Below are 72,089 nucleotides of genomic sequence, written 5' to 3' on the forward strand. Positions count from 1 at the left end.
AACTAAGTTTAAAAAAAACTATAAAAATATAGGTTGGACAAAAAAAGTTTCCTTATTTTACTAATGATGATAACATTCGGTTATCTAAAATAATATGTTATGGAAAACATTAATTATATTTCAGTTGCACGTTATTAAAATCTTAGTATCTCCAATAAATTCTTTTTAAAATTAAATGGGCTCTAAAAGACATCAACTTCTTAGTTTATATCACCTCTGAGTATAATAAATGTGGATCTACCACCAGGGATCCTGCTTGTTCACTGTATTGGACACTAGGGTCTAGCCATTTAAAATCTTTAATATATCAATCAATTGTCCTCTGTAAACCGTTCAAACTACATGACAATTTGTCTTTGAGATTACACCGTTAGTGGAACTACTATTGATATATTGTGCAGAATAATAATTCATATGCAGAGAGATCATGTAAATTAATACTTTTAGTCCCATAAGCTCAAAATAATTATGCCGAATAATAAAAAAAATCTATAAAACATCGATGTCAATTTGGTTTAAAATAAAAATTAACAACAAACTATATGGAAGACAAGAGAAGATGTCAGAACTACCAGTTATTTTAATTTATTGGAATTGTATATACAAGTAAATATTATCATAGGTAATATCAAATTGATATTATAATGATAGTTACACTATAAGAATGTCGTAAATACTATACATTACAATTTACATACAATATAAAATTCATGACGATTTTTCAATATATGTTTAGAACCATATGCGTAATCGTCATTATAGATATAAAAATGTGTGTGTTGGACCGGACATAGTGCAATTATATACTATGAATTTAACCAAAATATAGTTTTAATACTGCTAGAATGTTGACACATCTCATTAAAACGTCCTCTTGAAAACCTACGCAATACAAATGGGGAGCCATTGAAAGTGTTAGTCTGTAATTTGTGGAAAACGCATTTAGTCATGTCACGTGCAGCACAATGAGTAGTAACTCGATTGAGAACTAAATGTAATTACTTGAGCGTTCATGTGGTGTCGCTGTCTGTTAAAGTGAGTTTTAATGATATTAAACAGAATACGGAATAAATTATGCAAGGGCAATATAAATTTTATGTGTTATGCTCACAAAAATAGGCGACACCTCGTTCTAGTATTGTAAATCATACAAAACGTAAAACAAAATTAATATCGATCTCAATATAATCTCAAAACATAAGGAACTATGGCTTTATAAAACATTGATTTATTTCGTGAGTAAACTTTTAAATAAATGGTTTTCACCAATAATTGATTAACTAAGTTTAAAAAAAACAAAAAAAATATAGGTTGGACAAAAAAAGTTTCCTTATTTTCTAATGATGATAACATTCGGTTATCTAAAATAATATGGTATGGAAAATATTAATTATATTTCAGTTGCACGTTTATTACAATCTTAGTATCTCCAATAAATTCTTTTTAAAATTAAATGGGCTCTAAAAGACATCAACTTCTTAGTTTATATCACCTCTGAGTATATATTACATATTTAGACCTGGTAACTGCACTGCGTTATAAATTTAAGGAAACGTCTAAATTATTGCTGAGTGGTGTTGGTCTACTTTCCAAAAGTTTCATAAGAAAGAGATATATATTTATAAGTTAATTTTAAATTTTAAAATGGGAAGTTAATCCTTGTTGGAATATTATTATAGTAACTTATGTAAATCCTCAGCTAAATTGTTATGCCTTAGTTAATCAGCTAAAGTTTGAGGACAGATTTGAATATGTTGACAGAGTTAAGGGTCGTTTTAAATTATTATTGCAAGGTGCAGAATCGGTATAGCAATCCTTCTTTTATTGTATATAACTGTAAGTATAATAATTAGAGTGTTTATTGTGTTGTAAAATTTGAGTAATAACCCTATTTCAGAATTATTAAAATTGTTAGACTCGTACACTAACACCATCACAAGAAAATTGGAACATGAACAAATACAATGATTTCAATGTCGGTCATATTTTACTAAGTAAAAGAATTTTAGCCAACTGTTTTTCTTACTAATTTTTTATGACTCAAATCAGCCAAATAAATTTTTGGTTCGTTACAACACTACTGTTTAATCAATCTAGATTAGTTACTAACACATCTGTGATAAAATACCCGACTTATTAAAACAAGCGGTTGTTAGACTCGGCCAATGTTTCGACTTTTCAATCAATATAGGTTAATCAAAAACTGAGTGATTCGCCAATTGAGAAAATATACTCGTAGTATTGTTAATCGGAAGTCTGAGAGGTTATGTAAATCACTGCAACATTTTAGCACCGATGTCTTAGATTTCGTAGCTAAGCATTTCGCAGGAGACGAAGGAAACCTGTAATACCCTCTCATGATTGTGTGAGTTACCTCACTGCGAAAGACAAAGAAAAAAGCCAGCAACAACTTGGCGGCCAATTGATGTGAACTTGGCGGACTTTTTTTGGTATTCGTGTCATAGTTGCTTCCACTTTGGAGATTAAGATATAGTCTTCGAACCTTATCAGTACATCCAAGACTCGTAACCAGTGCATATTTTGTTCACGAAGTAGGCGTCACTGTTTGTGAAGGCCAACACGATCTGTGAGATTTAAATAGTTGCTATCGTTCCGCCTATTGTCAGAATCTTCGGGACAAAGTTCGCCACCATTAATTTCAATGCCAAATCGTCGGTGAAAATGGAATATTACAAGCAGTTAGCGATGCTTTGTAATTCGAAAAATATGTGACGTGACGTTCCCTCATCACCACAGGTTTTACTTTAACAATGACCTGATCATTTTGGCGTCATGATGTTTGATTGGCGTGTGGGACGCTCTTTACCGATGTGAGGCAATATTGTAATCGCTTCATCTGTGATGTACCAGTAGCCGCCAGTTAAGAGCCAACGAACACAACAGACATTAATTTGAAATGATAATGCTAATGAGATCACGTTCTCTTGGATAGAACATTATAGATGATTTTGAAAACAATTAAAAATATATTGTAATGTGGCTTTGGTTGAACGTACAATACTAATAAGCTAAGGAAATAAAGAACAAATGCATGTCAGGTGCAGGATCTCCCGCCTGTTGATTAACTTAAGTAACTTTATTATGCAAATTGATAAGAGCTTCTTGTCTCCCACACAGTCTCCGAGAAAGATAAATGACTTGCAGTGGAGTAACTGGTTTTGTACGTGACAGTCTGCTTCTGTGTAAAGCGGGTACTTTCTTTCACTTCTACTAGTTTAGATACCTTTAACATTTAGAAAATACTATATTAAATTTTTCTTAACCAGTGCGTGCGTAATAAAACCAAGATTCAGCAAGAGATGAAATTATAATTATGCTTCTGAATTTGAAATCTGTCTCTTATAGTTTTTATTATGTGGTATATAATATAATATACCAAAACTTCGTAGTTCTATATTAATTATTCTACAAATACTATATTAATATTTTATTAAAATTATTATCAGTTTAATGTAAAGTGATATGAGTGTAACTGGTAATACCAATTTTACATAATACTGTTAACATATTATAAAATGTTCAAAATATGCAATACTTGAAAATATACTGCTTAATTCCAAATACCGTACACAATATGCAGAAAATATGTATTTTGCAATATGTTATTATTTTATAAACTAATTACTGTGACGATAGTAGATTGTTACAATAAAGGACCTATCTGGTAGTTTCTAGAAAAGGTGTGTAGTCGCCTAGTTATGTGTTTTACAGGTTGTATAGTATGTCCATATAAGTAATGCCTGCTCAGTAATATAAGTAATTATGTATTACTATAATATGTTTAGAGACAGCCATCATATGAAGGGATGTACCAAATTATGTTTATCTCATCTAATTGTGTAGACAAGTATATGGAGTATTAGTTTAAACAATCTCCAAATATATATCTATGCAAATATCCTCTTGAAGTTATATTTTAATGGCATACATTAACAATCTTATTCCTAACAGAGAAATGTTGTTTACAGATTTTTAAAGGCAGATGGGAGTTGTAGTATACTGACCTGTACCAGTAGGTTCACATCTTCTAGTTTACAATTCAAATGTTGTTACACATATTAGGCAGATGGGAGTTGTAGTGTACTGACCTGTACCAGTAGGTTCACATCTTCTAGTTTACAATTCAAATGTTGTTACACATATTAGGCAGATGGGAGTTGTAGTATACTGACCTGTACCAGTAGGTTCACATCTTCTAGTTTACAACTCAAATGTTGTTACACATATTAGGCAGATGGGAGTTGTAGTATACTGACCTGTACCAGTAGGTTCACATCTTCTAGTTTACAACTCAAATGTTGTTACACATATTAGGCAGATGGGAGTTGTAGTATACTGACCTGTACCAGTAGGTTCACATCTTCTAGTTTACAATTTAAATGTTGTTACACATATTAGGCAGATGGGAGTTGTAGTATACTGACCTGTACCAGTAGGTTTCACATCTTCTAGTTTACAACTCAAATGTTGTTACACATATTAGGCAGATGGGAGTTGTAGTATACTGACCTGTACCAGTAGGTTCACATCTTCTAGTTTACAACTCAAATGTTGTTACACATATTAGGCAGATGGGAGTTGTAGTATACTGACCTGTACCAGTAGGTTCACATCTTCTAGTTTACAATTCAAATGTTGTTACACATATTAGGCAGATGGGAGTTGTAGTATACTGACCTGTACCAGTAGGTTCACATCTTCTAGTTTACAATTCAAATGTTGTTACACATATTAGGCAGATGGGAATTGTAGTATACTGACCTGTACCAGTAGGTTCACATCTTCTAGTTTACAATTTAAATGTTGTTACACATATTAGGCAGATGGGAATTGTAGTATACTGACCTGTACCAGTAGGTTCACATCTTCTAGTTTACAATTCAAATGTTGTTGCACATATTAGGCAGATGGGAGTTGTAGTATACTGACCTGTACCAGTAGGTTCACATCTTCTAGTTTACAATTTAAATGTTGTTACACATATTAGGTACATGGTGAGTTCACTTGTAGAACTCCTAAATAACATTACTTATATTAAATATTCTCATTAATTTGACTTTATTACGATATATTTTGTTATTTGTATACAAACATTTTTCAAAGTGTTGCAAGCATAAGTAGATTTACTCTAAATATTGTTACAATCGTGTATTAATATTAATCTTAAAATGTAATTATTACTTGCAGTCCCACATAAAAGTAAAATATTGTATATAATAGCTTTTAAAATTATTTTTATAACTGCAGGCCACATATTATTGACTGAGATTTAGCGAAGATTGATTGGGCACTCGAGGGACATAAAAAATTCATTTCTATCTCTCTATCTGTCGCTCTGTTGTAGAGAACGGAGTTCTTCACCCAAGGTTATTTTGTACGTCATTTTGTAATCAAAGCCTTGTGTTGCGTGTATCCCAAAATCAAACATTACATCGCTTACTAGTTAAAGGGACATGCCTTATTTTACCAAATATCTTTTTTCTACTTGTTTTACAATTAATAATACAGTGTACATATCAATAATATGCAATATTTTCTAAGTTTAAAAATACTATGAATGATTGTACTGTATTGTGTGTACTTTATTATGTGTACAGTATTGTACTGTATTATGTGTAGTGCATTATACTGTATTATGCTTTATATTCCATTTGTTAATTAATTGACGTGTGTTGTTTGTTACTATCGTAGTGAAATTTGCCATTCTTACCCTTTTCTCTTATCAATTTTATATTTGTGGTGACGTAGCTTTTAATACGAATATCAGTTCCTCTAGCACAATCATAGCAAGAATTAATATTTTAGAAAAAAATGCGACTTCCCAGTATACAAAAATACACCCATCTTCATCGCCAATCGCGGAGTACAAAATGTGTACCGCGTTTTTTTGCGAATTATTTATCAACAAACTATGGTCAAACATTTACTCAGTATTAACGATGTATAACCGAAATATACTGCATATCAAATAATTTTGGTTTGATTTTTCGACTCCATATAATTATTTTATTGAATGCATTGTATGGTGTTTATAATTAAATGTAATGTTAGTAACAATAAATAGTTTATAAAAGTAATCAAATTCCTGTAGTTATTTTACAAAGTGTTCAAGCAATAAATTAGATAAATACTAACGTACATAAAATGTATTGAATATTTGTACTATGATTTATATAAATATTTATTTATATAGTAATGCTATAAATTTTATAGACTTATATGTATTTGTCATTTACTGAAGTGAGTGAACTTTTCAAAAAAGAGCTTAACTGTATCATGATAATGAATTGAGAATGTTTGAGTGAGAAGGCCAAAAAGAATTAGTAAAAGTAAATATCCTAACTAACCTAATTTCTCTGGCATTTACAACTTTGCACACAGTTGAAAATAGATTATTGTTCATAAGTTTTCAGAAATTAATTTACAAAACATAAAATACGTCGTTTTATAAAGTTACGTCCAATGCAAAAAACTCAATAATTCTTAATTTTATTACTCAATTTAACAAGGCTATTCATTTCTACAAGCATTGCGTTTCAAAGCGACTTAAAAAATTACATTAACGCAACGCTTTAAGAAGCTTCATTGTAATTCAATTTAACGATATTTTCAGCACGCTATATACCGATTACTGAGACCATCCGCCAATTATTTTATTAAATATATAAATAATGCAGACAATTATCTATAATTCTTACGAAGTAAAAATCGTATTTTTGTCAACTTTTGTAAATATACTGCAGAAATATATTGCTATACTTGAAGGAAGTTAATTCAAACTGTCAAGTATTAATACATTTTGAAATCATATTAAAGTTTATAGTTGAATTGATGTATTTAGAATAAAATAAGATCCTGTAGCACGATAACGCTTTTAAGCATATTAATATATGACAAATTAAATAACAGTCCAAACAATTTATCGACTTTGGAAAGTAACAACTAAACGGAAGCTATGACGTCTCTTACACCCATATTGTACGTAACCTATTGTTTTAATTTTAATTTTAGGTATTAGATCTGATTCCGATACTTTATCCATAAAAGTTCCTTGCAATTTTGGTTATTGGCATATGAGCAGACTAGACTAGAGTGAGAGGATTACTCACTATAACAGTAGAATTAACGAGTCAAATTGAGATTGAAATATCACCAGCATTAATCATGAGTGTTAAAATTAAGATTTAGATGCTCTTTTGTAATTTGATATACATATTTTTTATAAAATAAAATATTGAATGGATTGATATCATTTATTATGTTTTATGTATATAGAAATAAGAACGCGAAAATTTATTGATATTCGAATTTTAAACTTATTTATAACCTGTATTAATGCGAATCATATAGAGTCTGAACTTCGGATTTACGTGACATATGTATTTTGTTACAATGACTAACATCTTTAACGATAACTGTTTAGTTTCAATTCATACAATTGTGCCTAATAAAACTTGGTAGAAACGTATTACCTTACATGAAACATATTAGGAGCATATATTCTATATAACATCACGGTACAAAGATTTCCATTAGAATGAGTTTATTATTAGGCTACGCTTGACAAAAATTATCAATGTATAGTACAAAAGAATAACAAAGAAATTAATAGATACTATTCTTTCAATACGAGATGAAAATGACCACAATAAGTACAAGATTACAGTACTAGTATTTCGTCATACACTCATAATAACCTTGAAATAAAAAAAATATTATAATCACAACTAGAAAAGTAAATACGATTAACTGTAATGATCAATACAATAACATGAGTCCACCAGTTTTATTTTGAAAATAATAAAAGTAAAGTAAAGATGTCCTATTTTACCAGGTGATGTTAGGGTTAAGAAGGCCTCTAACACCTAACCTGGGGACCAACGGCTTAAAGGTGACTTCCGGACCACCAACAATGGCCGGGCAGGCAGACTGCTAGCAAGAACAGGATCGCTCAGTGGTCACCCATCCAAACAGCAGCTACGCTCGAAGTTGCTTGATCCGGTTATCTTGCGATAACCGTTGTACCCGCTCACTACGCCATTGGCAATTATGTAATAAAAAACAATGTAAAATGATGTAAAACAATATTAATAATTATCAACAATTAACAATATTGTTACATTTAACAATTATGTAAAATAATGCAGAACAAGTAAATATACATTGTAGTTGAAAACAATAAAGAGACCAGACAGGGGTTTTAACTAACCTTCACTTAAGGTAATGTTGCTCACAGTAAGTGAAACATTAAGTATTTTGAGTACACGAGTGCAAGTATCATCACAGACTTTACTCCTGGAATCTGAGCTTCTTCGTCACTGACGTTTTTATGGATTTTTTGGCAAATATTACTCCAGATTCGAGATGTACAAATTCAGATTTCAGACGCTACATTAAAAGGAGGGTAAACTGTAGTTAAAGTTAATATTAACGGTCAATAACCGTTAATATTGGAGTACGACTAAAAATGGATATAAGGAGGTAAATTTTCATTAAATCAAATGGCTTATTTTATATGCAATAAAAGTCATATCGTAAATTTTCACTATACAATCAAACAGTTAGAATTGAATGTCATCAATAGCTAATAACGATAAATCCAATACAGCACAGTCTATTGATGTAGGGATTAGTGGTAATGGAAATGTGTAGGTAACTCAGCTGTGTAATGCATACTATTTAACTGAATCTGGAGACATATTGCTTTACTGTAGATTGCCTTCTTGCAGATCTTTAATTTGTATATAACTGAAAAGTTGTCTTATTATAAACTCCTAATTTTTAATATTATTAAACTTACAGGTTCTTTTGTCTATATTAATTATAAACATCAACCAATGTAATTAGCTTTTTTCAGTTTTTAAGTTCAATTCTGTTTATCAGGAGCAAAAGAGAAGAAGAGAGAAAGATTTTGAAAAATTAGGTGTGTACGAATATATATTTTTATGTATAAATTTACTCATGTCATGTTCCATACATTTCCCAGATAAAAATTTTGTTAAAAGGGAAATCTGCGAATACAAATGTTAGAAATCCTCATGTTTTTCTCAAACAATTAGCACATCACGAATAATGAAAAATTTTCTTTACAAAAAAAAACTATATAATTATACAACTAAATATATTAGTTATATATACAACTAAATATATAATTTCACAAGAATAACGATCTTGTGTAATTGAAAATATACTTGAAAACATGTAATTGTTTCAGTTAACCAGGAAGCATTACCAGGTGTCATTAAATTTTGTATGGATAAGCGGAACAATGACGTATAAAACAAATGTAATATCGGTATTGTTGTGGCAGTGACTCCATGATCGGACACAAAGGCTGATCAATAAGGCCTTGTCAGCTGGTTGGCTGGCTATTAGCAGCTTTTGTCCGCTGTCAGCAAGCAGTTCACGGGAATTGAAAGGAAAGTAGAACACAGGCAGTGTTTAGATACAGGTTGTATTGTTGTGGCCTTCTTTAATTGTCTTCATCTTAGACTTTAATAAATTTACTATTTGTAAATGTGAACAATATCTGATGAGTTCTTTAAACATGCGCTAGTGGTTTTGCCATATTTTGAGATCTGTTATCTAAGGTGTTTAATATGAAGCGTTAAAGCCATACGTTGATAGAGATCCCTACTTAGGAAACAATCTGGCATCATGATCATGATGTTTTTGTTCATGATAGTAAAAAATCGGCTTTCTTAAAAGTGTGACATGTTTTGAAGGAAAAACGCGTGGAACTCATACCATTCTCAACAAGGACTGCAGTCAGAGAAAACTACTCGACGCTGCCAGTCCGTGATCATTGGAAAGGACTTGGAATATATTGTACCGTATGACGATAACACATGGGGGTGGTGACTTCTGAGGTCGTAGTAATAAATACTAGAAATGCAAAGTTTACTTATAAGTTCAATTTAATGTACTAAACTTACAAGCACCACTTTTTAGATGGTAAATGAAAAATATGTATTGCCACGTTGCTGCCAATTAGAATGTAATAACTAAAAGTATATCTTCTAGGTGGGCCTAAAATATCCAATGTTCTATTGAATTATGCGTACGACGTTTTACTTTACAAAACAATAATATTTCACTTCCCTTCACAATAGGTAGACTCACAACCCGGGTATCGGCGTCTTGGCACGAGACATTGAAGCTGTAGTCTAAGAACGGTTACTTCTAGAAGAGGAGTAGATGTTGGGAAGTGGTAGCCATCTATTCAAACAACACGTGAGATACATCAGCTACGTAAACTCGCCTAAAACAAATTCGCGACGGTATTAGCCATTTAATGATACAAATTACTATTTATAACAACGTGCTCGTCGCCATAAGGACGACGCCACAACCTTTATCTATCTCCATCAAGCAAATAATAGATCTTCAAGGGTAAGTTACTTTACTATTCACATCTTTACTTTACGTTACATTCATTTTATATGTTCGGCATCAAAGGGCTAATTTAATAATACGAAAAGATAAATTTTACTTACGGACAAAGCGCGCGAGGTCTGATGGGTTACGTAGTTGGGCTGCTACAAAGGGTTAGAAGGAAAAAAAAATTCATACGCGTGCCAATTAGGTAGTTACTCCGCCCAATAATTTAGTTCCGGAACATTGGATGTAAAATAATATTATATTATACTGGCTGATTAGGTTGCGAAATTTACATTGTATGAAATTTAATTAACTAATTTACGGTACAATATTATAACAGAAACTTAGTGAGATTACTTTTGAATCAATAAATAGGGGATAAAGCAGCATCAAGTACTGATTCTAGAAATCACATTCTAATTGGCATTGCTTATAGTCCGAAAACAAAACAAATACGAGAACACAGCAAAGTGAAAGCAGAGTTCAGTGGCATACATGATTATTTCAGTAGTTTTATGCAGGGGTGTCGCATAATTTATAAGAAGGAAAAAATGTAACACTTAGATTAATTTTAAACATTATTAACTTATACGTCAAGTTTGTATATAGTTTTAATAGGAAGACTGAGGTACCTAATATAAAATGTGTAATATTGATATTTCATCTAATTTTGCTCATATATTTTAGAACAAATAAGGCCATATAAATTATCCACCTTGACCCTCTTATAAGGTTTTTATTTGAGAATGAGTTTTTGGACAGAGTTTGGGACTTGTTCAACACAGGGAATACCCACTAAACCCTCTTACGTGTCGCGGGGATCCAGGATGGGAATTTTTTCAGGATTACTTCATGCCTGGTTGCATGTCTGCGCACTAACAGCTACTTTTCCGGGAGCGTAGGGGCCAGTCACGGGAGCATTTTTCTCGAAATCTCACTACGATTTCTGCTGAGACACCTTCGATAGTGGAGAAGAGCGTCGTTTTTAATATTTTTGAACCTCTTATAATTTTTTTTTCTAAATTCAAAATTATTCTAGGATAATTTTCCTTTTTTCTCGCTGTAAACCTTCGACTTCAACGTATATTAATTTAATTAGCAGGATTGGTACGGCTGTTTCCGAGATCAGCGCTTAGCATCATATTTAGCGATTACTTGTTGATTTATAAGATAAAAGTTTTGTGTTTTAAAGCAACGTTTTATACATACATCCCTTAACTATGCCGTGTTCCAATTTATGATTAATATTCCTAGGTATAATTTATATAATTGATCAAACTAAGATTATTATATTAATTTTTAATTCATATTAAATTATTGTGTAATATTATATCCTAAAACCCTTATTATTCTACATAGCTTTACTCATTTCAGGGGCAATATTTTAAACCAATTTATTAATATTATTAAAACTTCAGTCCATCAAAGCAATAAATACAGAAACACAATGCATTTTATTATATCTTACATATTTGATATTGTAAACGTCAATTTCTGTAAAGTAATAGTAAAATAAAAAAAATTGATAATACGACGAAATGCGGTTGCAAATGTGGAAATGATTCGAAACGACCTAATTTAATAATATTTTTACTAATACTTTATTAAAACTAAGCGGAAACGAAAGTTGTTACTTTATCATTAGTATTTTTTTTAATACGGTACTAGTACTCCGTGGAAAAATTCCTATGAGCCATGAAGCCGATGCCTATGGGATTCCAAATCCTAAATCGAGGTACTTCTAAATGGTTTTTTTTGCATATTTTTACAAACGGAAATTCTCAACTAACCAACACGTCACATCTCTAACCTAGAGAATCGAACATTGGAAGGTATATTCTTAGTATATACTATTGCTTGTACCAAAAATGTTTTTTCTATCTGAATTCCCTCCTGCTACTTTTTAAATTATAAAGTAAAGAGTATAAAGGGAATTCTAAAACTTATAGAATTATTTCCATAATTTTAATTTAATTTTTATTAAGCAATAGAAATGTTTTATTGCACATTTAATGATATTTATTGATCTCCGAATCAAATATTATGAAAAATAATTAGCCGATACATGCATAAAAATAATGAAATGAAATGAAATGAAATGAAATGAAATGAAAAATGTCTTTATTTACAGAGGCGAAGTTAGGACTTAAAAGTCCTCTCTACCACTTAACCTCCTGATAGTGCAGAAGAAAATCATGTTTCACTTTTTATTTTTACTACTGACATTGTACTGCATCGATTCTCCTCCTTATACTGTTTCATAAAGCACAGGCTAATTGCCCAGAGCATGGCAGAATAAGGAAATAAATGAAATGGCTATCTTTATAAAAAAATATAAGAAAATAAGTATTTTAAATAATGAAAAAAAACCATTAATTTTAACGTTGCTTTGAATGTTATTGGTCGTGCGTTAGTGAACTATAATCTAATAAACTGTAAGCTTATTTTTCTGACGAGTTGAACTAGCATGAACGGTCCAAGCATTACTTAACTGGGGACTGCTTCCTGTTTATTTTAACAAGTTTTCGATAGGGGAATGCATATAGCATCACTCCCGTCGGTTTGTACAAAGATTTGTTATTAATTGATCGAAATTATATATTTAAGTACTGTATGTATACTATTTATTAGGCTGTGATATTGAAAACTTTGTATATTTAGATTTAAACGATACTGATATCTCCGCAGGGAGGATATAATGCTTTATAACAATGCTCCATTGCATTACACTTCAAAATGCATTGCTACGTTGACACTTCTATCCACATTACATTCTTTCAATATACTTCCATATAATATTCTTACTCAAAATTTTCGAAACATAAGGAAAACCTCTAATACTAATAGTAGGTTTTAGTCTTAGTGTTTAAAATAACCACTGACTGCACTTTTGGTATTCTCTCACGGACCCCTTTGTTTGACTTGTTAGATCATGACTGGAAGTCAATGGTTAGAATAATGTACGTACGTTTAGAAAGTAGAACAAACTAAATCCCAAAACAAGTTAGTTCTCCAACAAAATGCAATGATTTTATTTGGTATCACTCTGTTGAATTATTATCTTATAAACTCAATTAAAACTCTCTTTGATTTTAAAGATTACACTGTATATTTTCTCTCACATACAATACAAATACTTCTCCTGTTGCGTTTTGTTTCTGCCAATCACTGCTGCATAGATTTTACACATATCATAAGTATTTAATTCACAGGCGAAACAACGATTTCATGTTCATCCCATGTTACTTACGGTTTATACCACTGTTTATACCTGCACAAATATGTTTTATAGTATTTCTGTTTATATCACTTAGATGTAAGTTTCTTGTATTACTCTATGGATAGCGGTATTACTCTATACCTACTACGATAGTAATATCTCAGTACAGCTGATCAATTATTTTGTTTACTTCAGTAAATGTCTGTTGCAGTTGTTATATTGTTATATCCTGTTATATTTTGACTAAACTTTACTTTTCCAAGAAGGTTATTTAAATATTTAATTCGTCATTATATTAATTTAATTTTTCTATTTAGATTTATACTCCATTATAATACTATACTATATACTCCATTAAGTTCCTAAGAAACAACGAACGAAAAAGACTACTGCTAAAAGTCTAAAGGCATTTTTAGCTGCAAACAAACGATGGCAAAATGTAAAATTGTTTCAAGACAGTGTAATTGTGAGTAGTGATAAAAATCTACCTAGCTCATCTTCTAGCACTTCATCAGGAAGCTTAGACCTAACCTCAAATACTAACATAGATGGGCCTAGCACTTCTCAAAACAGCAATGTTCCTAATTATGCTTCTGGTTCAAATGTAGGCCAAACTAAGCCATTGTCAACAAGGATAAGTGATTTTATTAGTTCAGATAAAATATCACCTGGCAAGGGCAATGAAGGAACCTGTGACGAAGAATTAGCTACCACGCCCGATTATAAATTGGTTGATATGACATGCTTGAAAACACTGTTACGTAATTTGGCTTGTCCTTCATGCCTTGAAAATTCTATCTCTGTGAACTGCTCTGAACAGTATGGGTTTGCAACTAAGCTGACATTGGTGTGTGACAACTGCCCTGATCTGGATATATCCTCGTATATGTCGATAAATGTTGAAGGATCTAAAGCATTTGATGTAAACCGCAGATTGGTAAAATCATTTATGAGTTTGGGGGAGGGTTTTAGTGCTGTAGAAAGATTTTCTCTTATTATGAACATGGATGGAATGAGCTCCAATACCTAAAACAAACATTCAAAGCTATTGTCAGATTCATGTGTGAAAATAAATTATCTGAACTTGGCGAAAGCTAGGGACCGCGTCAGACAAGTTTACAGGGAGACTGATAGCGTAATCGATGAAGACACCATAATTGATATTGGTGTTAGTTACGACGGATCATGGCACAAAAGAGGCCACACCTCTAACTATGGAATAGGTGCGGTCATTGAAATACAAACAGGATTAGTAATTGACTATTGTGTTCTATCGAAATTTTTCCAAATCTGTGCGATTACCGCAAACAATCTTGGACCAGACTCACCAGAGTTCGACATTTGGTTTCAAGGCCACAAATGTGAGTGTTTCAAAAATTATGATGATGGATCTTCCCCGGCAATGGAAACAAAAGCAGCAGAAGTACTCTGGGAAAGGTCAATAGACAAGTTTCGGTACCTAACGATTCTTTCCGATGGCAATTCAGCTGTTTTCCACCACATCCAAAAACTGAATGTTTATGGTGAAGACTTTCCAGTCCAAAAAGAAGAGTGCGTATAAACCACGTTGCAAAAAGATTGGGACAGGTTTGCGGAATGTAGTTCAAACGGCTAAGGCTAAAGGCATTACGCTTGGCGGAAGAAAGTTTGGTAGCCTGAAAGACACGACCATTACCAAGCTTACAAAATACTACCAAAACGCTATTCTCAGCAATCCAGAAAATGTCCCCGGTATGAAACAACAAATTTTAGCTACCTTCCACCATTGTGTTTCTACAGGTTCAGCTCCTAGACACAGTAAATGCCCTGCAGGAGAAAAGAGTTGGTGCTTTTACAACCGCGCCAAAGCGAAGGGTGAACAACCTGGGCCGCACACTGAAATCCTGAAAACTGCGTTCTACAACATATTTTTCCTGTGTACCAGCGACTCATGGTTCCAGAACTTTTATAAAGATGTCAAAAAGGTTGAACTTAGAATGCAAACGAGTGTCTGCATAGTTCGATTTGGAAAAAATGCCCAAAGACTACAAATGTGTCAAAGCGGATTGTCGAAAGTGCTGCTGCGGAGGCTATTTCTGAGTTCAATTTTGGAAATAAAGTGCAGACAGGTCTGATGGAAGGTGCAAAGTTATCTCCAGGAAGACAATCATTCAAACACATGAAGGCAAGAGACAAGAGGAGGATTGCTCAGTCCGAAAAAAGAACCACAATAGCCTACAAGAAATATCTCCGCCTACTCAAGCTGAAAAAGATGAAAAAAGAAAATAAAAATAAGGAAAAGGAAGGAATTACTTATGGAGCAGAACTATTTTAGTTCCAGCAACACTTCATGTTGGAAAACATTGTGATATAACAACTCAATGGTATGTAAATTTTAAAATTAAAGGAGTTACTTTCGTTTTTCCGCTGTTTTGATTTCCCGTCTTTTTATTCACTAAAACATACATAACTTCTTTGTTTTTAGAGGTACAGAGTTCAAATTTTGCACACAGGTTCATAAAACTTATGGCTATTATCCCTAGCATGCAAAATTAGGTAAAATGTATAGAACTCATACAATAATATATTTTTCATAAAGTTCAGAAATGAAAACCTAATTTTTGGTTTATTATTTATAGATCAAAAAAGGAAAGTGACTGCATAATATCCATGCTACAGATAATGTAAAATTGTATAGTCTTTAAAATAAAAAAAATTAGGCCAAGGGAATAACCACAAAAAAGTTATGTATGTTTTCGCAAAAATTTATTTTTTCAGGTTTCGCCCCCCCCCCCATCATCACTAGAGGTGTTCGGGGGTGGGAGACCTTCCTCATATATACACCACATATATGTTTTAAGATATATGTTTACCAAATATTTTGAAATACAAAAAAAAAATTTTTTTTGGGTGAATGGCCCCCTTAAAGGTAATTGTAATTATTTTAACAGTTTAGGTTTACAATGTAGTAAGCAATAAAATATTCGGTTCAGTGAGAACCAAATAGTGAGTTTAAATTTTGTTTAGAATAACCAAGTGGGTTATAAAATGTATGAAAATAATAAACATTATACAAGTATACTCAAGCTATTTAACTATTTTAATTTGAATTAAACAAAAGGAAATAAACAACAAATATTACTGACATATTTTTTATTTTGTCTTTGAAACGAGTAAAATTTTTAATAATGGAACAACATTTTGTAACGTTTTTCGTATTACTTGATATTTAAATATCTAAGATTCGAACGGTCGATAGGGCTCAGTCTATCAAGGACCGTTCGAAGCTATAAAAAGTATTTTATAATTATATTCATATCTTCATCTTTTATCTTCATATAAACGAGATAAACTGTTGTAGTCTCTCTACATGCTAGAAGTTACAGTTTCGTCTTAGTTTAAACTTTATTTCTAGAGTATTGAGTACATTTTATTTACAACCTCTGAATTTTCTATTACAGCACAGCCAAAAGAATAACATCTTTTACATAGTGTCGGAGCAGGCTTATTCCTCCAGTACTTAATATTTATTTACAAGAAGTAAATCAATATAAAATCTATAAACAACCTCATGGTCCAAGTATCACAGGTATTTAAAATACTACACTGCTATTTATATCTATACGCTTAATACAATTTAAAAATAATTTAAGTACTATAAGGACGTATTTCTTATATACATAAGTTACATCAACTTTTACCAATAATACCGGTGATAAGCAGGATAAGTATTTTTCACGATTTAAGTACACATTTTTTTCGTTTTCGCCGTGGCTAAGATGGAATTTATCAATTTGTTTTTCTGTAATAACATGTATTATTAAACTTAATATTTTACAAATATTTTTAAATTTGAATAAAATTTTAATTTAATTGTTCCGTAGTAAAATTGTGATGAGTCACTGCATTACATTTACCTTTTTACTTTTACCTAATTCATGACTTATTTTATCACAAAATTACTCATATGAATTTTAATTGTATTATAAAATAAATGAATTATTAGCTAAGGCTTCAATTTTGTTATTAGTCTGTAAAACTGTTTTAAAATAAAAATAAACATGATAGCGTTTTAACCAAACATTTCGTTGGTTTGCAAAACACTCAACTAGAGAGTACGTAAACACTTGAGGGCATTCATAACTTTTATATTTGTCTGTTATTGTTTCAAAACCATTCTTCCTCTCGAGCTCAATTTAAAAATTAACACATACGAACTTTTGCTTCTAAAGCAGGAAAGCATAAGTAGTTAGAAATTTAGATAATTTTCGTGTGCTACAATCTAAATTCATTTCAGTCTTTGTACAAGTTCTGCCAACACTACTGTTTAAATGAAACAAGTAATTCTGTACTTGTAAGATATAGTTTGTTATTTGAAGTCAGATATAATTAGGATTTTGAGAACTAATAATAAAATATCTATTGTATTGTTCATCTACATAAACAAACTCAATGTATATACTAAATGTTATATGCGATTATATTTCTGATGTCCTCCCTGTTAGAGTGTACCATGAAAAATGATATAAGACCATTTATTTTAAAAATATAAGAAATTATTCATATTTCTCAATTGCACGTTCTTAAATTTAAATCTCCACTGGAAAATTAATTTTATCTCGGGATAGAAAAGTAAAATAATGTACAATGTGACCTTGTTTATTTAGTAACAGCTTATTATTTACAGCATTTGATATAGCTAGTTATAGTGCTACATTTCATTAAAAAAGACTATTGTTAATTAACTGTCAAATTAATACGTTTTTATATATACTGATTCATTTTGCATAAATGTAGATACATGTCAGTTTACACAATTACTCTTACGTTAAGTGTTTTCATAGCAGAATTCTTGTATTTTATGTATTATATTTCTTCATATTTTTTCTTTTTAATTATTGGCTCTGATCTATTACAGGTATAATTAATTCGATGTTATGTATAATATTCTTTGGTGGCTTGCCAATTTAAATTAACATGTACACAAAAATTTGTTTTTTAGCAAAATTTTGTTATTTCACAGACGAGTATTTTATTTTATAAACGCAAACCAAAATTTATATGAATAATAATATGTTTTGTTTCATTGCCATGTTCAACGTCGAAATAGTTTAAAACCAATGGTTAAGTAGCTTATTTACAACCAGTAGAATAAATTCAATATAAAGTAATGAAGTAAGTCCGTTTAAATCATTATGCAACTACGAGCACACCAACATTTATGTGTCAGTACACTCAATTAAATATTTCTTATACTATCGCGATATTTACATAATAAAAAACTAGAACATTATACAAACTTTATGTACAATATCACAGATACTTTGATAATACAACTATAGTACCAAGGTCAGGTAATGTGAAAAGACAAAGACAGGAAGTTGATAATTAGGAGTTCCAATACAGTCCGGTATTTTGAGGCCAGCTGCTCTACATATACATCCTGTATCTTTTATCTCAAAGCTACCCCAATAGCAACCACAACCCTGTAGAGTACTGGGTGGCGGACATCAGACGGTGACCTCCTCAGTGAACCGGTTCTTGTCGTCCAGGTTTATGACGATGGTGTGAGTGCGCGCATGGCCGGAGCGGAGTTGGTTGGATTCGGTGGAGTGTTGGGGACTCCGCTCCTTGTGTTTGCTGATGGGGTATTCCTTCCTCTCGAACTTGCTGCAGCGAGAATCACACTGGCCTTCGATTCTGCGGCTCACCCTGTGATTTGCCACTTCATCCCCTTGAGCCAGAGGGTGTGGCGGGACAGACCCCGAGCCAGGGAGGGTCGGTACCGCCATGCTGTCGCTGTCTTCTTCCGGGATGTTCTCTCGGTAGTCCCGCGCCGCCTCCTGCATTGCTGATATTTTGGCGGCCAGATGTCTGTTGCCGTGCCGCATGTTGTGGTCCCTCAGCATCTCCAGTTGAGTAGAGAGTCGCTTAAACTCCTCCTTCAACAGAGTTATAGAATTGTAATTGTCATGCTTGTAATATTTATATCCAAGATCAGGGGTATTTATTAATCTTTAACACAGTTTACAAGCCATAAAAATATTAATAATAAACACATATGCACAATCAATGTGAAATTACAACTTTAGTCTAATAGACAGCAGAATCCTTTTATCGCAGTGTTGTATTGTAAGACGACGCCTTGAAAAGTATTAATTAAATTACCTTAAAAGCGTACAATGGTCAATTGATGCAAATGTGCATCTGAATTATTTTAATCAAATTATTACTATCAATTCCAAAGCAGACCAATCAGGTATAGACCGATTTGTATAAACTAAAAAGTATTTATATAATGCAAATAGAATTTATAATGTCGTATGTTCCTGTCCTAAGATATTTTACGCTCCTGTTCCATAGAATTGTGTAAATATTCCACCCATAAAAAAAACTGTTCCGTTATTTTACATAAAACAAATAAATATCAATATTTTTTAATCATACTGAAGTATAACGAGGTACAACTTAACAAAATCTGTGGGTAGTAAAACAGCATTTCCAGGAAATATTTATTTTTACATACAAAAAAAAACTGTTCCCTTTGCCACGTGTATTTCCTATAAACTGTTCTACAAGTACCTTTCAATGATTGCTTGTCGGATTATTTAAAGTAAAAACTGCTACTAACAATAAACCATAAAGAGTACAGCAGTGGAAGGATTGACGATAAATATTATTTCTGTGCTGACCAAGAAAGTCAAGTTTATGATGATTTCGGGGTGGAAAGGTAAAGTGGTATTTGCAGTTTTACCCATGGATTTAAAAGTAATATATAATGGTATATATACTCTCTAAGTAAATTTTTAATATACATCCATCTTTAGTACTCATAAAATATCTTTAGTACATCCTACATTTAACATATCTTAATACAGACATAGTCGTAATAGTCATCATTTAAAAAAGATGTATTTGTCAAGAATAAAATATTTACTGAATCAACCACTATTAAAAATCTAAGCTTAGGAATTTCAAATTTAAGAGTCACGTAAATGGCAAGCTTGGCATGGCAATAAATGGAGTTCTGGTGGACAACGTTTCCTCCAACATTGCTTCAGACTTTAATATTTTGAAATATTTATTTTCATATTCCGACTGAGATATTTGTACTTATAGTGGACATAGACTAACAATCTTTGTTTAATATAAAATAAAACAAGAAATCCATAATATCGTAAAGTAAGAAGTGTAGAATAGAATAGCGTAAACAAAGCTAAAAAAAGGTGTAATTCAACAAGTAGCCCTACAAGGCCTTCATATTTTGAACAACAACCGCAATTCTGTAACATGTTTTCCTGACCTGGACTTCAAGTTCAGAGAGCCTAGCATACTCGTGCGCCGTAATGGAGGAGTTGGTACTAGCTGCGTACTGGGAATTGGTACTGGCTGCGTACTGGGAGTTCGTAGAACGTGGTTTGGCCAGGAACTTCGTAGTTTGAGCTTTGGGAAGAGTATTGGTGGAGTCCTCCGCCTTTCCGTGGCCTTTGAAAACCATGTATGCCTGCACCACAAAGTACAAGTTTGTAGAATAATAAATAGTATTTCCTATAAAAATTTTAATTTAAAATCTAACATTTCTAGTAGTAACTATTTATCATCAACACCAAACTGAAAAATGTACGTGAATACTTTTAATATTTAAAGAAACAAGTAAAAATAATCATATAAAACTAATTTTTAAGAAAATTGCTCTTGTACCAGTGTGATTTATAAATATTTATGTTTTAGCGTGCGTAATTTTTTTATACCTTGGTTGTTGGTGTGTTTACAAGAAAGAACAAAGAAGTAATACAATATATACATAGTATATATATATATATATATATATATATATATATATATATATATATATATATATATATATATATATAGTTTTCGTCGTATTTTTCATAGCTTTCGTACGGAAAATACTGCAGCTAAAGTTTTTATTAATTGGATTCATAATGACTGGAATCACCAAAAACAACATTAGTTGAAAACGATTGTACTTATCATGGTTTTCAAAGTTATTGTATAAATAATTTTAATATTACAAAATGTACACGTATATGTATTCGTCAAATTCATATACGAAGATCTTCCAAGGACCAATGCTTCCTATATTCTTAATGATTTTGAAGGCTTCTGAGACCTCGTGTCAATTAATATATTTTAGCATAGAGTGTTTTCCTTAGGCTAAGAATTCTCACAGAACGGGAATTCCCACAAGCGAGCAGCTGCCAGAACCTGGAATACTACGGAAGTTTTCTTGGTTTACTTGTCGAATTACATATACATATGAAAATTTAAATAAATTCATATTTTTATGTCTAACATATCCGGTAACAGATTATGAATTCTACTTAAGTTTGAGAAACATGTAGCTAGCTGTAGTGGAAGAACATTTAGTGATTTGATAATCGATTGAATTCATCAATCGAGTGATCGTTACTGCTCATCTATCTTCCTGAATCCTTTACCTTCAAGATTTAAATTAACACGTATATACACTCGACACAGGACGTTTTTATAAATTTATAATGATAGTATAAAGAGAAACTGAATGTTAAAAACCTGTACGAGTGTTGCTATAGTAACAGTATCAATTAACTGCAAGTCCATTTCTGGCAAGAATGCACATGTCCTATATATACAGGTTAATACGTTTGAGAATTCATGTAGCGTAACACATACAAATTTAATATGATGAATATAAATACAATATTTGTAAGAAAATTACCTTGCTTCCAAAAATAAGGCAAAGCAGTAATGTAACGGTAAGCTGAGTATGGGCGAAGAAAATAATGTAGAGCAGGTCAGGGTTTGCAGGTGATTGCAAGAATAGCCTGAAACATAATCAGAAAAAGGTTATTTGTTAATTACTGACTGATAATTTACATAAGATTTCCATAGTAGAGATAATTCACGAACGAAATAATATTATTTGTGTTAGTTCTGTCCTATCTATATCTTGGAGAACTGAATAGTTATAGTTTAAGATGCTATAAAACCCCGCATTAACGTATAGTAAATGATATTTTGGAAACAACGAATACATAACGTTCAATAAACCATTTTTTTGGTATGAACTTTAACAGTTAGTGTATTTATTAACAATACTTTTATAGTTACGATGCTAATTTTAACAGTAATAACATAATTAAATCTGTATGGTAATTTACATAGATTATTTAACATTAAATTACTCTAATAAAACACATAAAGTAAATTTTTCTTTGATTTACCACAGTACATTAAAAGATTTTACAGATCATCTTCATGAATATTTATTTATTATTATTTCCGAATTCAGATCGTTTGTATAATATATACCTACTACAATACGAATGTAAGTTACAGCATTAGAGCTGTACATGCCTTATAGTAGTTGGTTTTTCTAAACTACAATTTTAGTAACTTTAAATAATTTACCTTGCCCTAAATAAATATTTGAACAAGGGTAATATAAGAAAACGAAAATATAACAACTTACATGGAAACATTAAGGAAACATGAGAGCAGGAATTCGTTGTATATTGCCATTGAGATAAATCTGCTCTCGTTGAATTCAGAGGGCGCTTTTCTCACCACAATACAGAGACGAATTCCCCACACCAGGAACAGCACTTCCACTGAAACATCAAGCGTACAGTGCTGTCAAATCGTGCGTTCAATCAAACATTGCATTAGGATTTAGGATTTGTTGAGACGGAAAAATATTTTAATCGTGAACATCCGTTTCATCAACATAATATTCATTTCCTACCTCCTCGGATGTTATACTTATTGTATTGTATTATATCTAGAACGTTTATTAACGGATAAAAAATAAGGACTTCACATTTCAACGAGAATTTAAAAACTGTTCCAACCAAATAAATATGAGGGTTTAAACCATAGGTTTTGTTATGGAGAGCCCTATCTCTTTTTAGCCTTATTTTATCCGTCCTCATCGGACACTGACCTCGGTGTTGATTAACCAAGAGAGTACAAAATAACCATGATGGCAATGAAAATAGCATAATAAATAACTTGCCAATATACCCATTAGAGATATGTCAAATATTTCATTCGCACATCTAGCCTAACTATCTTATATTATAAATAGTTTTATAATGAATTGGTGAGTCAAATTTAGTTATTTAAATACTTACATCGAACAGAATAAAGGGGTGAGCCCAAACAGTACAAGATTGATAAAAAATACAAAGTGGAAAAGTTTTTGACAGGACGATTCCACTTATTGTTTTTCGATAGCCTATTCTATCTCGATCAAGTTCGACCCCTTGACCGAAAGTCCATGTGCTCTCGATGTTCATTGACTCATATTATAGCAAAATAAAAATAATTAATAACCCTATAGAACTAAAATTAAGAGAGTTCTTATTATCTTTCGTATTTGAAGTGTCTGGAGTATTGGAATTTACAAGACAGTGTCTGTAAAACAAAAATTTCATTAATGCTTCCGTAGTATGTATTATACAGCTATATTATTTAACTTATTATCTATCACTTAAAATCCAAGCGTGTGAGTAAAATGTAAACACTTATACGGCAATTTGTTTACAGTGCAAACCTTTGCTTAACACACTCGCGCACTGATATTTGCTATAAGCATTTTAAAGGTTTTTAGAAATAGTAATTATAACTCAATTTGATTAAGGTTCCAATTACAATAGAATGAGGAGCTCAAGAGAGACTGAGTGTTTCTGTCAATAGACTGATAACTTGCGGGATAGTGTACAAGGGAGTTACAACTTAGTTTAGTTGACTTATGCTTGTTGTGTTAATGATGAGTGTATGACCACTGTTGTTTACAGATTACAACTCCATCATTCTGTGTTTCAGTTTGCAGGTTTTGTCTACGTACTGTCATTGAAGGTTGATAATAAAATAGTACTTATGAAATACCAAACTCTTCTAGACTTGAAATGTATTACCAGACGAATAACTTTGATAAGGATATTTTTAGGCTGAGTATATATTTAATCGTTTACGTTAGGACCAAATTTTAAATTCCCTAAATTTTCTTTCTTCACATTCAATATATTTCTTGGGATTTTTCATCGCAGTCTAGAAGTTATAAACTACTTTACGACTAGTAAATTGAAATTTAATTGATTTTCCTAATCATTGCTAACATTTTATTATCAACGTTACTATCATAAACTTATGTCAAAAAACTTTATTGATATTTAAGCTTTTAATATTTATCATAAGATGATTATTTTTTTCCTTTAAAGGTAATTACGAACCTTTCATCAACCTATTCTCCTTAACCATTTTCATCCGTTGAATTGAAAAGATGTATTAGTCTAATTATAGTATTATTGGAAATATATATATATATATATATATATATATATATATATATATATATATATATTTCCCGGCGGAGCAAGTACTTTTTGTGATTCAATGTTTATTGAAATTAAATTAAATTAGGCTATTGCCACTTATACAAATTTAATAAACGTATATATATATATATTTATTTATTTATATTGTAGTATTGTTTTACTGTTTAAGTTACGGAGAAATTGTAATAGACGGTTTTTATATTCGGCCGTACAAGCCATTTTACTATAACTGTACAGCCAAACGATAGCTAGATATTCTTAAGATAGTTGAGCATTACACAATACTAGGATAAATATCGTGAGCCATTTTCAACGACGCATATAAACATTAATTTCTTAGAGAGTGTATTGTAAAAAACAGCACTTCTAGTGCTGGAAATAGAGGAATTTGTTGCAGAGTCGTTAAGATAAGTTATCGCCCAATATTTTGCCATCACAATACAGAGCAAGATTCTCCAACGAAGAACCACACTTTTGCTCAAGGGTTATGCAGCATCTATAAGCGCTCCTATGAATAATTTATACGCTGCTTGTGGCTACTTATAAACTATAGTCTTCGGGATTACATGGAGTTTACAGATAATACTTTAAATAATTAATATTTGCTGTTATTTAGTACGTATTTGAGACGAATTGTGACGAAAACTTTGGAATCTTTTACTGTATTTTCCGTAATAAATAAATATTTTGTTTCCTTGTCAGAACAATCTTGAACAATAATAATGCGTTTTTTTAATGATATGTTTAAAAGTTTTATAGTCTAAGAGTCGACAGCAAATGACTCTATTATGTAACAATATAACGTTACTTTTCCTTCAAATTCATGGATAATTTTCTCTTGCGAAACCAATCGATCTTCCGTCACGCCAGTTTTGTGGATATCAGAAAGGTTTAAAATATCAAACGACAGGTCTTGTACAAATCGTATATCTGTTGCCTTGAAAATCTTAGAACCGATCGTATATTACTTTGTGTCAGTCAACTAAGAAAAAGATAAAAATGCAATGCCAATTTCATGATTAGTTGACACTGATTTAATATTTATTTACCTATATGTTGTTTCTATCATGTGTGTTTAAGCTAATATATTATGTAATAAAATTATTGTTTTATAATATTAACCCTTTTCACAACTTCCCAACTGATCTATTTCTTTATTATGATAAACGTATATTAATTAGAAGAAAACCCAGGTTATTTACGTACAAAATGCAAATATTCTCTCAGCTCATGCACTAAAATCTGTATGTTTCACTGTGAAAGTTTATAAAATTATATTTTAAATCAACATTTAATCTTAGCAATATAATTAAAGCTTAACCAATCTATTCATCATATATTGTATAGGCTCTACACATTTAATTGTTTGCTAAATTAGCAGAGATCTAGACCTATCTTCTCCCTTGCCTACGAAGGTAAATCCTTTACAGATGAAAATATCACGTTATTGTTATAATCGTATGACTAGGAAATGTATAATCATCAAAAACTATATTTCAATTACTATTGTAATATCGAATAGCAGGAAAACATTTCATATAAAAACGTTGCAGTTTATATGTAGACAGGATGTGAATTGTATAAGCCGATAACTGACTTCAGGTGTACTCGCCAATTTTTTTATGGCAGTTACTATATAAATGGATACAAATCGGAAATCACCCTTTGTATAATATTAAATCTGGTATAAGTCGATTTATTTTTTTACCGGATATGTTCTAGCAAATCCCACCACTAGAGGGATTTATTTTATTTTATTTTTGTCTGTCTATCTGTCTCTCTTTCTACTCGTTATCTCGAGAAAAAAGCTAAGAACATTGTCATTTTGCGTTAAGATTCATTTATCGGAACATCGAGTTTAATAATAGCGCATATTACTCCATTGATTTTGCTGAGCATTAGCAAAACATTTTAAAATTCCTCTTACGAGCAACCATGATGTCAAACGAAAAGTTTACATTGTAAATAAATTTGTAAACAAAGTAAGGATAACCATCTGCCATATTAACGAATTTAGTCTAATGACATGATGTATAGCATCAAAATTGTGAAGGCAATACATGCGATACATATGTAACATAAGACGTGGTGTGGTAAACTAATAATTTGTTTACGTAATCCACATTATTTTTAATGGTTAGATACAATGTTACTTAATAGTACTTAATTGTATAATTTGTTACTTAATATAATTTACAGTTAAAGTGTTATTGTCAGCATTGTCTTTCTTTCAAAGCACTTCATAAGTACGCACATACATACAACATATAGTGGGAATCTCAGATTGAACGACTCTTTTGTTTTCTTAATTATATGTGTTTATTATATGATTTAATATTTCAGTGAATGTCTGTCTGTCTAACGGATTGTCTTTTCTTACGATATCTTAAAAACGATCTGATCTATGGACTTAAAATTGTGCATGACATTTTCTTTATAAATGGTAATTACTGAGTTCAATGATTGTGAATGTCATTCCATGGAATTTGGCTGAGCGTTAGCGAATAGTTTAACATTTGTTTTATACCAACGACGAAATAGCTAATTAAATAACGTTACCAATAAACTCAACATATCTATAAGAGATTGAACCATGTGATATATTTACACAGGTAACCTAACTAACCCATAATATACACAACTTTATAGTGACTTGGTGGGTATGTTTTTATTATTTAAACGCTTACATGAAAACAAATTTCATGAATAAAAATGTGTATATATAAAGAATTAAGAAATATCAAGAAACGTTTCATATATTTTGCATGAAATTTTATTTCTATAAGGATTAGTTATATGATACGCAATACTTTTAGTGCTGACCTTAGTTTTGTTTGATTGCCTCTCTGTCTATCTGTCAGAAGGAATTTTAAGAATGAAATAAACAATAGATTTGAAGTACTGTATGCAGCCTTTATGAAACCTTTTACGACACGTAGTGTGGTGTACTCCTATCTTGTAAATTACTAGTATCTATTTGTTGTTTTGTCCATAGTGTATGTAGTATTAAGAACTTTAATATCATAACCCTACATTCACGGCATTCGTTATATAGAGATATATAAGAAACACAAAGTACTCATCGGTACTAACGAACACTTTAATCATTGAAAAATATTGCAGAAAACGCAATTTAAGTTAATAATATTTGAAAAAATGTATTTAAATTTCATTTAAACTGTTTCGTTTTGCATACTTCCTTAAATACTTTTTAAATACAATTTACAAATGACGGTATATTTTAAATTTACATAGTTTAAAGTTATGAAAAAATCCCATGAAATTGAATGTAAAAGAGTTTTAATAAATATAAGGTGAGTAAACGACAGTGAAAATATAAAAAACTTAAATTAAATAGCTTTAATATAAAAAAAATCCTAAATTTTAATTACTTAAGTATAAACTAAATAAAAAAGTTAATTGCAAGGGCTAACCCAGTCTTTTTGGTAAGGCTTACAAGACAAATGGTAATTCCGACGATTCAGTTTACAGTTTATTTACATTATCAAAAAATTATTGGACTTCTTCTCGGTTGTACTAATTGATAAATTATTAGGATTTAAAATATTACAATTAGGCAAATGTCTATATTGACTAGAATTCCATTATTAGAAGTTGTAATTGAAATGTTTACACGTGTTATAATATTTCTATATTGTTTTATTTTATAATTAATTAGAAACTGCTTTTTATAATAGGTTACTTCATACTATTAAATTGTATAACATACTATATATTTTAATTTAATGAAATTAAATCAAAATGTGCAATTTTTTAACGGCTGAGAAGAATGCACTCAATACTGTGTTGGTCGAAGACCATTACTCAAATGGAGGTAAACGAATCGCCTTAGGGGTCTTTAGATAAGCAGGCAGGTGCTAAACATCCTTTACTCTAACACAGCTACACATTTGTTACTTCACCATGCTCCACAATATATTAATAAGAGTATATATACAAGCATATGGTTGTGGGTTACGTTTTTGCGCAACTAGCCCTGCAAGAGTTTTAGTAAGACCTTGTTTTGAATTATTTTATAAAAATTGTTTTTCAATTTAGAATTCAACATATTAAAGGTATGTGTATTTAATACAATCAAGTAGTATAGTACTTAGTTTTGCATTGAAATTGATATTCAATAAAGGAAAATTAAAATCATTCAGGCAATATAAAAGTATATTTGGGGTACTTTTTAATTTGAAAAACTGTTAGTATTATTCAATTTTAAACATGAATTAAAATATTATTATATGTTATAATTGTATTATTTCTTTGTCTGTCAAAAAGCATGATTGCAAATCATCGGAAGGGAAATATACATTTCTTATTTATCATCCAAGGTTGTAAGTATGGGTTCACAGTTTAGAATGCATGAACTAGAGAAAACGGTTGGGTGGAGTCATAACTGGATCTTACTTAGCACAAAGATGTTCATTTGATATTATGACATTAACATACCTCTTTACAGTAGGGATCCTTTGTTTAATATGGCGTGATAATGTCCTACAAATAATAAAACCGCTGTCAATTGTTTGATGTACCTTTATAACCGGAAACAAAAGCACTTAATTCATTTAAAACAAACTTTTATGTGTAAGACGATACTCACATGTGAGCTTGGAAGGTTTACTATTCCCGAGAAAAAGTCTCACATGTAGTCAGAGTATGTTACATGCTCTAATCATGTTAGGCAATGCTTGTTGATGCTGTGTATGCTTGGTTGATCTAGATCCGTTTGTACAGTAAACTACAAACAATATGTATTGTACAGTGCTGATATCCTTGCTAGGGCAATACACACGCATAATATATTGTAATATGCTATCAATGCCTCGCATAATTTTAAAGATCTATACTTACACAAAGTATATTAAGTCAAAATAATAAACTTTATATATATATGATTAGTAAAATCTACAATCTAAATTCTGTTTTACAACTTTATAGAAAATATTATGTATTTTAAGAAATAAATATATTACAGCGTTGATTTATAGATATTTCGGATTACAATTAACAATGTAAATATATTACCTCTTATAATAATGAGTTTATTTTAGATAGTGTCGTAATTTCAAAGGAAAATCAAAATCCTTGTAACAGGTGTGCGTTCTTGTTAAATTTCGTGATATTCCTTTCATTAAGTTATCAGTTTTAAAGAATATTCTTAATTATTCATGAAGAAATCATACACTAATTATTTTATTTATACGAGATGTATTGAATTATAAGTGTTATTTACGTCACATCGTGTCGGTTGTAATTTTATCTTACTGCTTTTCCCCGAAACAAGGAGATGGTAACTGCAGGATATTGTTGTGTGAGCTACTTTTATTACGTAAAACACACAGATAAAAATGCTTACAACTGCTAGACGAACACTATCTGCTTACAAACAACTTTGCAGATTATTTTAAACTATACTAGTTAAAGGTAACTAAAATCCGCATAATTTAACCACTTACACATAATCTTAAAATCGCCCTTCTCTAGAACAGTAAATCTATGGTTGTAATGCAAATGAAAACTTGTAAATCAAGTAGTACTTGCATGCTAGAAGCCGCCATGCATTAAAAAAATATATTTTGTAGTGTCTAGTCCAATCTATCTTAATTTAATGAAGAGTGTGAAATTGTTGTTACTTTTAAATGACTGCAATGTGTTTTATTATCGTCATTAGTATCAAATAAGTTACTAAATTTTTATAATGACAAAAATATGGATTCATACTAAATTTATTTTAAATGTGAGCTGTCAGAATTTTACATCATATAAGTATAAAACAACTAAAAAGTATATATCTAAAGGTATATTTAGGGGAATTAACAAATATTAATATCACAATTTAACAAGTTTGGTTTAAAATGTTATCTTAAACTTAACTGTTTATCAGTTGCAATCTTTCTATGACTTAGTCTGTTAATATCACAGGATTTAGTTTTGCTGCACTATACTACAGAATTAAAAGACGAACACTTAAGAACTGTAAGGATATAACTCCAGAGTATGAGACTTACTCATGCTGAAGGAGTGGTCCCACCAGTCTGTGTGGCAAAGGTAGGCTTTGAGATCATCCGCAGTCCGCCCTATGATGACGTGTGGGGGCGCCACTAGGGTGCGGATCATCAGGAATACAGAGAAAATGGCAACAATGACCCCCAGCCGCTTCAGGAGGTCCAGGTCCGTAATCTTCACCGCTTTCGCTGACCGGACTCGAAATATCACTGATATCCTTCGACACGGAAAAAATTAGTTAAGTTAGCGCTTTGTTTACTAATATGATTAAAGTTGTAATATTATTATACCAGTTGTTTAATTGTCAATCTGTATGCAATTTTTCACAGAAAACAAGATTTTCACATGATACTCTTGTTTTATTGGTATTTAATAAGTTTCTGAAGCAATTTGTGATGATTAGTAGAAAACAATAGTTGTAATTATGTAAAAGTATTTAACTGTGTTTCTGGAGTTTGAAAAGTATAAAGGAAGAAATGATGATTTTATGAGGTAAGAGACAATTATGACCTTGACAATTATTAATTTACACTGAGTTCAAAACAAATTAAGAGACTTAGAACTCAAACCTCATAATAAATTAAAAATATGAGATATTAAATCGTGAAAAAGATAATCATATGATTAAATTACCAAGATATGTTTAATGAACGTAATAATTATGAATTAATAAAACACACACACACACACACACACACACACATATAAACAATCAAAGAATATTTATGTCTTCAAAAACTAAATATTTTTCAAAAAAAATAACAGCGTTTTTGACAAAACTTTTAAAGTTTTCATTCACACCAAGTTCAAAATTAATTATTAGATTAAGTAATCAAATCTGAGATTTACTTGAAAATAATGAGGATTTAACAGTACGAAACACAATTATACAATCAAATTACTAAGATATGTTTAATTACAATAACTTTACTTGTTGTTACATGTAGGTTAAAAAAAAAACCAATAATCAATATATCTAAATATAAATTTTTATTATTAATAATATTACAACTTTATTTTTATATTTACGTTGTGTTTTTATGTTTTTGTTTTTTCATGCTTATAATATTATTCAATAATAAATTTATAATATTTATTGTTAAAAGATATAATAGTGGAAACGTGTGGTTTGCAGTATTTCTACAACTCGAATGGTAAACGTCCACCTTAGCTTTCCTCGGTGGATGTACTTACCTCCATGTTTTAAGCATGAGGGCGCCGTAAGTAAGGGAAAATCCTATTTCTCTGAGCCAGACTCGTAGAGTACAGGTGATGATGTTGGGTCGAGGGTACATCACGATCGTCTGCAAGGTATTATCATATTTCAGCAAGCCCTCGCTGCATTATTATTGCACGAGTGGACAGAGAAAACACTGCATTACTACAGTTGGCTTTGTAAGTGGATTCATCCTAACCATTAGCACATGCTTGGTTATAATCGTAAAATAAATACTTTTTTTATTTAATTATTAATTTTCTGGTTAGAGAGTAAAATTGATTTTATTTATAACATAAAAGTTAATAACAAATCGAACACGGTTTTGTTGTGTAGGTCTCGCTCAAGAATAAAGGATTGGTACTTCATGGAATTGTCTATTGCGCGTAGTAGTAAGATAAACAAGTGTTTAACAATATTGTATATCAATATGGTGATGAATAGGTACGTTAATCATCATCCACTTTGACTGTGAAAGGTGTGTGATTTTGACCTTATAGCTGAATACATGTATTACTTTTTAATTAATTAATTCAGTTAAATTTAGTAAATTATTGAAAGTATCTTGCAGTCAATAGTTCAATATTGTAATATTTTATAACACTGTTGTTGCAAAGTTGAAAATAGATAGATTTACTATCCGTGTTCCAAAGTAAATTACAAATATTCAATAGTTTTATTGATTTTTGTAAGCACTAATAATCTACAACCCAATAATAATACCTATAATTCATAAAAGTATGATAACAATTTATATTACATGTAGTAAGTATAGCATATCAATAATCATTTTAATCACCAAATAACGTTAAATAACAACATTTATTGGAGATTATAACACTTTTTATGTTTCTATTGATCACTATTGATTCACCCTACTTAAACAGAATCTGATACACATTTTCAGTAAATGAAATAAGAAATCTAGTAAACCTGATAAGTAAGAAGTAAGATATTCTGATTACTTACTGTGCAGTAAATAAAGAAAGCTCCTAACGTAATAACTCTGAGAAGGACAGGGCTTGCGGCTCGCACCACCTGCAAAACAATCGGGTCGGTTGTATTGTTGAGGACAACAGGAGAAATACAACTCAGTAATCAGAATACTACTGTTAAAATGACAATATGTTAAATGGCAATACACCCGCTTTTATAACTTTCAAAGGTTAGCCACTTATAAAAGGTCTGTCGCAAATAACAAGATCATTAATAATTTTAAGTATCTCATCTACCTGAGGAAAGTAATAAAACAGTTTGAAGAAAATGATGGATTGTCACGTCCGCTTTCCGAGTAATAAGACGAAGTGTTTGTTATGGGTTGCCATTAAAAGTTTGTTTCTCTGTTTTATATGATGGGGAGATCATTTTAAATTTTCACTAGAGGAAAACAAATAATTCATTGCTCTGTTGTAGTTGTTATATAGTAGCATTGTTTACTTTAGAACTCAACCTTCAGAACATGAAAAGTTTAAACTAGACCAATTTATAAAGAGTGGCTGTTTTGTAAGTATCAGTTATGTGAACTCCATTAGCTTTTCTTTTCAAACCCAATTATTTTTATCAAAACACTTGGAAGGCGTTTTATTTAGACTTAGTGCCCAGAAACTATCACTGAGTCAGAATTAATATATTGCCATTCGGTATATAAAACTGTTTCTTTGTATACATATTTGGTATCAATTGCAAGCTTTTACACTCTTGATGTACATCTCATGAATTTAAAATACATCTCTGCTTCACAGGATTCCAAATTTCCAAAATTTAATCTTATTGGATAATTTTTGTTTTGTTTACAACAGCTGATAACTAATACACACGTATGACCCAGGTAGTGTTTCTCAATTTAACTTAATGTCAGCTTATTTCTTTATGATGGTTTACAATTTGTATGTCTTGAACATTTCTTTTGGTAAAGTGAAATTGTCACTCAGAAATGGAATTCATTTACCTGATTATCGCTCACTTGATTCAACTGTTTTAATATTTAACGAATTTTATATCTACAGTGTTTAATTTTTGGCTCCATATACATAAAAGCCTTTGGCTCTAAATCATAACGGAGCTTGTAACTTACTCATTATTTTCATAAGTACAAATCGAATAATATATACTGTATTTTGATTTAAATTATAAATTTTTACTTTGTTCCAATCATTCATAGTAATTGTTTTTCATATGAAAATAAGGTTTATTATTAATTAAATATCATATTTTTATTATTATATATATGGTAACCATTCTATAACCCTTCAATTAAACCAATATACCCTATTCAAAAACAACTTTTACACAGAATGAAGAAAGTTTATTAGTTGTAAGTGTGACTCTGTTTTATTACAATAAACTTTCTAATGCAAAATACAAAATTGTATGCTTTATTTTTTTCAGTACAAAAAGGTTACGTTCACTTATAAATAAAAATGAAACGAAAAAACTACACTTCAGCCTTTTCCTAATTATTAAAATTTTAAATCTACAACCAAAATCTAGGTACACTATACCTAACGTACTCAACCTTAATAGTTGAAGAAGTGATTCAGTTTTTATGTTACTAACGTTGTACAATTTTATTAAAGTACATAGATAGATGTGTAGTTGTAATAATTATAAAGATCTTTAATTCGTAAATAGGTACACATATTTTAACTGAGAAGATATAAACTAAACATTGACGTGTGGTGGTTTTAATATAATAATATGGTGAAAGAATGTATGACAGTTACTTTAACATTGCCGTATTTCCAGGTGAAGAGCACGACGACGGGAAGACAGCAGATGAAGACGCAGGACATGATGAGGATGGCGGTGCGCATGACCCAGTTTAGAGACACTACGCAGGGGCTGCCGTCCAGACAAGCCTCACAGCCTTCAGCACAAGGCAGGCACACGAATACCTCGGAGTTGTTGTACTGGTTTTCTTCTCCCTGTTCAAACCGTATTAAAGTTACCTATTAATATTTCCTCACACCCTCTTTAAACCTGACAACTGATATGGTGTCCCATAATTACCATTTTTAGTTGGTGTAATAAAATCATAATTTTGGTTAGCATTAATCTGAACCAGCCATGGTCCTATCTATGAAAAGCTAGTACTAAGTATGATAAATGATATTATTAGGTAATTGGCAATTTGGAGACGTAAGTTCGTTTCAAAAATATCCTTCGTTACGCAGAGGACGTTTGTCTACTATAGGATAAAAAATTCTATATATCCAAGATTTAGAGAGAGCTATCCTTTGCTATTGAGAGCTAAATTAAAATATATAATGGTTATTTTTGTATGTACGAGTAAACGTATAAAAAAGCCAATTATTTACAAACAAGCAGTTACAGTCTTTAAGGCGATGTCAACAAAAAGGTGGCATTTTATTAACTTTCACGCAAACTGCAACATTAAATATTCATAATTCAGAGACTATTGATTTTATTAAGATCAATGAGGTCATCTACTCATTTAATAAGTATGCAGTTTTTTTAAATAAAATCAACGTCAAAAAACATTAGCCTCGTGATAGAGCTCTTGGAAGCGTCATTCTAAACCATAGATTACAATAAGACCAAATAGATGGGCTATGCCTATCTTGCCAACATTGGGGCAGGTGAAGCCAGGTCCGCCATGTTTTCGTGGGATAGAAACTCAAAACTAAGCTCCGATTAGTGTAAAAATTCAGTTCTCCCGTTTCAATCAACTCGTGATCTACCCTACTTAGAATAAAGAAAATACTTTGAAACTGTGTATGAGTGAAGTCAATAAGCTATGGATGCCTTTGGTATCATTCAAATGTTTAAAAAATTTAGTTTTGCAATTTAAATAATTAAATAAAGTCGAGAATTATGTTTACATTTTAAAACTTAACATAAAAAAGTTAGTCGGCTGCTACTTTTGCCGTTTTTTGGTCAGGCAAGTTTAAAAACGGTAGAAAATGTTGTTGAATAGTTGAAGTTTTCAGAACATATTTTCTTTTTCAATTAGCTCTTATGGTTTGGCCAGAAAGTTATTGTTTGTGAGACGTTAGTTTACGAGTGCCGCGACCGCTTGGAGCTCAACGCTCCGTGCGGTCCGTGCCGGGCCATCTGTTTCCTCGCATCGTACATTATAGCATATTATAAAAAGTGAGTAGAACACGCTTTATTTGTACTTGTTTACAGTAATTACTTCAAATAAAATCACATAAGTTATGTAATTAATGAAGGAATTCAATCTGAGTCAATACTCTAAACAAGTAGGCCTACAACTAAGAGTTTATTTGCTATTTATTGTTTGCATATATACTATAATATGAGCAAAGTTTGTATATGCGGGTAAATTATTAGATGAGGGAAACATGACTTTAAACCTTATAATCCTTCAGCTCAAAATATCCCAAAACACAATATCTAAAGTTTATGTTTACATATTATAACAAAGTGTATAAAGGTTTAATAAAATATTTTGTTAAGACTGTAAATATTTATTATACAATTAGTAAGGCAATAAGTAAGATTTATAGATTAATTATAATAAAGTATGGAAAATTACTTAAATGTTTGTACGTTTGTACCGTTATTATAGCACATATATTATATTAATTTGGAGCTAATACTTTATAAATCAAAACAACTTTTCGGAAATACTTGATTTATTTCGAATTAGAGTTCACCAAAATTTTAACAAAGTTTACAAACTTTAGATTTGATTTTCTTCAAAAACTTCTCACAATCGATCAAATCTAATTAAGAGTCTGATTAAAAAAAGAATTAAAATTAAATGAAACCTAAAAATGTATACTTCTCCAAAATGGTTTAAATTAACAAAATAAAATAAAAAGTTCTCTTCTCAAAATATTCAAAATCAATATAACACAAAACTTGATATTAACTTTACGACCAAAATTTAATTCACAATACTTCAAAAATTGAATTAATTCTCAGACTCTGTAATATGGGAAATTTTACAAATTTAATCACAACAGTATGAAATAAAAGATATTAACTAAACGCTGGTACGGGACTTACTACTTTGAAGACTATGGAGGCTGATAGGAAACTAAAAACGCACTAAAGAAAATTAAAACTTGATTTAAATTTACACCCGATTAAAAGAATTACTCTAGATCCCAAACTATAGGATTAGAGGAAGAAATACTGCTTCTCTACTGAGGTCTGCACCCTGTCGTCGAAACTTCAAGACTGCGCTCCCTCTCTCCACCCAACAGGTTCGGAACGTATCACCGTAGATAACACGATCAGCTGATTGACCGGTCTCGAACCAACAAACAATGCCCACGCACCGCGTCTAGTTAACAAAGAGCCTACTTCCTACCGCGATTCAGCATACATAATTACAACTACGGTACACGTTTACAAGTAATTGTAACTAATCTGTAATACTCAGTTGAGAAGAGGAGGAAGTTTTAAGTCATATATTATAAATGTTAGTTTATTGACCTTTTTCAATTAAAATTGCGCTAAAAAGAAAGAAAATATAGAAATAGATTTGTTTTTAGGTGACCATTTCCAACCATGATGACAAACAAAACAAAAGACAAAAACTACAATACAATTGAAAAACTTGAACAGTTTAAAATTTAATGAACCAACTATTGCCCCATGAACGTTACTGTTTTCAAGAGATAATTTCTAAGTTTGGTTTTGTGTATTGATTCATTGAATTTCTTTGAAAAATGGTGTAGTCTCAACTTAAAATATTTCTTAGCTATTGCCTTTATAAGAAGTACAAAATGGTTAGTAAGCGGAGTGTATAGCAGGTCACTACTAACAGTAAGCTCGACAAGGGCGAAGTGAAGAGCGGGGGTGCAAGGCGACGCTCCTCAGTAGGGTGACTCACGCCCGCGCCGCCATATTGTTGAGTATTAGCCGCTCCGCAGTGGCTTCACCTGCTAGCACCCGATGTCCTATCTATTGGTCTTATTGTAATCTATGTTCAAAACAGCATTTAAATCGTTTAATTTGTAATAACGATTGTAATAACAAGTTTTTTAAACTTTCCGAACCTTGACCACATTGAAAAATTACTTTCCTAGGGGGAGAAACATAAAAAATAATGGCTAATCAAATTATTATAAATTTAACAATCTTTATTAGGTACTTAGGAACCTTAAACTGATAAGAACTTGGAACTATGAGAATTCTGTGCAAGATTAAATACGGCCAGAAAGTATGACTCTTTAGGCCCTGTTATTTGGTCCAATACAATGTTTGTTTGAGTTATTTTGTGTATACCAATAGATGACGATCTCATCACTCAACAATATATTGTCTATATAAATAACATTTTTGTACTTATTATATACATTTTAGTTTGAACGGTATGGTTACCCAAATCAGATAATAATTATTAGTATTGATAATGGATGATAATTTGTTTGAAATTTTTCGAATTCTTTCATATAACGAATTTTAAGAATGTAATCGAATTTGTCGCTAACAGTCCTGTCTAATTATATTGTTTCATGTATTTTTTCATATTGATATTGCGAGAAAGATACTAATAAAAACATAATGTATTTTTTGGAGCAAGTGAAGTACAAATTATAATTTAAAGGAGTTAAAAACCGATTATATTGTATTTTAGTTAATTAATTTCTCTGCCATTCGCCAGGCTACTAGATAAAGAAACTAACATTTGTATATTTCTGGCAAATGGTACGTATGTATATGATTAGCTATCTGGTCGTCATGCAACAATTAGGGAGTCTGTTTTGCAGTTTTCAAGGTATAAAAATATATGAAGACATTTTAAAGTTTTCGATACTAATCCATTTCGATCCCTACAAAATCTTGCTAACTGAAAATAGTTTTTTTCGCAGAAGGGGAATCCACTATCTATTTCAGGAACACCAAGGTTTTGTGCTCATATAATACAAATCGACCCTCGGTTCCAGGACTTATAACACATTACACCTTCGTTAAACTTAACTGTTAGAAATAAAATTTAAATTTAAAATATTTTTATCTTAAAAATATGACGATGATGATTGCTATTAATGGGGTTAAAATAATTAAATATGTCTATATATATATATATTTATAAAAGCCTTAATAGCAGTCAACCAAGAACCTATACCCGTCTACATATACTATTTTGACCACTGAGTGACTCCTTCTCGTTTAAATGAGCAAACCGCTAGACTGCCGAGTCATTACTGCCCTGGGCAAAGAGAGGTTAATATTACGGATGAGAATTAAACCTTTTTAATCCCTGATCTTTTATTGGGCCCTTTGGAATGAAACGTAAGCTTCTATATACAGCTCTTGTAAAAATACCAGCAAAGCAGTTATTTTTATTGTGTATTTTCGTTATTATTAAAGCAGATCAGTATTTTACTCTCATTTTATTAATCAGCAGTGGATTTTATCTTTATAGAAACTAGACTACTGGTCTTTGGATTGCATGGAAAGCTAATAAGAAAGATATATATGTCCATATTGCCATTTTTTTAAACGAGTTGCATATTTTTGAGCGCAGCATGTATTAGCCAATGGCAGTCAAGTGTATGGTATCTATAGATCTTCTTTCAACTAACGGTACATGACTCATAACGAGTCCCACGGTAGTGAGGTTCTATCCATGAACGGAATGATTTTTCTTTTTTTGCATCATAGAGGAATCGGCAATATTCAAAATCGAATATAACGCGTCTACATTTGCTATTTAATCAAATAAAGAGTAAACTATTGCCATACAATGCTTTTAAACCATAGATAATACAATATTAAGAAATTTTATAAATTTTACATTATTGAAATAAATTAATATGTCAGCTGTTACTTCTATTGAGAAATAAAAGGCCAAGAAGTGAGTCAGAGATGGGCCTCGTTTAACACATTTTGTAACTTGTAAATTTAACGTTCATGACATTTCAATAAATTGCAACAATTACGGATTTAACCAACATTAAATTACAATATGTGCAGAATGGAGAACCTATCAAGTTTAAAGTTTGCGAGAAAAAAATGTTATATTATGTACTCCCAGCTTGAGCAATCCAATTCATCCTTAGCGTGACGCGCTTCGCTCTATCACGGCATTGTCAAACGCGTACTCCAATAAGAAAATCAAGTAATAAGTTATTTGAGTGTTCGTTTGACAATGCGATCGAAACACGTCACCCTGAGGATAAATTAAATTACTCCAACTGTGAGTACATCATATAAGATTTATACCTGCAATTCCAGAACTAAATCGAAGTAAAAATGGTGAGTTGTGAGAAATGACTGTGAGATTTGTGACAACACTTTTCTTTTAAAAGTATTCCACATTAGAAAATATTTAAATACTATCCCATATTTTCTATGGATATTATTTACACATTGCTTCTTTCATTTGTGAAAATAATTCATGATTCATGAGAAGATTTCAAAATAGGTAAAATTTTAATTACAATAATTTCATTTCATTAATGTAACTTTAGGCTACACTTGTAAATATATAAACACTGAAATAAGACACTAAATTTAAATGAATATTTAAGATTTTACAATTTATGACGTATTGGAACTGTACTTTCATACATATGCAGTAACTAACCAGCATAAGTTTCTCGTACTCCTCCTCTATGACTGTGCCGTTGTAGTAGCGATGAGCTGCCTTGGTGTCGGGGTAGTAGAAGCCTCGCTTACAAACACATTTGTAGCTGCCACGCCGGAACCCAAGGCCTGGCAAAGCTACACACTGGAAATACAAAAAGGCGTCTGAAATCTGACACGGTTAAAGACTTGAAACCTGGAATCTGGAGTCCATCCAAGAATGGTCTACCCATGACGAAACTATAAAAAGGGTTCTTTTTGTCCTTTTGAATTTATTGTCTACATTTTTAGATTAATTCAGAGATTCAAGTCTGCGACAGTGTTAAATTTCAGAAGCAGCACTGATATGAAGGTAAAATGGAGCTAAACTCAATATTTGCAAATACTTTAATTTACAAAATATTTTAAATATTAAAAATCTAGTTTCATCAGTAAATTATGGTTAAGAATAATTTGTGTAGGAAAAATACCCTGCGTTGCATAAGATAAAATAGATTCATTATCATGAAAAAGTTGTAGCTAATACACTATTTTGAAAAAAAAAAATTATGTTGAATTTCTAATAGAAGAATTGTGATCCCTATTCAAGTGAAATTCTATACTATTTGGAACTTTAAAACAATTAAAAACAAAAAAGGCATAATGGCTTACATGTTTAGGAGCGCGCTACAATCACTTTTGCGTTTCTGAACTGTATGATACGTTTTGAATGCTAAATCAATTAATTCAAAGTTTTGTTAAAAGGAAGTAAATGCAGTGATTTGCAAACCTATATGTGAAATGTGGCTTTTTATAAATAATTTAGTTTGGATGAGATTTTCCCTGTTCAGATTATTATGTCGGATCAATATAAACTTAACAAACGGAAAGTTATTTAAATCGGAAATTTTTCTAAATGTAAACTGTGACATGTTTTCAAATATGTTTCTTTTAATAGAATGGTAAGATATAATAACAGCTAGGGTTTGTGTTTTAATTAGCAGAGCGTAAAAATAATTACTCAATCATGGCATTCGAAAGTTCAGGTGTGTACTTATATCATATAAGGAATTATAAAGGTTTATGTAAGGAATTATGATTTCCTTGGAAAATTTCAAGATAGGATATATTTACTATACCGGTAGGTTTTTATCACACCAAGAAAATGTCAGAATTAATTAAGATGTATATGGTTTAAAGATTATAAGGTTCAAAATTTATTAGAGAAATGAAAATATTATATCTATTTTTTACTGTTAATATATTTTAATATAGCTAAAAATAATTTTGGAAATTTCAAACAAAGGATTAAAGACATTTCCATGGAAATATCGATCTACTTTTAAACGAATGTAGTGTCTTTTTCACTAATCCACACATTTTCTTAGAAACTACTTCATACCAACTCTAAATTTTTTATACTTACGAAGTGAACAAGTTTATATTTATTTGTGTTTTATTTGTATTACTCTTGTTCTATTTAATGATGTAAACTGAGGTAGAATCGATACATCAGTCTTTATTACCGAGGGTTTCCGATATCTCCTTATCGCTCTTTGTTGTTTGAGGTAATATATTTTGTAAAATACTCTTGTGGTTTAATGTTCGTAGCTAGGCTATCAATATATAGAAAGTGTTTCAAGTGGATATAAAAATATTATGAAAATGACGATATAATGAAGAATTCTGTAAGTGTAGTTAAATTTCTTGATAGTAATGAATCCATATTAATTCTAGAATTATATTATTGTAGTGATAAGGAGTCCAGTTTGTTTTGCTACGATAAAACGGAGTGTCCTATGATGTTGGTTTGAATCTGCCACAAAATTACCAGTAATTATTATCTTTTGTAATATCTTATTTGCACTATACACGTAATCGTTAAAATAAAGTTTCTAATTACATCCCTCAATATAGATTGCAAATACCATATTTCATAATTGCGGGCACATTCTATAAAAGAAACCACCTCTATTAAAAACCCCACAAACATGATGTAAATTAAACCCTTATCTAATCACTAAGTGTTCCTTATAATGTATATATGTACAAGACACTATACCTCTGTCGTTCGATTTTTGCACTTGTCAGAAGCTGCGAATATGTTGAGCTGAGTGCTGCCAGCTGGTAGCGGACACTGATCGATGTCAACTCTCCTCAAGTCGATGTCTATTCCACTTGTTCCTCTAACATAAATGAGATTATTGAGTATTTAATGACATTCAATGCTAGAAAATTATTTAAGAGCACATTATAAGGGCACATTATTATTCTTTTGCATTTGGTGTAAAAGACAATTGCATTAAGTGACAAATTCTTGTTTTTAAGGGAGCCACTAAATACAGTCAAACGCAATGTTAATCGCTTGCTTGTGAACAGGAATTCTTTAACATTTCTACAGTCAAACGCAATGTTAACGCTTGCTTGTGAACAGGAATTCTTTAACATTTCTATGGTCTAAAAAGACATACATTCCATGTTTTGCTTTCACTTAGAAAATATTTATTAGTAAAGTAACAGCATTGAACAGGAAACTCACTTGAAGAAGTAGGAATTGTTGGCGTAACCAAAGAAAGGCACAGTGTATGTGAGCATCCATATGTTGCCACCTCCACAGTCGTAGTAAGGCTTACTCCACTTGCCATCCTCGTAACGTACACTGAGGATCTCGTCCGGCACTCTGTCTGTGTGAGCTGTCTCGTTGTATGTGTACGTATTAAAGCCTGGAGCATAAGCATGTTTGTTAACTTGTTAATTAAAAAAATTATTGTTACCTTTTATTGTGCAATAGTAACATTTAAATTAATAACAAAAAGCAATTACGTTTATTTACGAATTCCTACGTTTTCATTTTTAATATTTCAATATATTTAATCATGTCAACACAATAATGGTGTATAAACTAAGAAATCGGTTGAAATTTCTATTTCAGAATACTGCTGTTTTAGTATAGTTTAATACCAATGGTATTGCATAGCATACCATTGATGTTATATCCAAAGTTATTGAAAATATAATACAACTTTTGACATTTGCACTCGATATGTGTTACAAAAATATAAGTTTACGCTTGAATGATTACGATCTGTCCTCTTCTCTAGCTGTCACGAAGACCTTAAGATGACGTTATACGTACAAACAATATTTAAAACTAACTTTTGTGGCATTGAACTAATCAAAATCAAAATCTCCTTATGCCTCTAATAACTAACCCGTAACTAAAAATGGTGAGAATTGGTAACTAAAAATTGCATCCAAATAATGTCGATGCTTAGGATTAAAATTCTAGTTAATCGCACGAGAAAAGTTAAGTAAAACCTCTTAGTGCATTACAAATTATCTTCAGACTGGTCACTAGGCAGTTTTGTTTTCTCTGTCTGGAAGTATTCTTTTGATTAAATTTATAAGGAGTAAGTATAATAATCCATGGCAAATTTTATCGTAGTGGACTGACAGATTTTGATAAGGGTAAATTAAAATCTGTACAATGACAATCATCAATAAAACTGAATCAGTTTATTATTTCAAAATCACTTGAATAAAAATCTGAGAAAATGTGTACAGACATCTAAAACTTAAATTAGCGGGTATAGAGCATATTAAAAAATAACTTTATAATAACATATTCGACCACCCTTTTATTATTCATAGACTGCATATGCATGAAACATCTGCAACACTCATGATTTTCCTTCCCTATCTACTAAAGCATATATTTATATGTTTCTGATTGCCTCAAATACTCTATAACGTATAGAAAAATTGAATTTATATTAAACAAAAAACAAATAAATACTGAATTGTTTAAAATTATGTGTCATGGAAGATGCTAACCTCTACTGAACTGATTGTAGTTGATGATAACATTTTCGGCGTTCTTCCTGGCAATGTAGAACCACTCGCTGGTGTTACTTAGGTACTTGTACTCCACCGCTAGATCCTTGACCAGGATAAGACCCTCAGGCAGCCGGTAGGCATATGGACAGAAGAGCCAGTAGTCTTTGTACTGGAACTGACAAGCAAAGCAACACATACATAGTAGTACAAGGAAGTAGTATGCCACACCGAGTCTCGTAACAGGCTTCACTGTAACAAAAGGATTGACAAACGCATACAGAAATTACGTTCATTACACAAATGATACAGCTCTCAAATACGAGGTTTTACCGAAATTTCTTACAACTCTAAATGATCTTATTATCTCCTAACCCAGAGTACAAATATTGCTTTTCTGAAGGTGCGCGTATGAGATATTTTATGATTAAGATATTATATGTGTTTTTCAAGAAATAGTGCATTGTAAAAGTAATTGTATATATTCTTGATTCAATAAATAAATATTTTATAACATAATTCAGTGGTTGATATCGTATTATGTATAACTTTTAAAACAAGAAACGTTATTATTATTAAGAAAAGCTTGGTCGACATTTACTTAAACGATAATTTAAGCAAACAGGCTATTCATTTTGTGTCACACTGCAAACACAGCGTTTTAACCTTAATTTGCGTTACGACCTCGCTGAAAAATGTTTTAAATCAGATGATAACTTACACAAATAAATGTATATAGCATTTTTATATTAATATAATCTGTGATTAATGTTAGTTATCTAACTTTTGAACAACCATGCCTGAAAATCTAAATTGTTGAGACGAAAATAGGTGTTGATCAAAAGCTGTTGATTTCGATGCGATATCATTTTTTTTCTGCCTCCTTAGGTGAAGCTAATAATATTATTAAGCGCCTATAAACATTTTTCTTCCTTGTGGGGAACGGTTGATATGATGCAGGAACAAATTAAAACTAAGACTTATATTTCATTTTTACAACATATTAACTATCATAAGAACATAGTTATTCTATCACGTTTAGGTATCAAACACAGAGCCTTTGAACATTTACTTCTATTGAAACAATAACAAAGTTTGAGGTTATCGCACTGATAAACCTTAAATTATGTAGCAGCTGATTTTTCCGACCTCTGTTATGCTGTTAACGCAAAAAATATTTGCTTGGACTAACTTAAGCATAAAAAACAACTGTTATTTATGCAATATTATAAAAAATAACTTTAAACACAATATTACAATGTTTACTAACAGTTGTACCTAACCTACAAGTACGTGTGGCAAATATGTTCTTAACAATTCATTGTTCTATGATTCAAACGGTAATTTATAATAACTTACTTGATCGTAACAGTTTCCAGCGGCAAAGATGTCATCATCAAACTCCACCATTGCGAAGACACCAGCGTGCAACAGATATTCCGAGTCCATGACCTCTGGAGCCGCATACTTCCACAGTCGAGTCAGCATATTGGCACGGTTCACTGCCACATCTGCCTCCACCCGGAAACGTTCCTGTAACAGTTAAAAAAATTGTCCTATAACTTCAGATTATATGCATCTAAAGCTGTTTTCAAAATTCAACATATGTCCACTCTGACACATATCCTTCCATCAAACGTCCCTGAATACTAAACCTAAAGCCTTATAAATGGCGTTGACTGTTGTCATATCTTTGTCAACTTGCACTATTCATAGTCACGGCTTATTTCAAGTAAACCCGCTACTAGGAACTACTACTAATTATATGATATCTAGTCGTAGCAACCCCCCCCCCCTGCAGCAATCCTAGAGCCTGTCGTGATAGTTATGCCGCTTTATCTTATATTGTATTATTTTAAATTTCAATCGATCCAAAATATTAACCAAATAAACACTTATAAAATAATCGATTACGATGTTTTGAAATGTTAAATAATTATTATTGTTAATTTTGTGTACTAGAACTTGTTTTTATTAGTTTAAGTAAAAATATCACTAGGTTTAGAGCCCTCTTTATGTTCATCATATTATTTATTAAAGCTACATCACTATTGTTCAGATTGAAATATTCACTTTAAAAACCATTCAAACAGAAAAAATTTTTAATATATAAGCAACCAACCATATTCATACAAAATAAAATACATTAATATAGATTACCTCTGGACATTTTGAAACAAAAAGGAAATTTATTTTTAACTCGTGAACAAAATTTTAAACACTTATTTCCCAAGTTATTTTTAGAAAATAATTTTTAATTGTATGACATTAATTTTATTTTAAATTTATTAATAAATAAATATTGGGAAACTGGTATGTTAGTATACACTTGCAGATATTTTAGTACAAGATTTAAATAGTAAAACGAACAAATTCGGAAATTAAGAAGCGACAATCCTGGTGTACTATGTACATTTAAAACGCTTTGTGATATTTACCGAATTCAAAATTCATTAATTTAAATTTCTCAAAATAACCCTGACTAACCAAATTTGATTTTTATGCGCTTCAAAATATTTAGGTCCCTAAATAACCCATCTTAGAACAAAAGTCACTTAGAAGTGTCCCCACAAGACATTATAGGAAAAGACATTTTAAACAAGGTTCAGCTAGTTTGTTATTTACTAAATTATTATCATAGTCTCATTATTTATATTGTTTGAGTATATACTGAATCTAAGCGTTTTAATAAATTCGTGCAGTAAGACACACAAATTTAATTTGTTGTCAGGATAGATTTCAAAAGAATGGATTGAATTACATATAAACGTTAACGTAAACATCTATATACTGGAACATGAGCTATGCAAGGATCTGAAATCTTCTACTCAACATCACGCAATGTAGACTTTGAGTGGTTCCGCTAAGTGGTAGAACCGTTCTCAGCACCATCTTTTATACTTCAAGCTGCACATTTCCTCCATTCAGTCTACTAACGCTGTGGTTTAGTTATTGAATAGTGAATGCACTTTCTATCCAAGCGATGTAATTAGCATGATAAAAACACTCTTTTGGATATGTTCCAGTTTTTTACAAATGAACACTTTTCATCTAGCCTTGTATAGATTAAGATTATTATAGACTAAGTAATATCTTCAGAAACAAAAGGCTTTATCTCATCTTACTCTAAAGGCACGTTTTTGGACTTTGAACATTGAGAATTTTGAGACTAAAATTTAGACATGTTACAACAAGTGCATGAGTATTTTATTATGCACAACTTTTACACCATAATAATAATATAGTCACGTACTATATTATTATTTGATACTGAAATAGGTTAAAACTTATAATATTGTAAACAAAGCACTGAAAAGTTTTCTCTGTATTATGAATTTTAAGGTAAGAGCAACTAAAATAGCATTATGTTAGAACCAATGGCATGTTATCAGGTGATATTAATCTGCGACTATCAGAGACTTTTTTCCGATAGCATTTGCTTATATTTTCATTGACAACCAACTGAGTTCAGAGCAGCAACTCGTTTGATAAATTAACGAAGTCAAGGGCCTTTATTATTTTTGGTTGGTCCTATACGTAGTAAAAACGATCCGTCTTAGTATTTTTTAACAATGGATGAAGCAAGGGTGTAAAAAGTAAGTCCTTTAACGACATAAGCAATCTGTATATCACCTAGTAAAAGAATATAAAAAGCCGTACTTGAACAAATGCTAAGTTTATTCGTTACAAATTTCTATTAACCTATAATGCCAATAATTAACTATAAAATGTGGTGGGATAGTTAGGTTACATGTATTTGTTTGAATATGTTTCTTTGTACAGGTTATCTCATATGTTTGAATCTCTTATGACTGTATTGAGTTTGTTTACAAAATGTATTTATAACGTTGCTATCATGGGTAACCATGCGACCATTCTAAAATTACTCGCTAACTCTTATCTAAATGCTACGAAGTGACATGCACGAGTATCGAACTCAGTGTGCCCTATGTAGAAATTAAGTTTCAAGTAAAATTTCAAATATAGAGGTCAGTTTGTTTTTGAGGTATCGTTTGGCAAACAGACAGACAAACATACAATTTTCTCCAGACCCATGAGCCAAAACAAAGTTATCTTCTTAATTTAAAACGCTAGTGCTCTCTCTCTCTCTGATTTAATTTACCAGTAAGTCTGGGAATGTAATACAGCATTTGTAATATTAAAGAGGAACATAGAAATTTAAAGTGTTATTTAATTATAATTTATTTGAGGAAATTAATTTCAGAAAAAGCTGAGATATTACATTTAACTGAGGAGTAATAATAACGTCAGTAATTACAATGTTTAGAGTTATTTTGATAATTTCATATAATCATTAATTGATTTAGTAGAATGTATCCAAGATGAGCCGTAATAGAAAAAAAACTTTAGCAATAGTTTCCGGGCATACTTTGTAAAATTAAATTCTTGGTATCCTCGTTTTATCCAATTCAATAAGCTATTCTGCAATAAAGATAACTAGAAGCAAAATTAAATATTCATTCCAATGCACCTAACATCTGTATAAATTTTCTGAAGATGTAAAAGAAAATTTTCCTACTTAGATTCTACTCTTGAAAATCATATCAGAATGTACGATTTCGTGTATTATACAATTTATATTTATACAAATAAATATATATTATATATGCGCGCACGAGCGTGTCTGTGTGTGTGTGTGTGTGTGTGTGTGTGTGTGTGTGTGTGTGTGTGTGTGTGTGTGTGTGTGTGTGTGTGTGTGTGTGTGTGTGTGTGTGTGTGTGTGTTTTACTTACCTAAGTTTGATACTTTCACAGCTACAGACTTGCTCTAAAAGTTTACGTGTCTACATTATTCAATAATTCCATAGGGCTCTGTTATAACTAGGAACGGATTAGAGTTAACAAGAATATACTTATAGAAATTAGATGGATTGTAAACATTTACTAGTATTACGAGTTTTAATACGGTTTGTTCATGTTTATTGCAGTCGTACGGGGACTAATCTACATTTTAGTTTTCATGAATATTATATTATTTGGTATGAAAATATAAACCCTTAATTTAAATATACTATCTATCAATTTTAAAATACATACAATGAATTTAATATTTATTTAGGTCACATAACTATAAAAACTCATAATTAAACAACAAACAAATTGAACTAACTTTTTCTCAGTTAAATGTTAATTTTCTTTCTATTCATACAACCATAAATTTCAATTCTATTTGTAAGTCAAATATGCCATTACTTTGTTTATATTAAAAACTAACTTCAAATTTAAAGTTTTTCGTTGATCCAAGTCATTCTTTGTTATTTTGTGTTTGCACCTACTAGCGAATTTGTGGTATTATAGATTTATATATAGAAAGAAACGAAAGAATAAAACGAAAGATAAAAATTTAGGTAATAACTCTAAAATATATTCGAAAAATATTATTTGTATCTTATTACTGTGAACATGTATTTTACAAAACAACTTCTGCAGTAAAAGTGAATGACGTAGAACGAGTGAGGATTTAATACGTGGAAAGAGCATGGAGTCTAGTCACGTACCTTACAACGAGTACCAACTCGATTGAGAGCGGAATGTAAAGGAATTCAGTAATTCTTAGTTACAGCTTTCTGACGAGTAGTAATCACATTATACCTGAACTTGTTGTCTGTCACAATACATATGTGCATTTGAAATACTGTATTATACTTAAATAATGACAAACTTAATTTTTAATATTTATATTATATACACGAAAAATAAAACTAATGGTGTAGTTGAAATCGATTTCAATCGTTTCAAGAACTTTGGAAAATAGAGGATGCCATTTGCAATATTTTATTAATTACTGTTACAAAATTAATTAAATGTAGATTTGAATAGCAATAAATGTATCTACAGTAGAATAATTTTCTTTCTCATTAAAAAATACGCGGGGAAATATTAATCAGTCTCGTCGTCTCGATTTTATTAATTTAAATATCAATCTCTCACAGAAGCCTGTGGTATTTATTGTTTAAATTTTTTTGCTCTAGTATTACTGTCCGATATTACAGTTTTACTTGTATGTAATACAAATAAATATTTGATATATAAAATTTGATATTAAGATGTCTTTGGTTATAGAATGTATTTTAGAGAATGGATACAAAAAAACTATTGAATCTGAGAGGAATCTCAAGTGAACAGAGAACTATAAAATGTAAAGACCAAAACAACTAAGATATAGAACTTCTCAGACGTTTAAACATAATTGACCGCTGATACTCTATTGATCAATGTAAGCTAGACGACTAAGGTGCAGATATCCGCATAGTTTAATGATTAGTGAGTAATAGAATCTTCTCAGATACAAAGGACTAGTAGTCAAGTACAAGATGTCAGAAGTGTTGTTAAGTAGAAGAATATTAAATTGCAAAGTAATCCGTAGTATATATGGGAATGCCAAAATAGTGGTTTCTAGTCCAGAACTGACATAATTTATCTCAATCTCATAAAAAAATAATATGCTATTTATTCTTTACACCTTTTTTATCTAAGCAAAATTAATTTCAAAATTTGCTGTTTATTTTGCTTATTTAGAATTGAATTGCTACGTTTTTTTATTGTACTGTTGTTACAGTTTTATTTTTTATTATTATGTAATATATAGCATATTATTTTGCTTCAATTTTAAGAGATTCATTACTACGTTATTGTAAGCAATATTGCTTTATCAAAAATTATGAAAAAATAACGTAGTGAAGCGTGCCCTTTATAATATTGGGAAGCAATAAAGAAAGGCTTATTGGGTTTCTAGTCAGTTCGAAATTGCATACAACGAAAACGTTGTATCTTAAATCTTATTATCTTACTCTTTTTATGTTATATTTGTACTAAATTTCACGTAGGCTACATTTTAATATAAAAGAAGTTAAATTGCTATGGATTATTAAAAAAATGTTACTTATTTATAAAATGATCAACTATCTCTTTTGAATAAAATATAAAAAAGTTAGGTTATAGCAAGTATTCATGCAATTTAATAAATTTATAGTGTAATAAAAACACAAATCCTTTATAAAATTTAAAAGTAATGTTTTAAGAAGCTACAAAATAGTAGATTTTATAAAATATTAGTTTTAAGATTAATAAATGATTTTTGGGTACAATATAATTTAAATAATGCTTACTTAGAATGCTATACGTCAATAATTTATATGAAGAAAACATAAAGGTTCATAAATTGCATTGAATATTCTTGAGGGTGATAGCACTTAGGGTTAAATTTTTGTGTAGTGTATAGGCCTCCCTGTGTAAGGTACGCCTCTCTTTCAGCTTTAATTAACTCTCTTTTTGTTGAACTAGCGATTGAATTGAACTTAGTTATGGTTTTTTGAGATACAATTGTCAATTTACCGTCACAATTTTCCATTTGTGCTATATATGTACACCAACTCTTGAAAGAATAAAAGAAAATACAGCTGATTACACAGCCAACAAGAGTTACAGACCCCTCTACTAACTTGTTAGACCACATCATAGTAGACAATTCTGTGGAGGTCGAGAAGACCGGCGATATTTATGCAACTATCATCAAAGACCACAGAGAGATGAAGATAACAGACCACAGGCTTATTTATTGCAATATAATTTGAAGAAACGAGAAAACTGCTAAAGTTAGTTTTTATAGAGATTTAAAAAAGTTAGAAGCCGATGGAGTCGTTAAAAAAATTTCAGATAATGATTTTGAAATGATGACGCAATGTCAACTGGGTTCAAACGTTGAGAATTTCACCACAAATCATATTATAGAGGTCTTTGATGAACAAACCCCAGTAGTATCCAAAATAATCACAAAGAAGATACCTCGTTGAATATCTTGAAAGTATAGACGGACTGATAAAGAAAAAAATGTATATCGAATAAAATACTGAGTCAGTACTGATTGTGAGAAGTACAAGAAAATACTAAATGAGCTTAGATGTTATGGGTGAAGAGTTAAGAAAGATTTTTTAAATGAAAAACTGACTGCAAAAGTGAAGCTTTTTAGTCTTGAAGCAGTTTGATACAGTTAATGATATTTTACTACACCATTTGAATGTAAATGAGATCAATAAATACCTTCTTGAAAGTCATTACAAAACTCATCAAGCCACTATACCTTCTTTCAAAGATAGAACCCATTTAATAAATTAGTTGTGTTTTTCTTCGGAACAAAAGAAGATTTAAAATCAGCAATAAATGACATGTACTATGGAATAGTCAGAAAGTGATCAAATATCAATTCGAAACATAAATCCCGTGTCTTTATGTCCTGGGGCCTTTTAAAGCTCCCATTTGATTTCACAAATACTCTGCTCACAAATACTGTGAAAATGAGTATTGTTCAGCCTATTCAAGCGGTAAATGTCCCGAAAAGTTTATATCAATTAAGACCCATCTCAATATTACCTTCAGCTTCAAGGATTTGATAATAAATGTTTACTCGCAAAAAGAAATCTTTTTTTAAGGAACAGTACATTTTACCAAAAATATAATCAGGTTTTTGAGAACGCCACTGCAAATTTACTGCCCTGGTAAATTTATTTAGTGACCTATTGATTCAAAAGATACAGGAAAGTTCAGTACACTAGTAATGTTGGACTTCTTTCGAGCATTTAATTCTATTGATTATTCAGTGCTGAAAACTAATTTGTACTTCAAAGGATTTTGCGAAGGTGAAATCGAAAGAGTGAGATCGTATCTAAATGATAGAACCGAAGTCGCAGGGCTTGGCAGTGAGATCTCTACCTCTTTGGTCAAAACGTTGTGTGTACCTCAGGGTAGTTTTCTTGGGCCTTTGCTCAAGCTGTACACTACTTATATCCCTAGTTAAGTGCAACGTTGCAAAGCTCATTTATATGCTGATTATTGTTAGTTGCAGTTGCCTAATAAACTGACAGGGATGTGATGGTCCGAATCGGTAGCGAGACCTTCGGCGTCATGCTTGATAGTGACCTCAAAATCTCTGATCATGTCAAAATGCTATCCAACGTGCATTAGACAGGTTGAGGGGCCTGTATAAATTACAAAATTTAATGCCTGAAAACACAAAACTACATCTCATGTAGTCTTTACCTTTCTCTGTGTCAAAAACTACAGCAAGATTAATATCCTGCTTATGGAAACACCGTCTCGAGGGAGGACGTTGGAATGATTCGAAGTATAAAAACTCAGCCGGCCTTTTGTATTCTGTCTGAGACGATATGACCATTTGTTCTCTCATCGAGATGAGGGCAAAGCTTTGTGTATGGAGCGGTTAAGCAGAGGGACTACAGTCTGAATGATACTCAAGACACTAATATTCGGAGAAATTTTTTATCTTTGTGAGAAACTTGTGCAAAGCCAGGTGGCCTTGCAACGTAGCAGCCGCCAGGACAGCTAGCTTCAATTCCTCAGAGTAATACTGGAAGTCGGTAGGAGAAGCTTTTCCTACTCTGGTCCAAAATGTAAAACGACCTACCCGATGGGTGCAGGAGCACGAAATCGTTGACTATTTTAGATTTAATGTTGTGGATTTTGTGGTATCTAGTTCTAAATGTAGATACCAAATCATAATTGGATTTTAGTTTTTTTTATTTTTTCATTTTTACCAATAAGATTTAAATTATACATACATCGAATGGAATAAGTCAACTATGACAAGTTCCTAAAATTAAGACTCGAATTGCTCAGTAAAGTAGTATACACTATCTATGACAGAAAAAATGCATTTTTATTTGTTATATATTTTATTTATTCCTGTTTTAATATAAAATATGTGTTTTAAAATATTACTCTCCAATCTTTTTATTTTAACATCATCATGAAGACACCATATCAAGTTAGTGTATGTAGCCATTTCAGTTAACAGATCACAAGGGGCAAGCTATGTTACATTTCCGGAAGGGATGACAAAGAGATTAGGTTAATGGCATGTACAGCTATACAGTGAATGGCCATTTGACTTAACTGAACCACTCAGGTAGGGCGGAATGTAATCAATAGCTAATGCTGTTGAAGCCATTACAGCATGGAGAGTATATTGCTGTAGGCATTAACAGTAATGGTATTTTGTATTTAACCCAGCTGTGGAATAACATATTCCGGCATATTGGAAGAAGGTTTTTGTTTATTTAAAACTATTCCTTTAAGCAAACTAAGTTATTACAGTAAATTATTGTATGACAATCGCGTACCTTTAATTTACATGTTTACAATATAGGCCTTTCTACCAAAATCTTTTATTATATTTAAATTAACTTAAATAATGTTTTATGTTACTTACGAAATAAGCACAAGGCAGTAGTACGCCTTGCCATGTGACGTACAACAGGCTTCGCTGAGATATCACGCAACTTCAGGTATACAGTTAGCTATGTTGACATGTTAAAATTTTATATGATCTTACTCAGTTTATTTAAAAAATTTCACTGCGATGAACCCTTTGTATCATATTTACTCATAAGATCAACGTAAGAATGTTCAATAAAGCACGGTAAAATCCTATGGAGCAACAAGCTCCATAATCAAACTCTCTTATTGCCTATACAGGGTTTTCATAAATGAATGGTGCAATTTAAATATAAAATAAAAAGAGAACCGTACGAAGTACGTTAAAAATATTTATTTCATTAGAATCCTCGTTAAAAACAATTTTTATACTGATACATTTAGTACATTTCAATGTGTCCACCAACCGATAGCTCTGCAGACATCTAATCTATGGTCGACCTCGGCCCATACACTGTGCAGCATGTCTCTTGTAACCGATGATACTGTCTCATAAATCCTTTCCTTTAAATGAGCTAAATCACGGATCTTCTGAGAATAAACAATGTTTTTCACGTATCCCCACAAAAAAAAATCGCATGGAGTAAAATCCGGGCTTCTAGGAGGCCATGCTATTGGGCCAACTCGAACTATCCATCTTTGTCCAAACTTGTCATTCAAAGCATCACGAACAAAGTCCTTATAATGGGGTGGCGCACCATCTTGTTTGAAAATACACCATATTGACATTATAAAACTCGTCAATTTGAGGAAAACAAAAATTCTCTAGCATGTCCAGATACACATTACCATTAAGACTTTTCTCGGCAAAGAAAAAAGGTCCAATTACTTTGTTTTCAGTCAGTCCACACCAGACGTTTTACTTTTGGTGTGTGTCGGATTATTTCTATGACCTCATGAGGATGTTCAGAACCCCAAATTCGAACGTTGTGTCTATTAACACACCCGTTAACATGAAAAGTTGCCTCATCTGTAAACATAACATCATTTTAAAAATGATTCATTTTCTTCAATCTGATTTAAGATGTTAAGTTGCAAACTCCACACGTTTATTTTTATCATTCGGTTTGATCCCTTGCAACAGTTGAACTTTATAGGCATGAAAATGCAGCCTTTTATGCAAAATTTTATGCAGAGTTGTCACTGGGGATTCCAAGCTCCAGACTCCGACGTGGAAGAGATTTTTGTGGACATCTAAGACAAGATTCTGTAACGTTTTAAATTGTTACCTCTGATACAGTCGGTCTCCCAGAAGACTTCCGTTTTTGTACCGATCCAGTTTCTTCGAATTGTTTACTCCAACGCGTAATGTTGTTTCTATGAGGTGGATCTTTGTTAAATAATCTTCTAAAAGCCCTTTGCACTAAAACAGAAGAACTTAATTCACTAAACAATAGCACACACGTGGCTTTTTCTTGATCAGAAAACATGTTTCTAGATCAGAATCAAATGTTTGAAGTTATTGCACAATTTAACCAACAACAATGAAACAGCCGTTTTCTAACACAGAACAATAAAACTAATTGAGCTGAAGAATTCAGAGGTGCCAACCATATTTTTCTACTTTGCATAGCAAATTGTTTATAAGCATTCAAAATTGCACCATTCATTTATGAACACCCTGTATATATAAACAAAAGTTTGTGCAAATTTAAATATACAGGGTGTGTCGCGATATCGAGCGGATAGGCTCCACTAATGCTCAGTCAATAAGAGGAACAAATAAAGAGCCTTACGTTAGGTTATAATGATAAGCCAACATATATTATCCCTTTAAACTGTGTACAATAAGAAAGATGAGTATAATGAGTATGATAGTAATAAAGATGAGTAAAATATAATGTTTACTGTTTACAATAAATTTACTCAAGCTGTACTCTTACTGTTACTTTTAGTGGAAATTGCTGTTCTGAACTACCAGTCAGTCTCTTATGAAAGCTGCATTATTTTTTAATCCTTCGTTTTTTCCTATGAAAAAAGAACTAAATTGCTAAAATCCTTAAAAAAAGGTCATTCAGGATAACATTAATGATTTTGTATCAATAAATTTGCACCTGATATGGTCCGCTATAAGTAGCTGGGGGATGAATCTTCTTGTCCAGGGTTTTAAGGAGTATAGAAACATTGACAAACGATTATACTGTACAAGCAGATGTGTACTGGTATTATTGTGGCTGTTCACCACATTCAGGAGAGGACTGTGGATCAATGAGGCCGCATCGCGTAAGTGGATTGGCTTCTGTCAGCAGAGTTCGGCCATAAACAGGCCTTTTACCCTCTTAATATTATTATAAAATAAAGTGAAACTACGTTTATGCTAGATATTAATAATAAAAAAATTAATAAATACGTCATTTTGTTTCATATATGGTAATATAAAGAAACAAAAAGCTAAAATATACGATTCGGTTTTCTTTTCTACATTTACAGCAGATCTGTTTGAGAAGTTGCATTACGGAGATATATATTCTAAAATGCACTAATAATATGTTGTATACACTGTAAAAAACATAATCCACTACAAGGAACATAAAGTCATGAAAGTGTAGCTATTAAATTAATGCTTCCAGAGTTACATAGAACGTATTGTCATATTAACATTACGGTTCCACACATTCAAGTGCAATTACAGAGTTTTTTTATAATTTAATAAACGTAATTACATTCCATCCACTATTCTTTATGTACTATAACACGTAATAGTAATTTTTAAACGTGTCTTTTTACCTATTAAATATGATATAAAATAATTGTACGTAATTAAACTAGCTTGTTAAAACAAAAGTTCAAAGGTGAGACTGCACAAAGTCACCGAAAAGCAACATCCATATACCCGCTAGCTATGATGAAATAGAGTATGACGTTGGTATTTTGTTTTAATGTGTACCAGTTGAAATAGAACTTGCAAAGCACCAATAGATGAAAGGAATAAAACAGTGAGATTATAAGTGAAAATTTAGTACTTTCTGAAGAGCAGTTGACCAACGTAACCTGCTTTTGTACATTTAGTTTACAAAACGTGACTTTATTATCTAAACTTTTATACATTAGCAGTTGTGTAAAAGTAAGGATTACACTAATAATGTATGTGATGAGTAAAAAAACAAAACCCAACTTCCAGGAAGCCTACCCGTCGTATAATTGTTATGATGTTTTGACAGGACAATGTTCTGAAACTACACTCCCCTCTGAAAATATACCAAACAATGTATATAATGAATTAACTTAAAATTTTTAAAATCAACTTAATAAGAAATTCTGTTTAAATAACTATATAATATGGTATGTACCGGTATTAGGAGATATAACCTGGAGATAAGGGGAGGAGATATAAAATAAACTCAAACGCGAGTTTATGAATGATTCATACCCTAATCATATTTTTTTATTATTACATTTACTACTATTATATAATATATTGTCATAAATAAACATACGAGCATGTAACACTTTGAAAGTGTTTTTATTAAAATGTAAGGATACTTACATTTACAAAGTAATGTTTTTAAGTAAAGTTTCAAACGACATTTTGTTACAATAATATTTTTTTGCATTGGGAACAATTTTAACCCTACCTACTATATTTAGCGTACTAATGTATATCCGAACACAAGGATAACTAAAACAGTATATTATTCCACAAGCAGTTGTAGAAATTTGCAGAAAAATATAAGACATCAAATATACAAAGATATGAACACTTTGCAATATATACACTGTGATATATATACATAATATGACAACTTTTATTAGAACCTAGTTCCACAATTGACTAAATATCCGTTGCAGTGCGTAGTGCGCCTTGAGTATCGGAATTAATTAAAATGTATTACTTTCTCAAAAGCAGTTTGACCAACGTAACCTGCTTTTGTAAATTCCGTTTACAAAACGAGACATTATTATCTAAACTGTTATACGTCAACAGCTGTGTAAAAGTCAGGATTACACTAATTATGCATGTGATGAATACAAACCAAAACCCAACTTCCAGGAAGCCTACCCGTCGTATATATTTTTATGATATTTTGACAGGACATATGTTCTGACCTAATCTACCTTTAGTCTCCTCTGTAAATAAACCAAACTACGTTATGAATCAGCTTAAATATTATTAAACTAAGATATTGTCAAAAATATAAATACGAAAATTTATAAGTTTACAATACAAGTGTTTTAAACAATGTACATGCATTAGTTTTAAAAATTAGGATACTTATATTCACAAAGTAATGTTAATGTTTTTTAAATAAAGAGTAAACGACTTTTTGTTGAAATAATATTTTTTGTATTGGAACAAATTTTACTCTTTTTAAATTTTTTTATTAGGTCCTGGTTCCACAATTGAAAAAATGTTCGTTGCGGCGCGTAGTGCGCCTTGAGTATCGCAATTAATTTTATACAAATGAAACACTTTGATAACTTTTAAATTGAATTTATATTTAAATGACCCTAACTACTATGAAACATAACTAATATAAAAACCAAGAGTTAAAGTACTTCTAAATTGATATGATATACTGAGACCTGCTGCCCTCTGGCTAAATGAAATGTAGAGAGATATAATGCTCCCTACCCTATTGAGAGCTGAAACTACAGTAGACTCGACGACAGTGGCTCTGGGCCCTTGTCCTGAGGTGAAAGTATTGCTTTTTCCACAAGGCGTGAGGTCCAGCCCTTTCACCCCATGGCGACCCTACCATAAACTTTAGGGTGACATCCCATTGTCCATGACAGGCTTACTTTCTATTCTTCCCTGGGAGTGAAACCTCTGTCGCTTCCTACATCTTGAGTAGTAGCAATTACTACCTCTAGGCGACCTTGTCCTAAATATTATACATTTCACACGTAATATTTAAGACTGCACCAATTCTCGTCTCAAAAAAATAGTTTCTACATAAGCGTGCACTAATATAATAGGCTAAATACGATATATTTTTAAGCAATATAAATGAATTATAATTTACAGCCAACAACATAAAAAGAACAAAGGCCGGGACATAACAATATCTTCTTGTAGTGTTAAAAATTTGTGAGTACTAATATTTTTTCAAATACAACATCCGATTGCGCAACGTCCGAGAACTTTCTGATAACCGAATCAAGTCTTGTCGGTTGTTCCTGATTTAGAATCATTCATAATGTGAGTTATCGTGTCCATTCACAAAACTGAAGTTGTGTGAGTCCTTGTTTTAATATGCACATGTACCAACTATTTATTACTTATATATTGATGGAATAACGTTCATCTTGTCTTAAGTACCTTGAGTTATAAAAGTAAATATAAATAAAGATATGAATAAATTTTACAACGTCAGACTATTTGTCCCGTAACTTGCTTTTGATAAGAATAATATGAAGACATCCGCCATACTTACGCAGTCGTCGAGATCTGTCTTTCTAATGTATAAGTAAAGTATGTAAACTGTATTTCTTTCTCAAGATATCAGCGGACGTACGTTAAAACATACGCAAAGGCGTTTTCCAGCCATTTTTGGTGTGAAATCTTGTTATACCTCAGCAAAATTCCATGGATACATCCTAGAACTTGTCTGTTTAGTAACATCGTGTCGTACATTTCTTTATCAAACCGCACAAATAATAGTTTTTGTAATATGTTTCAGTTGCTCCAATAAGTGATTTTTTTTCGTTACCTTATTATTTATCTAAAAATCAGCTGCGTCCAAGTTCGAATTTTTCAGTGCGCTAACCTCAAACTTTTGTACTGTTTGAGTGAGATTAAATGCAAAATACAGATGCTTTATATGTAAATTAGATAGTATTACCATTTTAGTTAATATTTAATAAAAATTTTATTAAACGTTTATATTAAGTTTTAATTCTGATTCCTTTATAACGAAACCCGTTGTTCACCACACACGGCAAAAGAGTAAACTTTTCGGATTGATGAGTTCTATTTCGCACTTATAAAGCATTAACTTTATACCCTATGATTGATTGATTATAGCACTACATACAACGTGTTAAAAACAATATGTATGTAGTAGTTAACTGAGGAGTACTGCAACTGGGGATCTCTGCGCTGTATTCAAAACCTGCGGAACGTTTTTTTCCTATAAATTATTATTTTCGTCATGAAAAATATATAAGAAAGATAATTCTAATAAATTACACATTTCTTGCTGTGAACGTCTAATCTTACAACGAGTAACTGATTTATATTGCTTTCAAATTTTTCTGTATTTATGAAAATTATCTCAAGGGTTATGAATTTTAAATTACAAATAATTTTAAAGTTAATTGCGCCACCATTTTTAAGATAAATCGGACGTGGTTGAAAAATTACTGTTTCAGACAAGTATCGTGAAACTACAGTAACATTAATTGTTACAGATGAGTATTGTGAGTGAGTAAACTTAATTAATGAAAAACGTTTGAACTGTCATTTTTTAAACTTTGAAGGCATTTTTAATCAATTAAAACAAGGCTGAGTACTTTGGATTTATTAATTGGAGTATTACCTTCGAAGCTGGATGAAAATTCTATCTCAAGAGCAAGCCTACTTCTTCGAGCTAAACAAGCAGTCTGATAAATATTTATTCACGAGCCAATTGAACGTATTTCGAAGCGTTTGAACATTGAAGCAGATTTATTCGATTCGATTTCCATTAATTATCCTCTTTTACATTCAACGTAGAAATTTTATACCTCAACGCTTTATTTTTCTCTGTATTAAGAGGCTGTTTGGCTGATTAATGTTTTGGTGAATTAAAGTATTATATCAAATTTCAAGTTAACAGAAGAAACCTTTCTCAAGATGTCTTTCCACAAAAGATAAATTTCTTCAGCCTATTGAGAGTTAGGCTTTGATGATGGCATCATCCAGCAAAATTTCCATGCTGGGACATATAACTTTGTATAACCCATTCTTGTATATGTGCAAATCAACTATAAATAAAAAATGTATAACATACATATGAACTATTTCTTCAGATATCTGGCCACATTATACATTCATATTTGAGTTGGCTGTTATATTTGGTCGTAAGTGTTAATATATAGCATTTAAAAATGTTATATGAGTGTACTGAATTATTTTATAATACGAGTGTTTAAAAATTTATTTGTTTTAATATTCTCATCTTGTTATTATAGTTACTTGTGAGCAATATTCGCTAACGCTTAGCTGAATCCAGTTAAGTTATATGCATTATTATGAACTCAGTATTCCTTTTATATATATATATATATATATATATATATATATATATATATATATATATATATATATATATATATATATAATTAATCTTCATGCAAAATTTCAAGTGTATATGTAAATTCGTTTTCGAGACATCCCGGGAATGAAATGACAGAAATGAATTTTTTCCAAGTCCACTAGTCATAGAATTTTCTAACGGCCAGCCAAAAAACTAATAATTTGCATTGTTTTCACTCCGAATTATGATGAAAATACATAAGTAAATCGCAATAAAAGCCGCCTCAGATATGCAAAGTTAAATCAACTCACGATCGGGTTTGAGCTCCGTTGCTCTTATCGGGTAGATAAAGGCAAAATCAAGTAGTTGGTAATGATGGTATACGAAAAAAAGTAACATATCAACCATCTTAATTTATAAATTTTACAATATTACAACTGAATATTAAGTTATTCCAGATCTCAGTAAAATTAAACATTTATAAACCATAATTTTTCTTAAGGAAATTCAAACTCATTTTATTTGATTTCTAGTAACTTGACTTGAATCTTGTTCACGCAACAATCTTACGAGTACTAATGTAGCTGATTCTTAAATGGAAAAGCTTGTATACATTTATGCACAACATCGTGTCTGTATACCAGTTTACCGATTTCGACGTTGAATGCTTTGTTACACCTTTCGACATTTAGATTTCAGAGCTTTTATCTCTGAATAAATTACGAGAGTTACTACAATTTAGCAGTAGTACGGTTACCCACGATTGGCGGTTACCTACACGCAACATGTCAAGTAGAAATGAGTACCGTGAAAGAACAATCTTGGAAAGTCTTTAATGTCACTCCGTGCTGACACGCAACTTGAAATATTAGCTGTTCACGAGTTGGCCAAGCAAAAGTTATACTATGCCATTGAAATTACCATACTTGTATTATAATTTACTGCAGGGATTTGAACTTAAGTGTATGGTATAAATTAAAGCTTACATTATATTAGATAAGAAATTAAAAAATTAAAAATATTTAAATATATTTACAGGGTTATATTATTTGATCATTTCGATATTTATCGTCCTCGTTAAACTCATATATCACGCTATTTATTTGCACCAAAATTATAAATGTCAACTGGAATTTGGGTATGTAATTGTTCTAAATTTTTTAATATTTACAGAACGAAAGCAAAAATTATTATTCTCGTGTCAAATGTTTAGAATTTTTTATTTTTTAAATTAATAATTCCAACAGTGCCACTCTAGATTTATGTCTATTTTTAGAAAAAAAATCTAGAGACAAATTTTTAAATGTTAAAATACTACAAAATAAAAATATATTACACTAAAACACATATACGGCAGATTAATATGCAATTTACAATTTATTCAACTGCACTAATTACATATCACAATTTATATAATATCTCAGGTACTGTACCATGCACGAAAAACTTGAATTAGTTCAGTCCAAGTTTTAGGATGGAATTAATTGGTTTTTATAAATTAGGCTGCATTCGTGTTCAATTAGTGTCCATTGTATGGGTGTATTCAATCAAATAACTATTCACAATTGCTGCAAACGAAGAGCAATTCAAGATAATTATATTTGTACGATAAAGAACAAGTCATTGTATTTTTATTTAAAAATATTAATGAAGTAAGCAGGGTTTGAATAAATAAATCTAATAAATTAAAAAAAAACACCTAGCCTACTCAGATATTTGTATTATACTGATTGTGAAATTCCCTACTCTATCAGTTGGCAATCAGGATATATTCTCTAGTAAATACTGTTGGCTACGATATTTTCACAGAGCACTGATCATACAGCCTCGGTGTAATCACTTTAGGGAAATCCCAGTTAAGAATTGTGTTGAGGGATTTAAAATAATCAATCAATAATTAAACCATTTTATGCAAATGATAAAATTATGGCAGTAATGCAAACAAAAAAGATGGGAACGTTATATTTCTTTTTTATATAATTAATAAACAAGAGGAATTCATATTCAATTGACATTGCAAACCTGGTCCCTTAAAAGTACTTAGAAATAAATGTGTTAGAAAACAAATCTGAATTTGTACATTGTATATAATAGTGCTAAAATCTAAAATATCTCTTTAGAGATTTTTTCGAAGTCATAGACATAACAGAAATACTAAGGGTTGGTAGCGATGAGAAGCGATAAAAAAAACAAAATGTAATGTAGAGATATAAAATATCCTAACGCCAGACTGCTTCCAATGCTTTATTAGTCTCTTATAAGTATGAAGTTCCCAGAGACTATGCGTACGTGCAGACTAATTCATTACATCTTTACATCAATATCAAGTGTGTGTTTAATCAGAGGCATAGCTATATCATTAACCTGGGCATAACAGAGTTGAGTTTCTTCTACTGACATGAGGTTCTTAATAAAAACATACCTCTTCGATGACAAATGGGTTTGAAGATACAGTCTCTGATGTTGCTGATTCCATGAAAAGATAGATTCCAGTTGGAATCAAGTCTGACCAATACTAGAATTTTGTATTCGTAATCTCTAGTCTAGAAAATTCTAAAAGCTGAAGAATTTTTTGGGAATCATGAAGGTCTGATTCTTTCATAGTTCGTGTTAGTCAATATGCTAGAGATTGCGGTAACTCACAGTTCTTAGAAACCAATCCCACTTAGAAATATGGAGTATTGAGAAAATCTAAATGAAAAATAATTAATAAATTAAGTAATATTATAATAACTGCGCATTTCCGAAGCAGTAAATTAAATATTATTTATCAATAAAACATTAATAAAGCGTGAGTTATGCTCTAAATATTTTTCTTAACCTGTTTTTCTAGGTACAGAAGAAAATACTGTACAACAAAAGTTGTTTGAGAAAGTTTTACTCGTAACTCGAGGAAAAGTCCAATAGTAGGTTTGTAGTGTATGCCTCTTGAGGAAACGAGTGAGACAACAATCTTCTGCAGTATTATTATCACTACCAATATCAAAATAACAATATATATATATTGTATAAAATTTAATTAAATTTAATTTAATGTGACACTGTTTTATAAATAACGATCTATCTTAATGAGTTTATGAATTATTAAGTAATATTTTTCCATATCCATAATTTTCAGCCACCGTATTCATTTTAATCTGTTTATGAACACGTTTAATGCTATATGAATACAAGTAAGGAGTACCCCACATCACGTGTCACGTAACAGGATTCACTGAGGTTGCAGGCGACATTTTTAATCTATAATGTATTTACTTCTCGAGGTGTACTGCGGGCGGTTATAAAGACATACAATCGTACAGAATAATTTATCAAATTCAAAATTCCATTGAAGAAATGCACAATCATAAACACATTATTTTTTTGTACAAATTAAGCTTTAGGTTTCACGGCACTGTTCAAATAATAATAGGTACGGCGAGTTTTGAAGGATTCCAGATTGCGAGGTTATTTTAAAATCGAACATATTCACCGACCAGGTTTTATTATTTACCTTTCTCTCTGATATATATATATATATATATATATATATATATATATATATATATAGTTTTACTCCATTGTTCTGCTATTATCTCGTTTTTATCATTGTTACACATATCAGAAATGTAAAAATTATGTTAACTATAAGCAAAATCCAATGAAGTGCACCGTCAAACTCATTGTACCTCTTATAAAGCACCGTATGCAAAATGTTCAGTCCGTAAGTAATTACTTTTTTGAGATATCGTACGTAAAGACAGATGGTTTGACAGGGAAATAGAAATAAAATGTTTTTCAACTTATAAGCCTTTTTCCAACCTCCGCTAAGGCTCAGCCCATAATGTTATTGAATCCTGCTACATCTATTTATTAGGTTTGACATTTCAAGAATATATCATAATATGATTTACAAAGTAGTATAGTACTAATATTATACAAGCTATCTTCTGGGTCAATCATATAAACATTTAGAACGTATATAATGTAAACTTTTACCCTGAATAAATAATAACAAAATTATAACCTGAGTATTATTCAAAGGAATACTTTAAAAACAACAATATAACCTATGTACATATACGATATAAATATATGTTCTAAACAGTAGCAAAATACAATAAACAACCTTCAGTGAATGTTAAATATTTAAATTACAATGGAGATGTATATTTGCCAATAACTATTCCTCTCAGAGGGAAATGCCGTAAAGTAAATAATTACATAACATAAAATAACATATAAGTTCCGACTTTAGGCATTATATTAACAGACAAACTTACCATGGTAAGCGTTTGAGTAAACTTCTCAATTTTGAGCGTATTCTTGTTATTATTATACTTAATCGACAAACAATTTTTATATTATATATATAATAATTTTTACATACTATATCTTCAAATGTTTAAACTCCACTTTAAAAATTTCTCTATACTATAACGAAATTAAATAATTTCACATCTTATTTTTACCTATGTGACATGATATTCTTAACTAAATATTAAATGAAAAAACAAAATATTTTCTGGTAAAAAAACACAAAATATCCACAGAGTGTTGCCAAAACGCTATAGACTTTCTTTTGTTCTCTTTTGAGATAAAGTGATATAGTAGATGGAAACTAAGAAGAACAATTAAAATATATTAATTTAGAAGATACGAGTTGTTATCATATATATATATATATATATATATATATATATAAAACATAAAATTAAACCACATTTTATATATATATATATATATATATAATTTCAATAAACATTAAATCACAAAAAGTACTTGCTCCGCCGGGAGTCGAACCCGGATCTCTCACTTGCCGGGTGAATGTGCTACCATTACACCACAGAGCGCTTACTTTTTCCGATTCAATTATTTTGTATTTGGCCGTATCTGTCACATATATGCGTTTAAATAAGCTAACTAACATATGATCGGAAGACCAAATACCTGTCAAACGACTTTTATTTACATGCCGGGTAATGGTAGCACATTCACCCGGAAAGTGAGAGATCCTGGTTCGACTCCCAGTGGAGCAAGTACTTTTTGTGATTCAATGTTTATTGAAATTAAAAGAGGCAATTGGAATTTATACAATTTAATTTATATATATATATATATATATATATATATATATATATATATAAAATGGGGTTTAATTTTATACAAACTGCTTAGTGAAATTGAGTTTTCTTATTTTAAACAATTTAACATGATGTAACATTGAATTAAGAGGATCGAAACTTTAGTATAATTTACTGTTTTCATACTTGTCACGTTCATACAAAGTATTCTTATTTTAGCTTTCTACAAGCCAATATATAAAATTCCCAAAAAACACAGGTGAACATGTAATAATATATCAGATTGCAGTGATGTCACAATGGAATCTGCAGATAATAGCTCATCCTAACAAATACCCAATAAGGTTACAAACAATGGGGTTATGTTTCATTGCTCAAAGATCCATCTGTTTTATAACAATGGTACAGACAAGGTGAATGCATGACGATTTTCCTATTGACAAATTTCGATTTTCAATTAGTTACTCGAAATTGACTTCTGTTTCTGTCATTTGAGTACTTAGTAAAGTTTTATATGTTTCAAATATTATTATATATGATATATATATATATTTATATATATATATATATATATATATATATAAAATTGTATATATATATATATATATATTAAATTGTATAAATGGCAATAGCCTTATTTAATTTCAATAAACATTGAATCACAAAAAAGTACTTGCTCCGCCGACAGCAATATAATGTTTATTGAAATTACATATATTATATATATACACACACACACACACGTTATATTCTCGATTGTTTCGTCGACGTAATGAACAAATGTATTGTCTCAATATACAAAGTGACCTGTGATTTCATTCCATATCTTATATATATATATTTCATCATATATTAATCATTTTAGTCTTATTAACAAATACTTATGTACTGCTTTTTGGAAAAAAAAATATGAAACTACATTTACGCATTACATAAAACGTTTTGATACATAAAAAAAAACATGAAACTCTTCATAATATTCAGTAAAGTTGTTTACTCCTAGCAGGAAAGTGGAAAGTCGTTTCTAACAACGGTGTCCTGCTGTGTAACACAGACTCGTGGAACACCATTAAGCCACTGTTCCGGCAGAGCTTAGTAGTTACAACACAGCTACTCACTTTATATTCTGGTACTTAAGGGTGAAAATGCTGTACATTATTTATAATTAAATGTTAAAATGTAAACTTATATGCAAATTATTCAATTTACATGTGTACGTGTGTATGTTCGGTGGTTGTAAGATGTGTTAAAATGTATAAAATATGTTATAACATTAAAAATAATAACTCATAAATTTACTCTTTAACTTAAAATGTGTTATTTCTTACTTCCCTTACAGAGAGGAATAATATTAAACCGTTACAATAATTAAGTAAGACAAGAAGTTATAAAATTTTAAAAAATCTGCAAAAAATCTAAAAAAACTCTTAGACAAAACTATCGAATCGGACAACGGCTTACTGTACATTTTTGCAGTATGTTCCTACTAAAAATATATTAACAATTCTTAGAGATACTGGATATTTTTAATTTGTTACAAAAAAAATTACTGTATTGATTACAACAGTTTCCAATTCCATTTTTATTTTGTGCAAGGCGTTTCGTAATCACCGATTTCATATTCAGGCAACTCTACCAATCTTTAAAAATAAAACAGCTCCTCGCAAAAACATTAAAATACATATTTAAAACTTGTTTGAGTATTACTAATTGAATAAAGCAAAATTAAAACCTACTTCATAGTAATCACAATTCAATATGGGATCATTTCTATTTCATATATTTTAAATTTATATTTCAATAGCTTTAAACACCTAAAGATAGATAAACCAGTATTATATAGATAAGGATTGTAATGAGCTACAGGATAACAGAACTTACAATCAAGCAAAGTTGACCTCGTATATCAGTCACACAAGTGTCCGACATCAGTTTAAAGGTTCCTATCGGAACTCTGTGAACGTGCGATGAATTATTTATCCCTCTTTCGGTCCCTTTCCTGCAGTCCATTATATCACTGTGTAATTTTGTTAATAAATGTTCACTCTGTTACAATTCTAAAGATCTAATTCAAGTGGCTTTATAATATTTTAATGCAAAGGTTAGTCGTAAATTACAAGATTCAATTAAATCTTTAATCTAAATAATCCGTTGGTTTCTGTAGTTCTTTAGCATTAGGCCTTTATATTAAGGTCCATAGGTGAATCCGTCCCCAGAAAATTTCTGGAGGGATCCAAAAGTTTTAGACAGCTTCAAAAGAAATAAATTCTTCAATAAACACAATTTAATTCATATTTTAAAGTAAACTTTTCATCACTACTTCGATTTTCTAATGTATAATATTATATATATATTATATATATATATCAATGATTTAAAAAGCATATGTGCCAGATAAAGCCACAAATACCACATAATTTAATCTTAAAATAAGGGCTCTGTGGTGTAATGGTAGCATATTCACCCGGCAAGTGAGAGATCGGCGTTCGAGTCTCGGCGGAGCAAGTACTTTTTTGTGATTCAATGTTTATTGAAATTAAATTCGGCTGTTGCCATTTATAAGAATGTAATCAATATACAATTTTATATATATATTATATATATATATATATATGAATATATATATATATGTATGTATATATGTTTGTATATATATATATATATATAAAATCAATATATTGTCTAAGAGGTTAGACAGCATTTGTTTTCAAATGCAGTTTTGTTTAATTTTCAATAAAGATTAAAATTTGTGGTTAAACTTAATCATTTGTATTTTAAAGAATAAACAGTTTGTAATATTTTTAAGTGTCTGTGGAAAACAGGGACGTCATAGTCTTGAATAACTATGACAGCAGTCATGGCGGCAAACTCCTTACGCCACAGATGCAGAGTGGAATACTCAAGATCACTGAATATAAAGCCTCGGAGAAGATCTTTTCTTTTTGTTGTTGTTTGACGATGGAGGAAGATGCTAATGCGCCGTCAGCGAATTTTACTTATGAGTGGGACTCTCACCCACTAAAATCCGACGGCTCAAACATTATTCCCTCTCGGGACTGCTTTCCGCATTTCTTGAAGAGGGTATCTACTAAAGCCAACCGAGGCCCCCCCCCCCCCCCACCCCCCCCCCCCCCCACCCCCCCCCCCCCCCACCCCCCCCCCCCCCCACCCCCCCCCCCCCCCACCCCCCCCCCCCCCCACCCATCAAGAGGCTTACCACTGTGATCCAGATTCACAACAACAAAAGCGTAGTTAGCGTTTGCAGCCAGCGATGTCCTCATGGGAATTTCTATACAAAAGATCACCGATTTTATTTACTCATCCTTACTGGTTACGGAGCAGCCTCTTCAATTTAAAATTGTATTTACCAACTGAAACTCTCTGAAAGAATTTATAATACTCTTTAAACTACAGCACTGAAATTTTTTGAGTACATATTCTGAATATCGTTTATGAAGTAATATAAGAAAAAAAACTATTGTATCATTTATAGTTTCATTTACAAGTCTTTAAACTATTAGTACAACAATTTTTTCGGAAATAGATTTCTTTTTGTTGAAAGGAAATTAATAATTGGTGTTGTAATGTAATGATGCCAAATCAATTTACTATCTGTCAGAAATCGACTAAGTTATTTTGTTCTTTTTTGAGTACGAGCTTTTAAAGTTTTATTGAGGAATTCTCCCGATAGCAATTATTTTATCATTTTTAACCTCTTATTATACGGTTAAGTTTATAGAAAAAAACGAAAAAACTAATATATTTTTTTAATTCTTAGTTCGATTATTACCTTATTACCCTAACAAAAATAAATATATTCAAAAGAATTCAATAAAGTATACAAAATTGATTTTGCAATGTTTTTAAATTGAAAAGCTGTTACTAACTCTCAAAATATGTAATTTTCAAAAACTCACAAATCCTACAATAATCTTCTGATTATATTGATTTTCTTAATAAACACACCACCACAAACTAAACAGGCAGATAACTGAAGACAGTTACATGATTAGTAGTGTAAATGATACAAAAACCGTTGACTCGAGGAGTTTTTAAGTTTGTAAAACATAATGTATAAGCTTATGGTCAAAAAGAATAGCATCAAAGTTTATATCTAATGAATGAAAATTAAATTAAATTTCCCTCCCACTAGGGCTAGTTTTCTCTCGGTGAAATTATTTATTCGCTGTTTGTGATAAGTAAATAAATGTCTGTACGAATAAAACGCTACCCTCATCGCTAAGCAACAGACTGTACTGTTCATCTTGTAAACACTATAGACGTGAAAATCATTAAACAAGTTTTTAAGGTGAGCTTTAGGCAACGGACCATAACATTTATTATCGTTTATTCTCTCTTTAATAAAACTAAATTAGGATGAGAAAACTTTAGCAGTTAAGCGCTTAGTAGATAGCAGTCGTAAAATACTCATTTCTCAGTTAATTGTAAATTATAAACATAAAAATGACCTATTTATGTATTGGGAGAAAAATGTCAGACTTTAATTATTATTGCATAGTTTTTTATAAAAATGCATGAAAATTATTACTTAAAAAAAATCACAATACTTATAAACATTGTATCTCAGAATGGATTTACCGGATTTCCAATCTCTAAGCTTAGTCTAAGTTATTTCTTCTTGTGGTAAAGGGTGGAATGTTTACTTAGAGAGGAATGTAATGCCTGTTTCTTGGTTCAAGTTATTATTAAATTTGATGTAAACCGATAGTTTGGTTTTATTTGTAATAGATAGAAAAACCAATCTCATACAGATGTTAAAAAAATATTTTAATGTGGAATTTAAGTGGGCAAAATATAAATATATAAAATAAGAAGAAAAGAATTGTAAACTACTAAAGACAACTTGAAGATTAATGAATAACCCTTTAATTTAAAATATATTTAATAAAACCCTTAGGGTATATATTGGAATGTGAAATATAAATATATCTATACTATATATATATATACAAATTAAATAAGATGAATTTGGTGAATAAATTAACACTAACGATTTCCAAAAATATGTAAACCTAACATTATCAATATAAACATCATATATATATATATATATATATATATA

The 72,089-nt window shown here is 30.8% G+C and overlaps 1 protein-coding gene across 1 annotated transcript; it reads right to left on the reverse strand.

Annotated features, from left to right (window-relative positions):
• Positions 1-16,748: 16,748 nt before the first annotated feature.
• Positions 16,749-46,045, reverse strand: LOC124355133 (probable G-protein coupled receptor CG31760). Its single transcript, XM_046806101.1, has 13 exons — positions 45,875-46,045; positions 44,516-44,693; positions 43,221-43,404; positions 42,744-42,867; positions 40,704-40,847; positions 34,897-35,097; positions 33,143-33,211; positions 32,152-32,261; positions 30,960-31,174; positions 23,076-23,214; positions 22,323-22,428; positions 20,904-21,104; positions 16,749-19,542 (listed from the first exon to the last, which is right to left on the reverse strand). Exons 1-13 carry the CDS (start codon positions 46,001-46,003, stop codon positions 19,111-19,113), a joined length of 2,232 nt encoding a protein of 743 aa, XP_046662057.1. The 5' UTR covers positions 46,004-46,045; the 3' UTR covers positions 16,749-19,110.
• Between the last annotated feature and the right edge of the window lie 26,044 nt (positions 46,046-72,089).

This window comes from Homalodisca vitripennis, chromosome 2 (genome assembly GCF_021130785.1).
Source record: "Homalodisca vitripennis isolate AUS2020 chromosome 2, UT_GWSS_2.1, whole genome shotgun sequence".
In the NCBI taxonomy this organism is placed as follows: domain Eukaryota; kingdom Metazoa; phylum Arthropoda; class Insecta; order Hemiptera; family Cicadellidae; genus Homalodisca; species Homalodisca vitripennis.

Bases quoted from the DNA above. Each gene is read 5' to 3' on its own strand.
- LOC124355133 (XM_046806101.1), bottom strand. From the start codon at position 46,003: ATGCTGACTCGACTGTGGAAGTATGCGGCTCCAGAGGTCATGGACTCG. The intron at 35,098-40,703 runs GTTAGTTACTGC...CGGTTTGAACAG, and splicing joins AGTACGAGAAACTTATGCTG to GGAGAAGAAAACCAGTACAA. The intron at 31,175-32,151 runs GTAAGTACATCC...TCCGTGTCGAAG, and splicing joins CTCATGCTTAAAACATGGAG to GATATCAGTGATATTTCGAG.